The following is a 60,948-nucleotide window of genomic DNA, read 5'->3' on the forward strand; positions in this document are numbered from 1 at the left end:
TCTCCCTCTCGCATAGGCCGATAACTTGCACGATAGCACCCTTTTCGATCAATCTGGCCCCATACAAAATCCTGCCCATACACTGCCTCTGTGTACAGCTTCCCAAACTTGTTTGACCGTGGCTTGTGTACAGGCCTGGACTGACAGGGATGACTGAGAGAGGGGGACCAACACTATAAGAATCGTCCCTACAAAAAGCCTGAACTCGAGGGCAAATAAGATTCTTTTTTTTTTTTTTAATTTTTTAAGTGTTTTATTTTTGAGAGAGAGAGAGGCAGAATGTAAGGAGGGGAGGGGCAGAGAGAGAGAAGAAGACACAGAATCTGAAGCAGGCTCAGGCTCTGAGCTGTCGGCACAGAGCCTGATGCGGGGCTCAAACTCACGAACTGTGGGATCATGATCTGAGCCGAAGTCGAAGGCTTAACCGACTGAGCCACCTAGGCGGCCCTACAGCAAGTAAGATTGCTGAGGAATAAACATTCCTGTTAGGGTCCCTCCACGTCGCTGTTTTCACCCCTTCTCCTTGCATTGTACCAGTTCTAGTTTCTTTTAAGATCAGCCCCCAGTACCACAACTTAATGCCTACTAACTCTTCTGCACCTAGCCGTTTAGGCTGGCACCCCCATTAGCCAAGGCAAGTGACTGCCACAAAAGAACAATCTTTGTGACTCACTACTGAACATACCAGTAGCTTGTGTAGGTTCAAAAGGCTCAGCATGACATCTGCCCTTCCATTTAAGAAAAATACGTTGGGGGCACCTGGGTGGCTCAGTCAGTTACACGTCCGACTCTTGAGATTGAGCCCCAAGTCAGGCTCTTTGTGGACAGCACGGAATCTGCCTGGGATTCTCGCTCTCCCTGCCCCTCCCCTGGCACGTGCTCACTTGCTCCCTCTCAAAATAAATTTAAAAAAAATGTTAACAAATAATTTTTTTTAACTTAAAAAAGAAAAATGCTTTGGCTTCTATGGGCACAGCTACAATGTTCACCTTGAGACTTCTGTGACATTCAAACGAGTTGTCTATTCTCCTCGTTACCAACAGGTAGCTTACTATATGTAGAAGTTTAGGTAGCTTACTAGATATATAATATGATATACTTTATTTTCTATTTCGTGATAAAGTAAAAACTGTAACTAAGATAAAAGGTAAAGAAATCAGGGCCAGGTTTAAGGGGAAAAAAAAAAAAAGGCAGAAAGGTAAAAACAAAGCCAGGAGTAAAGTTAGTACGCAAAATGTCTACCGAAAGTCTGGAAGACTTGCTAACAGCAAGCTACAAAACTGGCGAGTGTGAAGGAAGAAAAGTAGTTACGTGATCTACAATGCCTCCAGGAAATACGGCAGACAAGAGAAGCGCAAGTGTTCCTGGTGTCAAGACCAGACGTGACATTACACCATCTGTAGTAACACCTTTCACAGGGCTGTTTCCTATTGGATCGCTCGCTACAGGCTGCTGATTTCAGGCCAAAGCACAGTCCCGCCAAAGCACTTCTAGAGAGAGGCAGAGTGATCGGACCCAGGGAGGTAGATCCGCAAAGGTCTGGCTTAGAGAAAAGCTGTAGCCTTTCCGTAGGAATGGGTAGATGACATAATTTGTACGCAGTTCTCCATAAATATGGTTCCCACAACTGAGCTTTGGTCTTTAGCATCGGCAAGTCCTAGGAAATGTTGTCTGACAAGTCACTGAAATGGAGCTTTCTGGACTACCAACTAAGCACAGACTCGTGTACTTCAGCAGTGAGTGTGGTTACAGGAAATCAAATACTCATGTCAGTTATTTAAAAATACATAAAATGATCATAAAATGTCTAACCTAGCACAGGGTACATTTCTGGTATGTACTTTAAAATAAATCACGGGGGGTAGGGCGGCGCCTGGGTGGCTCAGTAGGTTAAGCAGCCGACGTCAGCTCAGGTCATGACCTCACGGTGCATGAGTTCGAGCCCCGCGTCGGGCTCTGTGCTGACAGCCCAAAGCCTGGAGCCTGCTTTGGATTCTGTGTCTCCCTCTCTCTCTCTGCCCCTCCTCTGCTCATGCTCTGTCTCTAAAATATAAATAAATATAAATATAAATATAAATATAAATATAAATATAAATATAAATATAAATATAAATATAAATATAAAAAATCACAGGGGCATCTGGGTGGCTCAGTTGGTTAAGTGTCCAACTTTGGCTCAGGTCATGATCTCACAGTTCATGAGTTCGAGCCCCACGTTAGTCTCTCTGCTGTCAGCCTGCTTGGGATCCTCTGTCCCCCGCCCCTACCCCACTCACGTGTGAGCACGCACACAGTCTCTCAAAAATAAATGAACATTTAAAAAATTAAAATAATTCACAAAGTATGGCTGATAAATAAATCACAAGGATCTCCATGATGCCCTCCTCTTAGTGTCCACCTTCTTGTCTAACACCTTCATCCAGACCATGGCTGGGACACGTGACTTGTTTCTAAATAATACAAATGGCCAAAGTGATGAGACGTTACTCCTGTGATTAGGTTACGCTGTACAAACTTCATTTTGTTAGCGGCCTGGCTTCAGAGACTCCTCGCTGGCTTAAAGTAAGTGGCCATATTGGGGAAACCTACATAGGAAGGAACCGGGGGTGGCCTCTATGACCTGACGGCAGCTGCCAGTCAACCTAAGGCCAGGGGGCCCTCGGTCTTCAAAACCCCAGGAGACTGAACCGCAATCACCTGAGTGAACAAGAAAGCAGATTCTTCCCCAGTTAAGTCTCCAAATGACTACACGGCACGCTTGGGACCTTGACAATCACCTCGTGAGACCCCAAAAAGAGGACCCAGCTAAGGTAGGCCTAGACTTCCGACCCACAAAAACTTGGAAATAATAAGTGCGTGTTGTTTTAAGCCATTAAGTTTGTGGTAACCTGTTGCACAAAAATAAATTTCTAATATTACAAGATAGACTCGCTCTAAAACATATGCCAAAAGAGCATTTCATTTGTTAATTAAAAGACAGTTAGATGGTGAGGACCCCTTGCCAAAAATAAAAACTCTAGTTTTAGAATAAAATACAGAGGGGCGCCTGGGTGGCTCGGGCAGTTGAGCGTCCAACTCTTGATTTCAGCCAAGGTCATGATCTCACAGTTGTGAGATTGAGCCCTCAGTCAGGTTCCATGCTGGGTGTGGAGCCTGCTTAAGATTCTTTCTCTCCCTCTTCCTCTGCAACCACCCCCCCCCAAAAGTTTAGAATAAAAAGCAAAAACTCTTTCTGGCTACAAATAGATAGTAGGGATAGTTGATTAAAGTCTCCCGGTTTCTGCCAACATAACCATTTCATTTTCCATGGGCTGTGTCCTTGCTGGGTGCAAAGCACCATTACTGGACTCTAGGAGAGAAGAACAGGAATAAAAGCCAAGATCCCATGCCCTTGAAAAACTCACAAGCTGCTCAGAGACACCAAGTATACAAAATGAAACAACTTACAAACAAATGCCAAATAATATGTCACTTGTACTAATGCAAATTAACAAAGATGTGGGGAATTTCATCGGAAAATAACAGGCGTTTTAAAATTAATTTCCATTCAGCTTTAGGTGTTTTGGGTGCTTACATTTGATTGTGGATATGCCTGCTGTTCTGAGGGTTTACCTCAAAAGAAACAGGAACACCACAATGTGCCTCTTATCCCCTCGACTCTTCCAATGCGCTGTAGGAAAGAAGCTGGTTCATTCTGTCATATCAATGTTGCAAAGTTTATCTCCCCTCACAATGGCTCCAGAGCAGAGGTGAGAGGGGAAAAGCTGAGATTTTATGGACTCTTCTACTTCCTGAGCACCCCTGTAGCTGAGGACATAAGCTTCAGGAGTTTTATTCTTAAAAAAATACATGCTCATTACAAAAAAAAATTAAATCATAAATAAGGAAAAAGGAAAAAATAAAAACCTACAACCTAGCCCAAGCAAAATACAGTTTGAAAACTTTGGGGTAATCGACTTCCAGAGAAGATGGTTGAGTAGGAGGATCCTAAGCTCACCCTTGTCCCAAGAATACACTTAGATAACACCCACATCAGTGTAAATAACCCACAAAACCTGAAGACTGGCAGAACAGACCCTCCACAGCTAAATGCAGAGAAGAGGCCACATCGAAGAGGGTAGCAAGGGTGGAGACGCAGTCAGAAGCTAAACGGATCCATGGGACTATCCACAGGAGGGAGGGACATGGCAGCCGCAGGAGAAAGAAACAGACCCGCACACCAGGCAACCTAGGCACGGGGAACCCACACGAGGAAGATGGATCCCTGTAACATTTGGCTTTGAATACCAGAGGGGCACAATTTCATGAGTTCTTATAATCAGCAGAGCTTAACACCTGGAACTTTGAAAATCATCTGGCTTAGCTCTGGGAGAGCCAAGAGGGTGAGAGGAAACTGAGTCCCCACCCTTAAAGAGACAGCACAACAAACAGGTCCCAAATGAAAGAACGGGACAAAAATCACAGCAAGATAGTTAAACAAAATGGAGATAAGGCATATGCCTCATAGGGAATTTAAACTAATGCTGTTAAAGACACGCACTGGAGTTGAGAAAAGAGTAGAAGACTTCAGTGAGACCTTCAAAAAAGAGCCAGAAAAGATTTAAAAAAAAAAAAAAAACAATCAGAGATGAAGAACTCAAAAACTGAAATGAAAAATACACTAGAGAGAAAAAACAGTAGACTAGAGGAAGCAAAAGAATGGATCGGCAAACTGGAGGACAGAGGAATGGAAAGCAATTAAGCTGAATAATAGAAAAAAAGATAATAAATGAAAAAACATCGAATAAATGAAAAACATCGAACATAATAAAATATGCATTATAGGCATCGAGGAGAAGAGAGCGAAAAGGTGGCAGAAAAATAATTTGAAGAATTTGAAGAAATAATTTGAATAACTTGAAGAAATAATAGCTGAAAACTTCCCGAATGTGGGGAATGAAAGAAAAATCCAGATCTGGGAGGCACGGAAAGGGCCCAACAAAATCAACTCAAGGAGGTCCACACCAAGACATAGTAATTGAAACAGTAAAAGGTAGTGATAAGAGAAATTTAAAAGCAACAAGAGAAAACAGGTGCATACAAGGGAAACCCCATAAGGCTATCAGCTGATTTTTCAGCAGAAACTCTGTAGGTCTGATGGGAGTGGCATGATACATACAAAATGCTGAAAGAAAAAAAAAAAACTTGCAACCAAGAATAGTCTATCCAGCAAGGCTATCATTCAGAATAGGAGAGATAATGAGTTTCCCATGCAAACAAAAATTCAAGGAATTCATCACCACTAAAGCAGCCCTACAAGAAATGCTAAAGGGGATTCTTTGAGTGGAAAGGAAAGATCACAAATAGGAGCAAGAAAAGTAGGAAGCACAAAAGCAGTTAAAATTAGTACCTATAAAAATCAGTCAGGGGATTCACACACACAAAAAGTATAAAGTATGACACCATATACCTAAAATGTGGGGAAAGGATGAGAGTAAAATCAAACATAAACAACCATCAACTTAATATTGACCAATATATGTATAAGACGTTATACATAAATCTAATGGAAAACAAAAATCAGAAACTGGTTACAGATACGCAAAGAACAGAGAAAAACAGAGAAAGGAATCCAAGTATATGACTAAAGAAAGTATACAATTTAATGGTTTTTATTACATTCACAGAGTTGTGGAACCATGTAAAATTAATTTTAAAACATTTTAATCACCACCAAAAGAAACTCTGTACCCACCCCGTTTCCCCTCAACCCCATTCCAAAGCCCTCAGTAACCAACTAATCTACTTTCTGTCTCTATGGATTTACCTATTCTGGACATTTCATATAAATGGAATCATACAAAACGTGGCCTTTTGTGACAGGCTTCTGTCAGTTGGCACAATGTTTTCAAGATTCACCCAAGTCGTTGCATGGATCAGTCCCTAACTCCCACTTATGGCTGAATAATATTCTCTCACAGGGCTATACCATATTTGGCTTATCCATTCACATGTTGATGGGCACTTGAGTTGTTTCCACTTTTTTGCTATTATGAACAACACTGCCATTAACATTTACGCACACGCTTTTGTGTGGGCATAAGTTTTAATTTCTCTTCAGTACGTACCTAGAAGTAGAACTCTAACTTCTTCAGAAATCAACAAATTATTTTCCACAGCAGCTGCACCATATTACATCACCAAGAGCGATGTATGAGGATTCCAATTTCTCCACATCTTCCCTGAATTTATTTTCCATTTTGTTGATTATAGCCATCCTAGTGGGTTTTAAGTAGTCTCTAATTGTGGTTTTGAAAAAAAAAATTTTTTAATTGCAGTTTTGATTTGCATTTCCCTAATGACTAATGTGAACGTCTTTTCATGTGTTTTTTGGTCACTTGTAATATCTTCTTTGCAGAAATATCTGATCAGATATTTTGCCAATGTTAAATTGGGTTGTATTTTTATTGCTGAATTGTAAAAATTATTTATATATGCTGCTTAAAAAGTCCCTTATCAGGGTGCCTGGGTGGCTCAGTCAGTTAAGTGTCCGACTTCAGCTCAGGTCATAATCTCGTGGTTCGTAAATTTGAGCCTTGCAGCAGGCTCTGTGCTGACAGCTCGGAGCCTAGAACCTGCTTCAGATTCTGTGTTTCCCTCTCTCTCTACCCCTCCCCTGCTCATGTTCTTTCTCTCTCTCAAGAATAAACAAACATTAAAAAAAATAAATAAAATAAATAAAATAAAAAGTCCCTTATCAAATATAATTTGCAAAATTTTTCTCCTGTGTGTTGTAGTTTTTTTGGAGACAGAGAGAGAACATGAAGTGGAGGGGCGGGGGTGGGGGGAGGGAGAGAGAGACAGACAGACAGACAGACAGGGAGAGGGAGGGAGGGAGAGAGAACTTCAAGCAAGCTCCACACTCAGCATGGACCCCAACATGGGCTTGATCCCACTACCCTGGGATTGTGACCTGGGCTGAAATCAAGCATCAGATGCTCAGCCACTGAGTCACCCAGGTGCCCCTGTAGGTTGTACTTTCATTCTCTGCTAGTGCTTTCTGATGCAAAAATTTTGATGAGATTCAATTTATCAATTGTTTCCTTTGTTTTTGTGCACGTATGCTTCAGGTGTCCTAAGAAACTATTGCCTAATAGAGTTTCATGAAAATTTATGCCGAAATTTTCTTCTAAGAGCTTTGTAATTTTCATTCTTACATTTAGTTCTATGATCCATTTTTGAGTTATTTTTTTTTTATATAACACAAGGCAGGGATTCATTCTTTTGCATGTGCATATCCAATTGCCCTAGCACCATTTGTTAAAAAGACCTTTCTTGGGGTGCCTGGGTGGCGCAGTCGGTTAAGCATCCGACTTCAGCCAGGTCACGATCTCGCGGTCCATGAGTTCGAGCCCCGCATCAGGCTCTGGGCTGATGGCTCGGAGCCTGGAGCCTGTTTCCGATTCTGTGTCTCCCTCTCTCTCTGCCCCTCCCCCGTTCATGCTCTGTCTCTCTCTGTCCCAAAAATAAATAAATGTTGAAAAAAAAAATAAAAAAAAAAAGACCGTTCTTTGACCCACTGAATTGTCTTGATACCCCTGTCAAAATCAATAACCATAAATTTGAGAATGTATGGGCTCTCAGTTCTAATCCACTGTTCTGTACGGGAGGCTGAATAATGGCCCCCAAAATATGCCCACATCCTAATCCCCAGAAACTATGAATATGTTGCCTTATAGAGCCAAAGGGACTTTGTAGATGTAATTAAGATCTTGAGATGGGAAGATTTCATAGGACCATCTAGTGGGCATAATGTAATTACAAGGATCCCTGTAAGAGACAGACAACAGGATCATAGTCAGTAGGAGGCAATGACTATGGAAACAAGAGACCGAAATTAACACAAGGAAGGAGCTATGAGGCAGTAATGTAGGCAGGCTCTAGAAGCTGAAAATGCCAAGGAAATAAATTGGCCTCTCTGAGCTTACAGACACAACCAGCCCCCAAAACACTTTGACTTTAGCCTCGTGAGACTGATTTTGAATTTGTGACCTCCAAAAGCATAAGATAATAAAATTTTTTTTAGAGCCACTGAAATTGTGGCAATTTGTTACAGCAGTAATAGGAAACTAATACAGTCTGTCTATCCTTATGCCAGTACTATATTGTCTTGATTACTATAGCCTTGTAGTAAATTTTTAAAAGAGGAAGCACAAGTTCTCCAACTTTGTTCCTTTTATTTATTTATTTATTTATTTATTTATTTTAATTACAGGCATAACAATATAGAGAACTCTAGGACTTATTCATCATGCATGACTAAAACTTCATACCCGTTAAAGAGCAACTCCCTACCGTTTTGGCTATTCTGGCAAAGTACATGATGTTAGTAGCTCAACAGTCAATTGTTTAATTGGTACCAAAATTCTCACTGTTGGATATTTGATATTTGGATTGTTTTCAATAGTTCGCTATCACAATAACTGCAAAATATATCCTTTGAGACCAGTTTTTTTGTACACTTATAATTATCTCCTTAATTTCTATGTCAAAAACATGCATTTTTGAGGCTTCTGAAAAGGCCTAAATGACCTCCAGAACTCTATTCCTACCAATAGTATATGTGAGTATACTTTCCCTATACGTTCATCAATCCTGTTATCAAATTGTCGACTTAAAGATTAGAAGTTTAGATGCGAAAGACAGAGCTATAAAGTTAGTATAAAAATGTAAAAGAATAATCTTATGACCCGGGGGCAAAGAAGTATGTCTCAAACAAACCTTAAAAAAAACCCAGAGATTATAAAACAAAAACTGATGAAATTAATAAATTCAAATTGAGAACTTCAATTCAACAAAGCATAAGAGAATCACAAAGTCAGTTGACATGTGACGGAATGGAAAACATTATTTGCAATGTCTAAAGCTGATAATGGATTAATATCTAGAACATTCGGAAAAGCCTTCAATTTTAAAATTCTAGTACAAAAGTGGGCAATGATTATAAGCAGGCAATTTACAAAAGAGGAAACCCAACAGTCTGAAAAGCACAAAGGGATATGTTCTAATTCATAGTAATAAGGAAAACACCAATTAAAACAATAAGATAGCACTTTCTCTATTAAACTATCAAAAACTATAAAGGAGAATAATGCCAAGAATTGGCATCAATATGCAGTATAGACATCTACATGCACTGCTGGTGGGAGTGTAGATTGGTGGAGCCAATCTGAAGAAAATCTGGCAGCAATTAGATCAGGAATATGTATATCCTAAGACCCAGACATTCTGCTCCTGAATATATATCCCAAGGAAATTATCCCATTATTCCAGAGGGGTTGTGGCAGTATCTGGAAGTAGCCATCTAGATGTCAATACCTCGGAGAGATGTTAGGGAAAAAATATGGTATATGCACATCAGGCAACAGTTGGAAGCATCAGACCAGATAAGAGCATAGAAATAAAAATGAATCTTAATATGAGGGCACTGAATTAAAAAATTTAAGAAAAACAATGAGATATGTAATACACACGCATTTGTATACATTCAAATATATGCAAACAGAACTGACAGCTCAATAACAAACTCATATGTACAGAGTCAACTGATTTCTGACAAAGGTAACAAGATAATAAGAAGGGGGAAAAGATAGTCTTATCAATCAATAGTACTGGAAAAAAATACATATATTTTTTTTTAATTTTAACGTTTATTTTTGAGAGAGAGAGAGAATGCAAGCAGGGGAGGGGCAGAGAGAGAGGGAGACACAGAATCGGAAGCAGGCTCCAGGCTCTGAGCTGTCAGCACAGAGCCCAACGTGGGGCTTGAACTCACAAACCGTGAGATCATGACCTGGGCCAAAGTTGGATGCTTAACTATCTGAGCCAGCCAGGTGCCCCAAAAATCCCTATTTGTAAAGAACAAAAAATTAACCTGAAATATTAACCTCACTTCATACACAAAATCTTTTCAAGATATATCATAGGGGCACCTGGCTGGCTTAGTCAGTAGAGCGTGCGATTCTTGATCTCAGGGTTGTGAGCTCAAGCCTCATGCTGGGTGTAGAGATTAAAAATAAAATCTTTTTTTTAAAAAGATGTATCACGGGACACCTGGGTGGCTCAGTCGGTTGAGCGTCTGACTTAAGCTCTGGTCATGATCTCACAGCTGGTGAGTTCGAGCCCCGCATCGGGCTCTGTGCTGACAGCTCGGAGCCTGAAGCCTGCTTCGGATTCTGTGTCTCCCTCTCTCTCTGCTCCTAACCCACTCACATTCTGTCTCTGTCTCTCTCAAAAATAAAGAAACTTTAAAAAAAATTTTAAAAAAAAGATATATCATACACTAAAAAATAAAAGCTAAAACGATAGTTTTTATAAACTCAAATTAATGTTCTCAAAATGGAATGTTTACCCTCCCAGAGGTACCAATAGTTCAAAAAGAACTTCATGAAAAAGCAATGTTTATCACAAATGAAATACTAATGGAGTGTTAGTTTTCTATTGTCACAAAACAAACTGCCATAAACTTAGTGGCTTAAAACAATATCCCTTTATTATATCACAGTTCAGTAAACGGAAGTAAGTACAAGCAATCTCAAGTCTCACAAGGCCAAAGTCAAGGTGTCAGCCAACTAGGCTCCTATCTGAAGGCTCTAGGGCATAATCCACTTTCAGACGCATTAAGGTTGTTGACAGAATTAAATTTCATTTGGCTATAGGACTGAAATCCCTGATTTCTTTTTCAAATTTATTTATTTATTTTGAGAGAGACAGAGCACGAGCAGAGGAGGGGCAGAGAGGGAGAGAGAGGGAGAGAGGGGGAGAGAGAGAGAGAGCACGAGCGAGCCCCAAGCAGGCTCCATGCTGTCAGCGTGGAGTCTGACACAGGGCTCAGTCTCACAAACCAAGAGATCATGACCTGAGCCAAAATCAAGAGTCAGATCCTTAACCAACTAAGCCACCCAGGCGCCCCAGAAATCTCTGATTTCTTGCTGGGTCTCAGCCAGAAATGGCTCCCAGCTCCTACCTAGAGAACACTCTTTGGTCCTTCCACATGCACCCCCACCCCCACAAATCTTCAAAGCTACAAATACTTCATTGAATCTGTCATGTACTTTGAATATGACTTCTCCTTTTGCTAGCAACTAGAGAAAACTCTCTGCTTTTAAAGGACATACCTGATTGAGTCAGGCCCACCCAGATAATCTCTATATTATAACACCAACTGACTTGGAACTTTAATTACCAAAACAATATTACAAAGGATCTGAATGCTAAATTGGTATTGGAATCACAGCCCAGAAAAATTAACCAGAACATGTAGGCTAGGCCTAACAGCTGACTGCCTACTGAACAGGACCCAGAGTCTACTAACATACTGGATAAAAGGTCCAGAAAACAAATGAAAACCAATCATTACACAAAGAACCAGGAAAATCACAACTTGAATAAGAAAAGACAATCAAGGGGCGCCTGGGTGGCTCAGTCAGTTAAGGGTCCAACTTTGGCTCAGGTCATGATCTCGCGATTAGTGAGTCCGAGCCCCGCGTCGGGCTCTGTGCTGACAGCTCGGAGCCTGGAGCCTGCTTCAGATTCTGTGTCTCCCTCTCTCTCTCTGGCCCTTCCCTTCTTGAGCTCTGTCTCTCTCTCCCTCTCTCTCAAAAATCAATAAACATTAAAAAAAATTAAAAAAGAAAAGACAATCAAGTGATAACAACACTGAAATGAATCACAGGTTGAAATTATCTGACAAGAATATTAAAGCAGCCATCATAAAAATGTTTCAACAGCCAAATACAGATTAGCTCAAAAAATTTTTAAAAAGTAAAAACCTCGGGGCGCCTGGGTGTCTCAGATGGTTAAGCATCTGACTTCGGCTCAGGTCATGATCGGGCTCTGAGATCGGAGCCTGGAGTCTGCTTCAGATTCTGTGTCTCCCTCTCTCTCTGCCCCTTCCCTGTTCATGCTCGCTCTCTCTCTCTCTCTCTCTCTCAAAAAATAAACATTAAAAAAAATATTTTTTAATTTAAAATTTTCTAATTAGAAAACCTCAGCAAAAAAGTAGAGGTTATAAAAAAAGAAGAAAATGGAAATTATAAAGCTAAAGAAAAACACAATAAACTAAAAACAAAAAAACACATCTCCAGATGGGTTCAACAGCACAGTGGAGATGACAGAGGACAGACTCAGCAAATTCAAAGAGAATGCAGTAGAACTCACCAAACACTGAACAGAATTTACTTGATAAGAGAGAAAATACAGACTAATGAAGAGAGACTCAGAGACCTGTAGGACACTAAAATAGACGCAACATTCATGTCATCAGAATCCCAGATGCAGAGGAAAAAGAAAGTGGGGCCAAAGATACAATAGCTGAAATTCTCCCAATTTTGGCAAAAGAAGCAAAGTTACAGATTCAAGATGTTGAATGAACCCCAAACAGTACAAAGCCAAAGGAACTCACGCCAAAATACATCACAACTAAACTTCTGAGAGCTAAAGACGAAGAAAAAATCTTGATGGCTGCCAGGTTTTTTTTGGCACATTATCTACAAAACGGGGGCAATTTGAATGACAGTAGACTTCTCCTCTGAAACACGGAGGCCGGAAGGAAATGGCACAACATTTTTTCAAGTCCTGGAAAAGAAATGTCAACCACAAATTCTATATCTATGTCTACATTCTATATAGTGAAATTATCCTTCAGGAAAGAAGAAGTAACGTCATTGTCAGACAAAGGAAAACGGAAAGACTTTACTATCAGGAGACCTATCTTTAAAAAATGGCTACAGCAAGTATGTATGTATGTATGTATGTATGTATTTACTTATTTATACATGCTCTTTAGGTGAACTTGATTTTTTTAAATTTTCATTTATTTTTTTCATTTATATCCAAGTTAGTTAGCATCTAGTGCAACAATGATTTCAGAAGTAGATTCCTTAATGCCCCTGACCCATTAGCCCATCCCCCCTCCCACCACCCCTCCAGTAACGCTCTGTTTATTCTCCATATTTATGAGTCTCTTCTGTTTTGTCCCCCTCCCTGTTTTTATATTATTTTTGTTTCCCTTCCCTTACGTTCATCTGTTTTGTCTCTTAAAGTCCTCATATGAGTGAAGTCATATGATGTTTGTCTTTCTCTGACTAATCTCGCTTAGCATAATACCCTCCAGTTCCATCCACGTAGATGCAGATAGCAAGATTTCATTCTTTTTGATTGCCGAGTAATACTCCATTGAATATATATACCACTTCTTTATGCATTCATCCATCGATGGACATTTGGGCTCCTTCCATACTTTGGCTATTGTCGATAGTGCTGCTATAAACATGGGGGTGCCTGTGCCCCTTCGAAACAGCGTAACTGTATCCCTTGGATAAATGCCTAGTAGTGCAATTGCTGGGTTGTAGGGTATTTCTATTTTTAATTTTTTGAGGAACTTCCATACTGTTTTCCAGAGTGGCTGCACCAGTTTGCATTCCCACCAACAATGCAAAAGAGATCCTCTTTCTCCACATCCTCGTCAACACCTGTTGTTGCCTGAGTTGTTAATGTTAGCCATTCTGACAGGTGTGAGGTGGTATCTCATTGTGGTTTTGATTTGTATTTCCCTGATGATGAGACTGTTGAGCATTTTTTCATGTGTCAGTTGGCCATCTGGATGTCTTCTTTGGAGAAGTGTCTATTCATGTCTTTTGCCCATGTCTTCACTGGATTATTTGTTTTTTGGGTGTTGAGTTTGATAAGTTCTTTATAGGTTTTGGACACTAACCCTTTTATCTAGTATGTCGTTTGCAAATATCTCCTCCCATTCTGTCAGGTGCCTTTTAGTTTTGCTGATTGTTTCCTCGCTGTGCAGAAGCTCTTTATTTTGATGAGGTCCCAATAGTTCATTTTTGCTTTTCTTTCCCTTGTCTCCAGAGATGTGTTGAGTAAGAAGTTGCTGCGGCCAAGGTCAAAGAGGTTTTTGCCTGCTTTCTCCTCGAGGATTCTGATGGCTTCCTGTCTTATGTTTAGGTCTTTCATCCATTTTGAGTTTATTTTTGTGTCTGGTGTAAGAAAGTGGTCCATGTTCCTTCTTCTGCATGTCGCTATCCAGTTTTCCCAGCACCACTTGCTGAAGAGACTGTGTTTATTCCATTGGATATTCTTTCCTGCTTTGTCAAAGATGAGTTGGCCATACGTTTGTGGGTCCATTTCTAGGTTCTCTATTCTGTTCCCTTGATCTGAGTGTCTGTTCTTGTACCAGCACCATACCGTCTTGATGATTACGCCTTTGTAGTACAGCTTGAAGACCATAAAGGAAGTTTTTAAAAGAGAAGCAAACGATAAAAGAATTGGATGGGAAGCAATGGATAGAAAGATGAAGCAATGGAAAAAGCATACATACATATTCATTAGGCTTATCCCTCTCCTCATGAGTTTCACAAATCATGTTTGATATTTAAAACAAAAGAACTAATATCATCTGACTATCAAGGCAATGACATTTGAAAGTGGGGAAGGAGAAGGAACCAAAATCAAGGTAAGGCTTCATACTTCATTTGAAGTATTAAAACGCCAATGCCAGTAGACTGTAATAAGTCACATATGCATATTGTGAAACCCGGAGCAACAGCTACAACAATGACACAATAAGATACACATAAAAATTCTAAATAGGGTGCCCGGGTGGCTCAGTTGCTAAAGCATGGGACTCTTGATCCCAGGGCCATGAGTTCAAGTCCCACGTTGGGAGAAGGGTTTACTTAAAAAAAAAAGAAAAGAAAAGATAGTAAACATCAGAGCAAAGGAAAAACTGGCAGTGAAGAAGGACATTCCGGGCTAAAAGGATTAATCCACCAGGAAATCATAAAGATCCTAAATGTGTACACCAAAAGGCAGAGCCTCAAAACACATGAAGCTAAAACTGATCAAGCTGAAAAGATTAGTTGTCAAATCCAAAATTACAGTTGAAGACTTCAACACCCACCTCCAAGCAAGCAACCGGAGTGCTAGACAAAAAATCAGCAACACAGATCACATGAACACTACACTCAACCGACAGGAGTTAACTGACATGCAAAGAACACTCCACCCAACAGCAGAATACCCAGTTTTTTCAAGAACCGTGGAATATCTACAAATATAGACCATATTCTCGGCCATAAAACAAATTTTAAAACTTTAAATTATACAGCGTATTCTCTGACAATAATGGAATCAAGCTAGACATCAGTAAGAGAAAGCCAACAGGAAAATATCTAAACACATGAGAACCAAACAGCTCCCTTTTAAGTAAGCCGTGTGCCAAAGAGGGAGTCTCAAGGGAAATGCAAAAGTACAACAAACTGAATAAAAAAACACATAACACATCAACTTGGGGGGATGCAGCCAAGGCGGTGCCAAGAGAGAAATTTATAGCAGTAATGATCACATTCCAATGAAAGAAGATTTCAAGTAAACAATCTACTTTCCTATCTCATGAAAACACAAGGAAGAAGAAAACAAAGCGAGCAGAAGGAAGGAAATACTAAATATCAGAGCAGGGATCAATGAAATTAACAGCAAAACAATAGAGAAAATTAATTAAACAAAAAGGTGGTTCTTTGGAAAAATCAGTAAAGTTGATAAACCTGTAGCAACACTGAGACGAGAAAAAGAGAAGAAACAAATCACCAGTATCAGGAATAAAATAGAGTCTGCTACTACCGATTCCACGACCATCAAAAATAATAAGGGAACACAATACTACAAACAACTTTATGCCCATAAATTCAGCAAGTTAAAGAAATAGACAAATTCCTTGAAAACAACAAACCAGCAAAACTCAAACAAGATGAGCAAGTTGAATAGCCTTACCACCACGAAAGAAACTGAATTTGTAATCAAAAAGTTCCCCAAAAAGAATTCTCCAGAACCACACTGCTTCACTGGCGAATTCTACCAAACATACAAAGAATGCATTCATGCCGGAACATAAACAGTTCCAGAACATACAAATGAGGAAGCATTTCCCAACTCATTTTAGGAGGCCATTATTACCATAAACCAAAACCAAAGTGCAAAAAAAGAAAAGACCAATATTACTAATGAAATTACATGCAAAAATCCTCAACAATAGTCAACTAAATCTATCATATGTGTGTGTATATATATATGTATACACATATATATGTATATACATATAACATACATAGAACATAACATATATATGTATATACATATAACGTATGTTATATGTGTGCATGTGTGTGTGTATATATATATATATTTCATGACCAAGTGGGATTTTCCTAGGTATACAAGGCTGGTTCAGCATTTGATAGTCAATCACTATAATCCACATTATCAACAAGATAAAAAAGGAAAATGCTATGATCCTATCAACTGACAAAAAGTATGACAAAATCCAGTACACATTCAGGATTAAAAAAAAAAAAAATCTTGGCTCAGGAAAGAGGAGTATTACCCTCAACTCAATAAAGAACATCTAGAAAAAGCCTACATCTCACATTGTACTTACTGTAGAAAGACTGAATACTTCCCCACTAAGATCAGGAACAAGACAAAGATTTTTTTTTAACTAAAGCTTTTTCATTTTAATTTCAGTATAGTTAACATAGTGCTTTATTAGTTTCAGGTGTACAATACAGTGATTCAATAATTCTACATATTAGTCAGGGCTCATCATGATAAGCGTACTCTTTAATCCTCATCACCTGTTTCACCCATCCCCCCTTCCTCCCTCTGGTAACCATCAGTTTGTTCTCTACAGTTAACAATCTGTTTCTTGGTTTAAGATAAGGATTTTTTTGATTTTTTTAAAGTTTATTTATTTTAATTTTTATTTATTTATATATTTTTAATATGAAATTTATTGTCAAATTGGTTTCCATACAACACTCAGTGCTCATCCCAACAGGTGCCCTCCTCAATGCCCATCACCCACTTTCCCCTCTCCCCCATCCGCCCATCAACCCTCAGTTTGTTCTCAGTTTTAGTCTCTTATGGTTTGCCTCCCTCCCTCTCTAACTTTTTTTTCCTCCTTCCCCTCCCCCATGGTATTCTGTTAAGTTTCTCAGGATCCACATAAGAGTGAAAATATACAGTATCTGTCTATTTTTGAGAGGGAGTGAGCACATGCACATGAGTACATGCGAGTGATGGCGGGGCAGAGAGAAAGGGAGACAGAGAATCCCAAGCAGGCTCTGTGCTGTTAGCCCTGAGCCCAATGGGAGGCTCGAACCCATCAACTGTGAGACGATGACCTGAGCCAAAACCCAGAGTCGGATGCTTAACCCACTGAGCTACCCAGGTGCCCCAAGACAAGGATTTTTTCTCACCACTGTGATTTAACACAGTACTGAGAGTTCTAGCAATTACAGTAGGAGATATAGATATAGATACAGATACAGATACAGATACAGATACAGATATAGATATAGATATAGATATAGATATAGATATAGATATAGATATAGATGTATGTACATATACATAGGCATACAGACTGGAAATGAAGAAACAAAATTATAACTCTGCAAATAATATGAAATTGCAGATTTTATCATAGAACACGTCAAGCAATCTACAAAAAGAAAAATAAACTCCTAGAACCAGGAGTGATTTCATCAAGGTCAGAAGGTACAAAATTAATGTGCAAAAATAAACTGCATTCCTGTTTGCTAAGAATGAATATGCAAAGCCAGATATTAAAAATGCAATATTTAAAATTGCTCTAAATAAAATGAAATACATAGATTTACACCTACCAAAACATGTACAGTTGATCCTTGACAACACGGGGCTTAGGGGCGCCAACCCTAAATAGCCAAAACAATCTTGAGAAATAACAACAAGGCTGGAGGTATCACAATCCCAGATTTCAAGATATACTACAAAGCTGTAGTAATCAAAATCCTTGTATAACTTTTGAGTCCCCCAAAACTTAACTACCAATAACCTGTTGACTGGAAGCCTTACCAACAACATAAGCAGTGGGATAACACATATTGTGTATGTTATCTTACATATTGTATTCTTACAACAAAATAAGCTAAAGGAAAGAAAATATTAATAAGCAAATCATAAAAGGGGCGCCTGGGTGGCTCAGTCGGTTAAGCGTTCGACTTCAGCTCAGGTCATGATCTCACAGACGGTGAGTCTGAGCCCCGCATCAGGCTCTGTGCTGTCAGGTCAGAGCCTGGATGGAGCCTGCTTCAGATTCTGTGTCTCCCTCTCTCTCTGTCCCACCCCCACTTACACTCTGTCTCTATCGAAAAAACGAATAAACGTTAAAAAAAATTTTTTTTAAATAAGCAAGTCATAAAAAAGAAAATATATTTAAAGTACTATAAAAAAATCCACGTATAACAAAGTAGCAGAAAGAGACATTAAGAAAACACCACCATTTACAACTGCACTAAAAAGAAGAAAATACTTAGAAATAAACTTAACCAAAGAGGCAAAAGACCTGTAACTCAGAAAACTATAAAACACTGAGGAAAGAAACTGAAGATGATGCAAACAAATGGAAAGATAGCCCACCATGGATTGGAAGAATATTGGCAATTGTTAAAATGTCCATATTACCCCAACCAGTCTGCAGATTCAATGCAATCTCTATGAAAATACCAATAGCATTTTTCACCTACCTAGAACAAATAATACCAAAATTTGTATGGAACCACAAAAGATCCCAAAGAGTCAAAGCAATCTGGAGAAAGAAGAACAAGGCTGGAGGCATCACACTCTCAGATTTCAAGATATACTACAAAGCTGTAGTAATCAAAACAGTATGGTCCTGGCAAAAAAACAGACACAGATCAATGGAAAAGAATAAAGAGCTTCAAAATAAACCCACAATTATATGGTCAATTAGTCTATGACAGAGGAGGGGCGCCTGGTGGCTCAGTCGGTTAAGCGTCTGACTTGGGCTCAGGTCCTGATCTCACGGTTCATGAGTTCAAGCACCACTTCAGATCCTCTGTCTTCCTCTCTCTCTAGCCCTCCCCCACTCATTCTCTTTCTCTCAAAATAAATAAAGTTTTTTAAAAACTACAACAGAAGAGGCAAGAATATACAATGGAGAAAAGAAGTATCTGCAATAAACTGTGCTGGGAAAACTGGACAGCTACATGTAAACGAAACTAGACCACCTTTTAACACCCTACACAAAAATAAACTCAAAATGGATTAAACACCTACAGGCACCTGAATGGCTCAGTTGGTTAAGTATCCGACTCTAGATTTTGGCTCAGGTCATGATTTCCTGGTTCATGAGTTCAGGCCCCACATCAGGCTCTGCCAGGGCAGAGCCTAGTTGGGATTCTCTCTCCCGCCCTCTCTCTCTGTCCCTTCCACCCTTCTCTGTCAAAAATAAATAAGCTTGTAAAAAAGTGGATTAAAGACTTAAATGTGAGACCTGAAACCATAAGAATGCTACAAGAGAACAGTCAGTAATTTCTCTGACACTGGCCACAGCAACATTTTTCTAGATGCATCTCCTGAGGCAAGGAAAACAAAAGCAAAATGTAATTACTGAGACTACTTCAAAATAAAAAGCTTTTGCACATCAAAGAAAACCATCAAGAAAACAAAAACTACTGACAACCTACTGAACAGGAGAGGATATTGCAAATTATGTATCTGACAAGGTGTTAATATCTATGATATATAAAGAACTTATAGTCAACATGAGAAAAATCTGATTAAAAAATGGGCAGAGGACTGGAATAGACATTTTTTCAAGGAAGACATACAGATGGCCAATATACACATGGAGAGATGCTCGACATCACTAATCATCAGAGAAATGCAAATCAAAAACCACAATGAGGGGTGCCTGGGTGGCTCAGTCAGTTAAGCATCCAACTCTTGATCTTAGCTCAGGTCTTGATCTCAGGGTCATGAGTTCAAGTCAGGTCATGCTGGGAGTCTACTTAGAATCTACTTAAAAAAAAAATGAGATATTACTTTACCTGTCTTAGAATGGCCAAAACCCAAAAAGACAAGAAACAACAAGTTTTGGCAAGGATTTAAAGGAAAAGGAACTGTTGGTGAGAATGTAGATTGATAGACTCAATATAGATAACAGTGTGGAGGACCCTCAAAAAATTAAAAACAGAAATATGATATGACCCAATAATTCCACTATTGGGTATTTACTGAAAGAAGACGAAAACACTAATTTGAAAACATCTATGTGCCCCTATGTTTACTGAAGCATTATTTACAATAGCCAAGATATGGAAGCAATCTAAGTGTCCTTCAAAAGACAAATGGATAAGGAAGATGTGGCCATATGTATGATGGAATATGATACAACCATAAAAAAGGATGAGATTGTGCCATTCGAGACAACATGGATGGACCTAGAGGCTATTATGCTAAGTGAAATAAGTGAGACAGAGAAAGACAAATACCATATTATTTCACTCATAAGTGGAACCTAAAAAAAAAAATGAATAGACAGGAAGCAACATCAGACCTATAAATACAGAGAACAAACTGATGGTTGCCAGAGAGGAGGAGGTTTGGGGTTGGGCAAAATGGGTAAAGGAGAGTAGGAGAGACAGACTTCTAGTTATGGAATGAGTAAGTCATGGGAATAAAAGGCACAACGTACAGAATATAGTCAACGGTACCGTGACGGCAACATATCAGGAAATACGGTAGCTTCACTTGAATTGAACACAGCATAATGTATAAACTCGTCAAATCGCTATGGTGTACACCTGAAACTAATGTAATATTGTGGGTCTACTAAAAAAAAAAAAAACTGCCCATAAGCAGACCTATGCAGTTCAAAGTGTCTTGTTCAAGGATAAGTTGATACAGAAGACCTGTATGCTAACAATTACAAAATGCTGATGAAAGAAATCAAAGATCTAAAGAAATGGACATACGTGCCCATACCATGTCCAGGGACTGGAAAACTCAACAGAGTGAAGATGTAAATTCCTCCAATTACACACACAGGTTTAATGGAATCCCCATCAAAATCCCAGCAAGAGTTTTTTGTAGCTACAGGTTATTTTTAAATGTATAGAGAAAGTTATGGGCCCTAGAATAATTCAAATAATCTTGCCTCAAAATACTGAGTCTCCACTGTGAGTCACTGCAGTTTCGTATTTCTTTTTTTTTTTTTTTTAATGTCTATTTATCTTTGAGACACAGAGAGACAGAGCATGAACAGGGGAGGGGCAGAGAGAGAGGGAGACACAGAATCTGAAACAGGCTCCAGGCTCTGAGCTGTCAGCACAGAGCCCGACGCGGGGCTTGAACTCACGAACTGCGAGATCATGACCTGAGCCGAAGTCGGCCGCTTAACCGACTGAGCCACCCAAGCGCCCCTGCAGTTTCCTGTTTCAATAGTATGTTGGCAGAACCCGGCGCTCGTCCCCCACCCCAGCTCTCCGCTCAGAGCCAGCCCTCTGCCATCTCCTCACGGTGCCCATGAACCTCCCCACGGCCCCCAAAGCCACTCCAGCACCACGCAGCCACGCACCCTGTCCTTGGCCGTCCTCGGCCACCGCCCTGACGGCCGCCTCCCCCTCACGGGTGTGCCAGAACTACCACCAGGACTCAGAGGCCACCCTCAACCACCACAGCAACCTGGAGCTCTACGCCTCCCCCGTCTACCTGCCACGCCTTACTACTTTGACCGCAAAGGCATGGCCTTGAAGAACTCTGCCAAACGTTTTCTTCGCCAGTCGCACGAGGAGAGGGAACATGCCGAGAAACTGATGAAGCTGCAAAACCAACCAGGTGCCCGAATCTTCCTTCAGGGTATCAAGGAACCAGACCCTGATATGACTGCGAATAGAGTGTGCATTACACTTGGAGAAGAGCGTGAATCACTCACCCCTGGAACTGCACGAACTGGCCACTCATAAAAACGACCCTGTCCGAGGGACTTCACGGAGACGCATTACGTGAACGAGCAGGTGAAATTCACCGAAGAAGTCGGCGACCACATAATCAACCTGGGCGAGACAGAGGGCTCTGGAATCTGGCAGGGCCAAGTGTCTATGACAAGCACACCTTGGGAAACAGTGATAAGGAGAGCTACGCCTTAGGCTGTCTTCCCATTGCCTCAAGGGTGACCTCCCGGGTCAGCGAGGCAGTGCGTGCGTGTTGGGGTTACGTTTACCTTTTCTCCAAGTTGTACCAAAACATCTACTTCTTTCATTTGTACCACTCCTTGAAATAAAGTAATTTGGTAAACCACCCCCCGCAACAAAATAATCTTGCCACACAATCCAAACGTGGGAGAAATCACTCTCCCTGATATAAAAGCTTACTAGACAGCTTTAGTAATGAAGACAGGTGGCGTTGGCAGAGGAACGCACACATACGCCAATCAAACAGAACAGGAAACCTAGAAATCGACCCAAAACAAGATATTCAACTGATTTGTGGAAAAAAAAAAAAACGCACAAGCAATTCAACAAGCAAGGATTCTCTTTTTAAGAAATGGTGCTAGAGGAATCAGACACCCACAGGCAAAAAAAAAAAAAAAATCAACAACAAAAAAAAATCAACCTAAACCTCATACATTAGAAATATTAACTCAAATGGAACACCAGAATAAATCTAAAGCGTAAAACTACACAATATTTTTAATGGGAAAAAAAAAAACTTCAAGATTCATGTTAGTGGAAGAGTTCTAAATGCGACACTAAAGGTATGATCGTTAAAAAATGTTAAATTGAGCTACATCAAAATTTAAAACTTTGGCTGTGCAACTCAGTTACGAGGATGGAAAGATAAGCAACGGTCTTAGACACAGTATTTGCAAACCATGTATCTGAGAAAGGACTCACATCTACATTTTTTAAAAAACTCTAAAATTGAACAAGAAATCAAACAATGAACATACATTTCACTGAAGAGGATATACAGATAGTAAGTTATAAGGTGTTCAACATCACGAACCATTAGGGAAATGCAAATTAAAACACAGTGAGCTATCACAACATGCCTATGAAAGTGTCTAAAGTAAAAAAACAAAAAACAAAAAACAAAAAACAGTGACAATACCAAATACTGGCAAGGATGCCCAGAAACTGGATCATTCACCCATTGTTGGTGGGAATGTAGACGTGACAGTCTGTTTTGGAAAACAGTATAGCAGTTTATTTAACATTTATTTATTTTTGAGAGACAGAGAGAGACAGAGCATGAGCAGGGGAGGGGCTGAGAGGGAGGGAGACACAGAATCCGAAGCAGGCTCCAGGATCCCAGCTGTCGGTACAGAGCCCAACACAGGGCTCGAACTCAATGAATCGCAAGATCATGACCTAGGCCGAAGTCAGCCGCTTGACTGACTGGGCCACCCAGGCGCCCCAGGGTGGCAGTGTATTTAAAACCTTAACATTCAACTTTAGCTCAAACATACCATATGACCCAGAAACTGCATTGCTGGGCATTTATCACAGGGAAATTAAAAAGTTACATCCACACAGAAACCTGTACATTTAAGTTTATAGCACATTATTACGATAGCAAAACCTGGAAACCATCGAAATGTTCCTCAGTAGGTGAATAAACAATTTGTGGTACATCCACATCATGGAATACTTCTCAGCAACAAAAAGGAACCGACTATTGAAACATGTAGCAACCTAGATGGATCTCAAACGCACTGTGCTCAATGAAAAACGCCAGTCTCAAAAGCTCACATACTCTGTGCCTATTTATACAACATTCTCATTACAGAGACTGAAAACTGATTAGTAGTGCCAGGGGTTAGGAATAATTGGGAGGAAGGAGGTGGGTGTGATTATAAAATAGTAGCACAAGAGAGATCTTTCTGGTGACAGAACTGTTCTGTACCCGGACCGCAGTGGTGGTTACATAAATCTACGCGTGATAAAATTACGTAGAATTTCACACACACATTATGCCAACATCCATTACCTGATTTTGATGTTATACTACATTTATGTGAGATATAAACATTGGGAGTAACTGGGTGAAAGGTATACGAAACCTCGCTGAACTGTTTTTACAATTTCCTGTGACCCTAAGGGTACCTGGGTGGCTCAGTCAGTTGAGCGTCTGACTTCGGCTCAGGTCGTGATCTCACAGCTGGTGGGTTCGAGCCCCACGTCAGGCTCTGTGCTGATAGCTCAGAGCCTGGAGCCTGCTTCGGATTCTGTGTCTCCCTCTCTCTCTGCCCCCGACCCACTCACATTCTGTCTCTGTCTCTCTCAAAAATAAATAAACTTCAAAAAACATTTTTTTTTTAATGAAGGTAAAATGGAGACATTTTCAAACAAAAGTGGGGAAAATTCATCATAAGAAGCCCTACACTATCAAAATTGTTGGAGTATTCAAAGTGATGAAAAATTATAACTTGGATCTAAACGAAGAAATGAATTCCATAATGGTAAATATGTGGCTAAATAGAAACTACTTCTTCTCATTTTTAAATTTCTTTGAAAGGCTGACTGCTTAAAGCAGAATCATACCACGTAGAGTTTATAACATGTACAAAAAAAATGTATCACAACAACAGCACAAAGAATGATAGGTAAACGTTGGTATACATCGATGTTTTGTATTGTATGTGAAGTGGTAGGACATATTAACACAAACTATTATATACTACTACTCGTCCATCGTATCATAGAAATATGTAAATATATACACACACATACACACACATACATACATGTGTTCTGAGTAGGGTCCTTACGCTTCACCATTTGGGTACATGGCACAAGAAAGTTGAGTCGTCGTGAGAAGGAACCTACTAAGAATCTACCAAGCGGCCCAACGTATGTGAGCAGTGAGTTTTAAGGTAGGTAACCAAATGACTTCGTTGTCTCGCTTTACTTTTAAACCATATGCCATTAGTGCTCCCTGACGAGGATAAACATGGATCCCACTGATGAAGTTTGCTGCCACGGCCACTCCAGCCATTGTACCCGCTGCACCACCACCGCCCCCCCACCCCATTCTAATGATGTGTCATTTCCTGCTTCAGTCTCCTATCAGCCACTGCGGTAGAAGTCCACAGAATCAGAGGTGAAGTTTAAAGACTGACACTGCCTATACTCTTCACTTAACCCAAGAAGCCACTGGAAATCGCCCAAAGACCCACTGGGGGAGATGGACACTGTTTCCCAGAAGTAAATACAGCTCAGCTTGTACTTTGGAACAATTGGTCAACCTTGCCACTTGCACAATCTGTCGGCAAAGGTTATGCGGTGCCTGAACATGATCATGGCAGAACCACCGGGCCTCATCACCATCTGCCTTTTAGGATATCTACTCGGTGCTGACTGTACAGGTTGGTTTCCTTTTTCAAGATACACTGTATGCTTGTCTTTTAGATATAGAAATGTCTGGTGCTATCGTTTCCACTAAATAGTGATTACAGGATTTGACAGCAACGTTTAAGATCCCAGTCATCAGCATGTGAGTTGGTCAGTACCGGTTCTCTAGTATCTGTGTCTTCTTAATTGCGAAAACTAGATTTACAATGCCTATGGTACTTTTTTTTTTTTAACGGACACTGTTAGCCTTATGATCTGACCAGATAAACTTGCTTTGAAAACAGTCATCTCCTGGGTTAAAGAAAAATACAAGTGGGAAAACGTTTTAACCAGGAAACAGCAGAATATGAAACACGTTAACTCTGTCATGTGGGTTTGTTTTTTTTTTTTTTACTCACCACTTTGAGATCAAAACGGGACACATGAAAGCCACAATGGTTTTATTTACAGAAAGAGCTTGATTTTTAAGATATCTGGTACAGTTCAAAATGTTAGAACTATAAAATGCAGCAGGCTTGTGGCTTTAAATATCCATAAACGCATACACTTTCAATTTGAAGTGTTACTTAAAACGAAGTCTTCGTTACTAAGTTGTTATTTATCCCTAAACTTTTTCATGGATTAGGAACAATTCTTTTGTCTCTGCTTCTAAACATCTCGGAGTTAATACAGGGGAAACCCAATACTCACTTGAGCAAAACGAGTCCAAGGCTGACATAAGGAGTGGGAACAGAGTGAATGCGATGCATATCGCTTGGTTTTTTCACAACTTCAGTGACTTTTTAAATTTTTTTTAATGTCTATTTACTTTTGAGAGAGAGACAGACAGATAGAGATTGCACGCAAGCAGGGGAGGGACAGAGAGAGAGGGAGCCCAGAATCGAAAGCAGGCTCCAGGCTCTGAGCTGTCAGCACAGAGCCCGACATGGGACCCGAACTCATGGACCGTGAGATCATGACCTGAGCTGAAGTCACCCAGACTGAGCCACCCAGGCGCCCCTCAACTTCAATGACTTTATGCACTTCCCAAAGGCAGGCACACAGAGGAGGAATTACCCCATCTAGGCAAACGGCGTGTTCTCACAGGAAGCATTTATCACCCTTACTTGTCAACCCACTATAATCAAATCTAGCAGCTGACAGTGCCGGGATCAGGGTGCCAACCCCAAGGGTCCCCGGAAAGCAGACTGGCCCCGTGCTTCCCACTCCAGACGTGATGGCACACTGAAATGCAGAAATGATGGTACGAGAAGGCAAAGGTTAAATCAAACTAGCAAAGTGGGTACAGTGAAGAAATTTAGCTGGAAAATTCACCAAGTGGGACATAAGGCTAAGTCTTTACACGTAGCTCACCAGTGTGAGATCTAGGACCACAAAAGATCCAAGCCCTTCCTTCAAGATAAGTGGTGAGATAACGGAGGTTTCTGGAAGGCTACTGCTCCCTTGAAGACCTCAGATGTTGGGGGAGAAAAAAGGATAGGTATGGAGCGGGGACGGGGAGTAGGATTTCAGAGCTGGGGAAATAATGGCTAGAAGAGATAAAGCTGAAGAAAGGCTAAATATATGACCGTCAAACAATTGTGTAGAAAGGCAGTGTGATTCTGGAGTCACTGCAGTCAGAGATAACAGGTCCTGGAGGAGAGAGCCGAGGGAATTTCCCAAAGGATGGACAGTTCTAATGCAGCGCTCTCTTCTGCTGTTAAGCGGTCACTGGCTTCTAAGAGCTGTTTCTATGAATGACTTACGGAGATGTTACATTTTCATGACTGCTGCCATTAGGCATTATTTGCATCAGTTTAGAATTTTGAAATCAAACCCGTTCTGCAGAACTAATTTGATTTTGTAACGTATATGGACTGAAGGGGTCTTTCATTGAGAACGAATGCATGAAATGAATGAATGAAAGACAGCCTCGGCCCGTATGCTTTGCAGAACTTCACAAGACTGAGTGACCACGGTGCCAGGTACTGGGGTGAGGTATTAGGGGCGCAGGGATCATCTGGACTCCCTCTTTGACCTAAAGTATCGTGAGGTCAGGTGAGAGATTTCAATGTAACGTGACAACATGTGTACCAGGAGCACAAAGGGATACATTAACTGGGGAAACACTCGGCACAGAGACAGTATTTGGGGCTGGGTCTTAAAAGAGGAGTAGGTTCACTGTCCTTTAATGTCTGATCTAGGGCATCCTACGCAAAGAGACTCACTCCCGTGCAAAGATCCAGATCCACAAAGAATGTGAGGTCTTTCAGGAACTCAGGGTGTTTTGAATATTAAATATGACAAGCGAGGTAGGATAGCTAGACAGGGTCAGGTCACCAGATAACAAAGGCCTGAAACTAAGGAGTTTGGACAACAGAGCCGAACTGTCGGGTCAACGGACGTGGAAACGTGAATGGCACTGATGATGGCTGATCTAGAATGCTCGGTCTGGCAACGTTTTTATCATTTTTTTCTTATGGCATTTTTCATTTTCATTCCCGTGTAGTTAACATAGAGTGTTACATTAGTTTCAGGTGTACAATATAGTGATTCAGCAATTCTCTACATTACTTGGTGCTCACCGCGACAAGTGCACTCTTTAGGCGCCATCACCTATCATGAGTCTGGCAACATTCCAGTGAACTGTTGGAGGAAGGGGTGGCGAGACATGGGGTGACCGTCTTGAGGCCACTGCAATCATCCTGGGAAGGCATGAGGGGCCGGAGCCTGGACATTAGTTGTGCAGAGAAGAAGGAAAGGAAATCAGGTGACATCCAGGACGTAGAAAGGACAGGGCTTTTACCCCTCTGGCTGTGGAAGGGGAACAGGTTCAGACAAGTGTGGACTACACATCTGGGGCGTCTGATGCGATTCCAGGACACGGAGTGGTACCTCCGAGCGTGGACTGGGCAGTCTGACTGCCAAAGTCTAAACCCTGGTTCTGACACTTCAGTGTGTTACCCAGGGCCAATTACTTAAACCTCTGTGAACCTCCATTTTCCTCCTTTACAAAAATGAGATGTCGGGATCAATCTCATGGGGCTGCTGTGAGGATGGAATGAAATGATGGCTGCAAAGCACAGAGCATCACGTCCAGCACTGCAGAAGCATTAGATAATCATCAGCTCTGATTCGTCGCATGACAATGTACAGTTAGGGAGCTGGGAAGATGATCTGGAATTCAGAAGATATATCTGACTAGAGATGGCTATTTGGAGCCCACCGTTGTCGGGGCGCCTGGGTGGCTCACGCAGTTAAGCGTCCGACTTCAGCTCAGGTCATGATCTTGCGGTTTGTGAGTTCGAGCCCCGCACTGGGCTCTGTGCTGACAGCTCAGGGCCTGGAACCTGCTTCAGATTCTCTGTCTCCCCTTCTCTCTGCCTCATGCTCTGTTTCTCAATAATAAATAAACATCAAAAAAAATTAAAATGCAAAAAAAAAAAAAAAAAAAAAAAACGGAGCCCACTGTTGTAGAAACCGCCCTTACAACCGTGTGTGAGGATCCAGGGAGGGAGCACGGATAATGTGGTATTGAGCACAGCGCCTGACTGCAGTGAGCGCTCAGAAAATGGTGTTGAGCAGGGCGCCTGGGTGGCTCCGTCGGTTAAGCGTCCGACTTTGGCTCAGGTCATGATCTCACAGTTCGTGAGTTTGAGCCCCGTGTCAGGCTCTGTGCTGACGGCTCGGAGCCTGGAGCCTGTTTCAGATTCTGTGTCTCCCTCCCTCTCTGCCCCTCCCCTGCTCATGCTGTCTCTCTCTGTCTCAAAAATAAATAAACATTAAAAAAAATTAAAAAAGAAAATGGTGTTGAGGGGCGCCTGGGGGGCTCAGTCGGTTAAGTAGCCAGCTCTCGGTTTCAGCTCAGGTCATAATCTCATAGTCCATAGGTTCGAGCCCCACGTCAGGCTCCACGCTAAAAGCACGGGACCTACTTGGGAGTCTCTCTCTCTCTCTCTCTCTCTCTCTCTCTCGCTCTCGCTCTCAAAATAAATAAACTTTAAAAAAAGAAAAAGAAAATAGTGTTGAAAGAGTCAGGGCTGGACTAGGGTGAGGCAATCAAGGCACACAGAGCATAAATGTACTTGCACACACCGAGAGAGAGCGTCTCCTTAAGTTCTGTGCCCCAGATGCCTCGGGTACCTTGCCCGAGTCCCAGCCCTGGTAGAGTCGAATGGCATGAAAAGCCTGAGGCAGGAACCTGGGAGAACTCTGGACATTTAAGGGGCAGGCAGGCAAAGGGGAGTGAATTGATTCGAGTGGTGGATGAGTAACAGGAGTTACAGCAAAGAGAAGAACCAGAATGGGGTGGCCTCGTGGAAAGAGAACCGCGAAGTAAGAGAGACGAAGCATTAGAAATGTTACCGGGCGGTCAAGAAATGCATGGACTCAAAGTTACCCTTCAGGAGGTCACTGCCGATCCCGACAGGAGTCATTTCAGGATACGCACGGGAGCAAAGAAGGGAAAGAACCCCAGAAAAGGGCACCAAGGAGCTACAGAGGGAATTGAGAAACAGGAAGGCAGGCCAGCACGAGAGGAGCGGGGAGAAAGAGGGCAGAGCCCGCGTCCGCCACGTGCTGCGCACGCGTATCCGCTCACCGATCCCCGTCCCACAACACCGTGAGCTCAATGTTCCTATCGTACGACTGCCGTACCCGTTTTGCACTTGGCCGAGGTAAAGCTTCGGCGCTCACGTCACTCGCCTGGCGTCCCCCCGGCCGACGGGTGGTCGACACGGGACTCACATCCGGGTGGGTGGGACCTGGCTGCAAACCCCTGTTTCTCCACCCGGCCCACGCTGAAATCGGACGCAGACCCAGAGGCCATGGTAGGGGAGCCCGGGGCCAAGCAAACGGATCGCCAGGCAGAGAGGAGGGCCCGCTGGGCAAGGCTGGGTGGCGACAGTGGGTGGCTTTCTCCCACGGCGCCCGGGCTGCCTCGGAAGGCAAGACGGGCAGGTGGCCGCACTGATCTGGCGGCGGGGAACCACAGGATCCCGCGGCACGGAAGAGGGAGCGAAGGGAACCGAGAAAGTTGGCAAGGGTTGGAGAGGAAGAGTCTGCTGCATCCAGGGAAACAAGCGACGCCCCAGAGGACTCGCAGAGCCACAGAAAAAGCGAGGTTGCCGAGGGACTAGAAGTGTCCGTAAAGTGACCAGCTGCAGGGAAACTAAGGGAATATGGTTTAGTTGGTTTTTCTTTCTTTCTTTTCCTTCCTTCCTTCCTTCCTTCCTTCCTTCCTTCCTTCCTTCCTTCCTTCCTTTTTTTCTTTGAATTCATGAGCAAGCAGTCCCAAAATGCCTGGAAAGTTCATCTTGTAAGCACTTGGTCCTGTTGACATGGGATCGGTCCCTCGAAGAAAGGAACAACTCCGGCAACTTCTCGAGTTCCTGTTATTAATAATAGACGTGGAGGGGCACCTGGGTGGCTCAGTCGGTTAAGCATCCGATTCCGGCTCCGGTCGTGATGGCACGGATTGGGAGTCGGAGCCCGGCAACGGGCTCCGTGCTCACAGCACAGAGCCTGCTTGGGATGCTGTCTCTCCTTCCCTCCCTGCCCCTCCCCTGCTCGCACCTTATCTCACTCTCAAAATAAATAAATAAACTTAAAAAAAAATGATAGAGATGGATATGTTTTCTATATCTAGAGAGACAGAGACAAAGAGACAGAGAGAGAGAGAGAGTGAGTGAGTGAGTGTGGGGAGGGAGGGACGGAAGGAGACAAATAGGTTAGAGACCTCAATCCTCCAGAGTTCAGGACTGCCCCACAGACGGGCACATCCTGAATCCCAGAGACAAACTTGTCACTGTAATTCCCGGAACACGTGCCAACCGATGGTGTTGTGAGTCTGGAAATAAACAAATTAGTGCGATGGTTTTTCTTTAACATCTAGTGAGAGACACTGGGGTTGCATGTGCAGCGGGCCCACAATCAGGCTTCTGTTTTTCCCAGAGAAATTTGCTGCAAAGTCATTTGGGCAACCGCATCCTGAAAACACAGCCCGGCCAGGGTGATGGATCACCTTGCACGGATCTGCAATTAGCTATTTTCAAATGATGACAGAGTGTGAAGTTAACTGCTTATTTGAGAACTTTCTTTTTTCATCCAAAGTAAATCCAAATACAATTGAAAATCTGACCGTTCATTACTGGAGCTCTCTTGACTAAAAGCCAAATTGAATTTTAATTCCTAAAGCTCCGTGTGTATACAGTGCTGTGAGGACATCATAGATTTTTGGCTCTAGGCCCCAAAGATAAATTGGCTTTGGGATTCCTTGGATTAAAAACAAAGCCCTTCTTAAGAGATGTATTTAATTTTCACGATGCTTTCTTTTTCCTAAAGCTAAAGGACAGTTCTTTTAAATTGCAGTTTTTCTTGATCATGAAGATGCCACGAAAGTTCTGAGCCGGCCCAAGAGGTATAATTCAGGCAAACTGGAAGAGTTTGTTCAAGGGAACCTTGAGAGAGAATGTATGGAAGAAAAGTGTAGCTTTGAAGAAGCACGAGAAGTTTTTGAAAACACTGAAAAAACCGTGAGTATTTTCCACGTAACATACTTCAGATGCTAAGAACAGAAAACCTAAAAAGAAAAAGAAGAAGAAAAAAAAGAACCCTCTCTCTGAAATTTTTAAATAGCTACACACATAGATGTATGACAAATGTTACAGAAGGGAAGCAATCAAATCCAAAACATTTTAAGTACTGCCATTAACTTGTCCTCTTTTTCTTTATAGACTGAATTTTGGAAGCAGTATGTTGGTAAGCAATTAATTTTTTCCTCTGGCTGGGACACGAAACATTTGAGAATTACGTTTCTTTTCTCTGTGTAAACAGACAGTACATTAGACTCCGTCCAAAGGGTCCAACTCTTTTACTCAAGACCCAACGGTGATACGTGACAGGTTTTTGCCAGCATGGGAGGGATCAGCGGGCAGATAAGCTCACTCCTCCCCAGGGCTTTCAAAACATGGCGGCCGGAAGGAGGAAACTCAGGTTCCTGTGTCTGGGGACTGAATCAGAGTTCGCAGTCTTCAGCAGAGAACGTGAGAATGCTGACGGACTGAGATGTGTATTGTCCAATACAAGTCCTCCTCCTGGTGATGGCCCCCAAGGCTCCCCGTGATGGTCCCGGCCCTCCCTTTCCACTGGCCCTGGGACCCTCTCCTCCTGCTCACCTCCTCACACACAGTGGGAAGTAGGGGGGAGAGGGGGGTGTTCCCCAGCCATCCTGGCCTCCCTGCGGCTCCCTGCACACCCCGGAAATGCCGCGGGAATGCTTTGGCTTTGGCCTTTGATCCGGCTGTTCCTTTACGGTGCCAGGTTCTCTTCCGCCAGGTTCCCCCCCTAGGCGCGCTCCCTCCCCTCTTTCAGTTCTTCACCCGAGCGTCACCATCTCCATGAAGCCCACCTTGATCATCTATTAGTACTTCAGCCGCCTCCCCATAACCCCATCACCTAGCAACCGCATCCTGCTCTATTATTTTTCGTAGCACTTTGCACCATCTGAGGTAACATATAATGTTCTTATTTGTGCCACTTATTATCTATTTTCCCCACCTCGTGAGAATGTAAGCTTCCCGTTGGCGGTGGCGTCCAAGTGTTTTGTTTACTGACGTACTCCCGGTACAGAAGCGCTGAGTAAATATTTGTTGAATGGGTCGACCAAAAAGAGGAAAAGCCAAACTTTCATGACAACTGAGCTTCGCAAACTCACGTAGAATCCAGCAGCAGGATTCTGAGGCAGCATGAGCCCCCAGGTTGACGTATCTGTCTGCACGGATAAAACCTAGAGAGCAAATTCACGGAGTTTCCAACACTTTGAGATCTAGTTCTATTTTCCAGTTGCTATTCTGGGGACACTATTAGACTTATTCATAGGCTGGTAACTCATAATGTCTCCGCTTTTGTTTTTATTTTTTTAAGATGATTTTCTAAGTAGTCTCTACACCCGACATGGGGCTTGAACCCACAACCCTGAGATCAAGAGACACGTGATCTAACCGGCTGAGCCAGCCAGGTGCCCCGTCCACTTTTGTTTTTAAATCGTGAGGAAGGACGAGGGGCACTCTATTACGTTCACTTTGCCTTTCCTTGTTAGTAATGAATGCGACCGTGGCAATTCTCTCCTCAGGTAATTCCCCTGCAGTTAGTGCAAAGAAGTCTTTTTATTCTCCGTTTCTATTATATTTATAACTTTAAATCTTGTGATACATTTTTATTTTTTTCAAGATTCTATTCTTAAGTAATCTCTACAACCCAACGTGAGGCTCAAACCCACAACCCGGAGATCAAGAGTCGCATGCTCCACTGACTTGAGCCAGCCAAGTGCCCCTTGGGACATGTAGTTTTTTAAGTTTATTTATTTATTTTGAGAGAGACAGAGCGAGTGCTGAAGGGGCAGAGAGAGGGGGGGAGAAAGAGGGAATCCCAAGCAGGCTCTGCGCTGTCAGCACAGAGCCTGACGTGGGGCTTGGACGCACACGCCATGAGATCTGAGTCGAAACCAAGAGTCAGACACTTCACCGACTGAGCCACCCAGGTGCCCTGTGAGAAATTTTTAAAGCAAATCAATTTCTACTTCCCTTCCCCCCGCCCCCAAACCCCTGGCTGTACTTAAACCCCCACGACCGCTTCTTCGCTCACCCCACCCCCCAGCAGGGTTGGCCCAAACCTCGCAAGCACCGCACCGCATTTTGAAGCCGGGCCCCTGCCTTCTAGGTCACAGGCCGCACTGTTTACTGTATCTGGGGCCAAGATTATCTCGGAAACATCAGAGGCGCGACTCTGTCCCTACCGCTTCGTCCGCCAAAAACAAGAACAAAAAAGCAAAGAGAAAACCAAAACGCCATGCCGTCTTTCGCTTGCAGCAGGAAACAGCCGATGCTATTTCTCACCGGGCGGGCTTTTACAGACTGCGGGGCGCAGGGCCCTCACTCGCCTGCTTTATTCTCTGCTATCAACTCACCCCGGACAGGGCCCGGTTGGAGCAGAAAGATGTCCGAGCACATTAGCTAGCATGGGTCAAGCACCTTACAGTCTACAGCGTGCCTGTCCTATTTAATCCTCACACCGACCCTGTGAGCAAAGCATTATTCGCCTCGTTTTACGGAGGACGCTGAGGCTTAGGGAGGCTAAGAGACTTGCCTAAAGGTCACCCAGCTGGGGCGGGGGTGGGCACAGAGCCCGGAAAAGAACCCAAATTCCCTAACGTGCAAGCCCTTCTCTTTCACAATCACCCCTCCCGGCCTTGAAATCTGAATGCAGTTATTCATTAAACCACCACCTAGTAGCCTTAAACGGGAATCTCTCGCTTGGCAAGATCTTGTCCCTTGTTGTCTTTGACCCCTGCCGTCCGTGGCTTTGCCCGAGCCCAGGGTACACGCAGGCAAGCACCCGAAGGAGGACTAAATGCAGGATAAAATGACACTCGGTTTAAAGATATGTCTCAGCAAATGAGTTGCTGCGTCGCTGGCTGCAAGCCCAGACCCTTTCAGTGAAACATCCTAAATAATTCAGACCCGTTGGTCTATAATATAAAGCGCAAATGTAGCTCGGTTTTTAGACCAGTTCGAACATCAATAATAATAAACCAGAGATAACGTATTTTGTTTTCAGAGCATTGGAACAAATTGAACTAGCTGTGCAAAAGCACATTGGATCAAGGGGCAGAGGGGACAAGGTCTAATCTTTACGGCAAGCAGCCTTCCCAGAGAAGGGACTATTTCTGAGAAAGGGAGAGGAACCCCGGGTCGACGGGAGCACGACAGATGCGCCGCCGTCCTCCCTAGGGCAGGCACACGGACAGGCTAGGTGGCAGGGAGTTCGGCTCTTGAGTATGACTGACAACGAGAAATGCCTCTTTTGCTGCCCTCTTCTTCTTTCTTTCATTCTGATGTCAGCTTTTACCTCTTCCTCTTGCAGATCTAGCTCCTATTGTTTTCTTCCGGGCTGTTTCTCTTAGCTCAAAGCGCGTACCCGTCTCCCCTCTGGTTCTATTCATCCCTTTCTCCCGAAGCTTCCTTAGAAGTGTGGATGGAGCCGGAGCATTCAGAAACCAGACGGAAAGGCTCCCTTCTCATCCTGACCCTTCCCCTCTTGCCGATTCTTTCCTCCTGTTTTCTTTCCACCCGTGTCTTCAAAGGCTCTCGAGGACTCTGGGAAGGTACAAACTTCAGGAGGGGTGGACAGGACACACAGCCCATCGCTACATAAATAAAGCAGATCTTCAGCTCTTTTCCGACCTTTTCATTTTTAATTCTTTGTATTAAAAGTTGTTTCTCACCTGAAACCGATAGGACGCTCTATGTCGACTGACTGAAATTAAAATAGAAACTTAAAAATTTGGTTTTAGGGGCGCCTGGGTGGCTCATTCGGTTGAGCGTCCGACTTCGGTTCAGGTCATGATCTCGCGGCTCGTGGGTTTGAGCCCCGCGTCGGGCTCTGTGCTGACAGCTCGGAGCCTGGAGCCTGCTTCGGGTTCTGTGTCTCCCTCTCTCTCTGCCCCTCCCCTAACTTGTGCTCTGTCTCTATCAAAAATAAATAAACGTAATAAAAAAATTTTTTTAATTTGTTTTTAATTTGTTAAAATTTGTTTAATTTGTTTAAATTTTTTTTAAATTTGTCTTTAATTTGTTTTTTAATTTTGCTTTAAAGTGGTAAAGAATTACCACTTTAAAAAACTTAAAAATAGATAAAATAGATTAAAAAAATAGATTAAATAGATAAAATAGATAAAATAGATTAAAAACTTAAAAATAGATAAAAACTTAAAAATAGATTGTAAAATTGTTTAATTTGTTTAAATTTGTTTTAAATTTGTTTTTAATTTGTTTTTTAATTTTGTTTTAAAGTGGTAAAGAATTACCACTTTAAAAAACTTAAAAATAGATCAATAAAAGCTGCTTCTCACTTGACCTAGACCGTTTGGGCCCACTTCACAGACAGCAGAATATCTTTAAGCAGCGAGAGATGCTCCCGGCATCTCTTCCGAGGTTTTGAACCACTACTGCCTGCTACAATGTTTTACAAAAAGTGAAAGGATAACACAAGGAAGTAGATGCATTTGCTCCAAGCTTAGGCTGCTGGTTCCTTGAGTTGCAAATACCATATGCTACCATGCTCGGTGTGTTCGGCAAGACCTTTGATAGTGGGCCCTGAATGACACAGAGATAATAATGGTTGAAGTGATGTCACTTGATTTAGAATTCACTTGCCATCGTTCTACAAGAAAGGAATGAAAACCCTTCTCTCTCTATGCTCACACAGTCCACTTCTAACCTCAGACCTTCTTCCCCCTCTTCCTCGTCCCTTGGGTTGCATCAACTACGAGCATGGCTGCCCCAGAGCCATTTCCTAGGACGGTATTAGCCGGGGAACCTGTGTTTGGGTTGTTTTTAGGAACTCAGGAAGACAGGGTCATCCCACAAGGAGCAGGATCAGCAGTCCTGACCCTAAAATCAGGCTCCCCTCCCCACGAGTCGGTGCAAGGAGGCATTCTAAGCGGTTTATGTGCTAACTCAACTTTATCTTAACCTATCTCAAAGATGGAGATCAATGTGAGTCCAATCCCTGTTTGAATGGCGGCATATGCAAGGATGACATTAATTCCTATGAATGCTGGTGTCAGACTGGATTTGAAGGGAAGAACTGTGAGTTAGGTAAGTAACTTTTTTCTTAACGTTTATTTATTTTTGAGAGAGACAGACAGAACGCGAGCAGGGAGGGGCAGAGAGAGAGGGAGACACAGAATCCGAAGCGGGATCCGGGCTCTGAGCTGGCAGCACGGAGCCCGGCGCGGGGCTCGAACCCACGCACGAGCTATGAGATCATGACCTGAGCCGAAGTCACACGCTTAACTGACTGAGCCACCCAGGCGCCCCGGTAAGTAACTCTTTTTTGATTACTCACGGTTCCATGTTTGCCTGTGGAACCAGATGAAACTGGAAAATGTGATATTTATGTAGAAGTTTCTCTGAAAAACGTGCTCTTATTGCAGTAAAGAACTAGACACCATGCTGTACTGCAAGCACATCTCTAGAACTCACTCAGCTTGCAGAACTCAAACTTTATACCCACTGGACAGCAGCTCCCCATTTTCCCCTTCCCTCAGCCCCTGGCAGGCACAATTGTAGTCTCTGTTTCTGTGTTTGACTGTTTTTAGACACCTCAGATAAGTAGAATCAGGCAGTATTTGTCCTTCTGTGACTGGCCTCTTTCATTTAGCATAATGTCCTCCGGGTTCATCCATGCTGTCGCATAGGACAGGGTTTCCTTTTTTAAAAAGGCCGAATAATATTCCAGGGTATGAGTCATATACTTCCAAACCTTACAAACATTCAGTTTGTCTGTAGTCACAGTTTCTTGGACGAGCTCAAGAAACTACGGCAAGAGCAATACTATTTGGTAGCTAATCTTATGTGGTCATGATGCTCCCCCCTTGCTATTATCCCTCGATGCAACCATATGCGGTCAGTCCCATTATTATCCCCATTCTGTGCAGATGAGGAAACTACGGCTCAAACGGCTCAAAATCATAGAGGCGATAAATGGTTGTTGAGCCAGAACTTGAACTTCAGTTTGACCAAAACCCATGCTTCTAACTACTGGCCACAAAACCCATAAAATTGTTTGCGCTCGTGACTAAACTGTTATCAACATAGGCCGCGGCAGTCGATTAAGTACAGAACTGAGATACGGGGAGGCCAATTCTCCCCAAAACAGGCGCTTTTTGGCACATACGAACCGCTTCGCATGTTACATTTGTTGACAAAAATCAGAGCTCGCTCCCGAATCTGACCACATGGATCACACTGAAAGAGTTACATGGCAAACCTACGAGCACTGCGCATCTTTCCTCCTTGTAGTCTAGAATTTTTTTTTTTTTTTTTGCTGAGGTTTTGGCAATTGGAGCATTAAATCCCAAAGTCCTCTCCTACTTGCTTATTATCTCTGGATGCAAGATTACTGGTATTATGGTTGTGAAAGACCACGCTAATGACAGATCCTCTTTCTACTCTGAAACTCTGGAAGAATGGAGATGCAATCCTAGGGAAAGAATTTAACAGCACAGCCTACGTGACTAGGGGCAAAGAGCAGAAAATTAGCAGGAGTCTATTAAGACTTTCTAGCCATCCACCTGCCAGACAGATGAAAAAGGTATAACACAAAATGAAAGTCACCAGCTGCAATTGTCCGGCAGAGAAAGGAAAGAAAAAAAAGTCGCCTGTGATGTCATTTAGGAATATTTTCAGCACTATAGAGAACTCCAGTGATCATCTTCCTTTGAGAGCTAGAAGATAAAAAAGAATAGAAGATAAGAAAAGGAAAAGGTGGCCGGGCAAAAACATGTGAGAAGAAAAGAGTGGATGCAGGCGGATAGCCCTGGCTTGGACCCCCACCCCTCAGATTTCCCAGCGTGGGGGCAAAGCCTCCCGATCCCTGTGGGTGTGGTTCACGATCTCCGCAGCACTTTCATTGGGAAGTTTCTAATTTCAAATTCAGACTTACCTAGATAAATCTGATCCTGCTATTATGGAAACGTACGGAAATCTTTGCAGTAGTTACTCATTATCAGCTTAAATAATATAACCATTGGAGCTGAGGGAATGAATGACTCAATTAGTCTCTTAAAAATGAAGGGCACACTGTAGTAAAGTATAATTGAAAATAGTGGTTAGTGAGGTGCCTGGCTGGCCCCGTCAGTAGAGCGTGCAACTTTTGATCTCGCGGTCCTGAGTTCCAACCTCACATTTGGCCGAGAACTTACTTTAGAAAGTAAAATAAAATAAAATGAAATGAAATAAAATAAGGAGCAATTTGAAAAAAGTAGCATCTAGCGTTAAGTGTTCCTAAATGTCTTTAGTTTAAAATAAAGACACTTTAGGGGCGCCTGGGTGGCTTAGTCAGTTGAGCATCCGACTCTTGGTTTCGGCTCCAGTCACGATCTCACAGTTCGTGAGTCCGAGCCCCATATCGGACTCTGCGCTGACAGTGCAAAGCCTGCTTGGGATTCTCTCTCTCCCCCTTTCCCAAGCTCACTCGCTCACTCTCCCTCTCTCACTCAAAATAAATAATAAACTTAAAAATAAAACAAAACAAAGACAGTTTAGTGGAGGAGAATCACCCCGAGGAATGTAAACGTAAGCACAAAACTTCTGTAACACGTTCCATCGCCTGCGTGAAGCTAACGGGCCACACAGCAGAAGTGCTAAGTCTACAGCTGCCACCGTCTCAGGCCTCAGGTCCCCCACATTCTGCTTTGGTCACAGCTCTGCAGCTGCACCACCTCTGGCCCCTAGGGAGCCTCGATCTCCCCCAGCCTGCCTGATCAAGGTCTAGAAAAATCCTCTCGGCACAGTCGGTTCAGAAACAAAGTGGGGATCCTCTCAAAAATCTCTTTATCTCAGACACCGGAGGCAAGCAAAAGCATTTACAAACTGTCACTTCAAACTGATCCACAGACTGACCTCAAAGGCTGCTAAATGGCACAGTTTATAAGAGAACCGAGGCCCCGAGTTTCTTGCCTCACCCTTGTCTCCAGAGGGGGGAAAAGGGAGATTTCCATTGTCAAGATCATGTTACTTGCTTTGTCCCTTGTTCATCAGGCTCCTCTCCAGAGAAAGGAGTACAAACATTTAGGGCATGCTTTCTAGTTAAAAGAATAACAATTAATTGGCTGTTGTGTCCCTTTGGTTAGAATAATGACCACCGTATGTCCCCATTTACACGTTACATCTGAGGCCTTTCCAGACAGATCAAGGTATGTAAGAACGTGGGTCACTCCTGTCCCCTCTAAAGAGTGTAAGAGGCATCCACCTACAGTAAGCAAGGATGGAGAGGAAAACAAAATCACAAGCAACATAAACACTTTTTTCACTCTGGGAACACATCATAGACACCACACTCTCATTTACTGAGTATTTCTGTGGGATGGAGAAAACAGCTTGAGTTTAGCTGAATAAGAGCACATGCTATGGTAACCTTGTGAAATAGAACATCTTTTGTCCGAGCTTTGGTTTCATAGGAGTGAATATATGAGGGGGGATGGCGGCAGAGTAAAAGAAAGCCGGACAGGATAACTTTGGCAGTAGGCGTGAGGAAAATTAGAAAGAGGCCTTCGTGCTACCACGAAGTGAAAAGAACAGATGAGTTGAGAGGCTCAACAGATAGTCTAGAGGCACAGAGACCAGCCTCGGGACCAGGGAGAACCCATACCCAACACAGTGCCTGACATCTAAATGCTCAATAAAGCACTGATGAATGAGCCCCATAGTAATGGTTCCTTAGATCCTGGACTAGGGACGTCTCCACTGGAATTCCTTGAGCTGTTATTCTACTTCCAGAATCTTGAGTCCTTTATCTGAGAGCAAAAGACTGCCGATTGGACAGCACTATTTCCCACTGCACATACAACCCAAGCCATGAAGAAAAATGGCAGATGAGGAAAACGGTAGACAGGTCTAATCACTTAGCCAAGGACACAGAAGCAGAATTGGGAAAACCACACAGAGTTCATTCATTCCCGTTGTGCGGGGCCCAAACCAAACTAGGCCACAGCACCTACCACCTACCTCTGTTGACTTACCTCAATGTCATATTGACTGAACACTTTCTACAGGTGGTATTTGACTTGGCTGAACACTTTAGTATTGCTTTGTAGCAACAAAATGATAGCCAATAACATGAAAAGGGCCAGGGATGTAATCACCACGAGTGAGGAGAAAGGTCTTTGGAAACTAAACACAAAGGACCAAGTGCCATCTTTTTGGATCATGCACTTAGTGGATTATTGGCAACAAAGGTTAAAGCTCAAGCTGGTTCCTTTGCCTCCCTGGCAACAGCTGGTTTGCCTCCCCTTAATTCCTGTTTAGGCTCCACACCCAATGTGGAGCCCAACACAGGGCTTGAACTCATGACCCTGAAATCAAGACCCGAGCTGAGATCGAGAGTCAGACACTCAACCGACTGAGCCACCCAGGGGCCCCTGCCTCCCCTTAATTCCTTAAGTGTCAGGAAGGAACACGAGCAAATTATTACGTTAACCTATGCTAGCCATGTAAAATAAATCTGAAAATTTAGATCTGTCACTCAAGAATCCATAATATACTCCAAAACCATATAGTCACTCTATTAGACTGGATTCTTCCAGAAAAAAAAAAAAAAAAAAAGAGTCTGTGACTCAAGCTTACTTATTAGGGTGTGCAATCCTAGAGAACAAGAGTAAGGGACAGGGGGTGGGGGGTGAGGCAGGGAGGAAAGGAAAACCAATAATAGAAAGGGTCATCCCTCCTCATCTTCAACTGATTATTGGATCTCTTGGGACTGTTTTCCAAGGAGCCACAGAACTGGCCTCAGCCTAGTCCATCTGAGAGGGGAGGAGATGGGAGTTTGCCCATCAGCACCTGTCTCCCAGTGGTCAAAAGTTTAGTCGAGGGGGTGTTAACTCCCCCCACATCTCCAGGCTGTACGTGCTGGGGCACCTGGAGAGGTCGTACAGCATCCCGTGCCTCGGCCTCAACAGGGAAGAGCCGAGGTAAGAGGGAGAGGCCCCTAGTGCAGATATGAGCCCAGGCAATTCAAGGCTGCACCCGTGTGAGGTCAGGGGAAGTCAAGGCAGAGCTGACGGCCTCAGTGCTGGGAAAGGACACCCATGAGGCTGAGAGGAAGGACGGTGGCACACAGGAGGCGTCTAGTATAGTCCCTCGCCTTCAAACTTTCCAGGGTCTAACTGTACCCACAAGTGAGCGTTTCTGTTGTACGTGGCTGAGCAGGTAGGGAAAGGGGAAGGGATCTCCTAGTCAGCGTGTTCCTGGGCTGCTCTAGAGACAGAAATAGGCCCAAGGGCAGAGCCCGCGTCTCTGAACTCAGCGGGTCTCGGCTAGCCAGCCCTGAACCATGCTACTTCCGGTGGTCGAGATCGCATAAAAGAAACCAAGGGAAAGCGCAGCAGTTAAAAAATACCGACTAAGATGGCAGGAATAAGCCAAAGATCCCCGAAATCAGCGTGAATGTGAAGTGGGGTTAATGGCAGATTTTCAGGCTGGAGTGAAAAATAGAATTGTATGCTGTTGACAAGAGAGGTACCTAAAATAAAATTACACCAGGAGGCTAAAATACAGGGATATAAAAAGATTTTTAGGTAAACGCTAACAAAAAGAAGCTGGTGAAGCAGTCTTAATCTCACACAAAATAGAATCCAAGACAAAAAGCATTGTAAGAAACAGAGAACAACACTTCCTATGAATAAGGGAGACTGTATAGGAAAGTCAAGAGAATGCGGGCCACCAGAACGCTCCTCCTTGCCAACACATAATGTCTTTGGCATGGAGCCACCTTAAGGGACCCAATTTCATTCTCCTGTGTTAATATATACCCACCTTGGCCAGCTTCAAGTGTGCTCAGATAAATTGGATTCTATTAAAACCATGAACTTCTATTCAGCAAAACACACTGAGACAAAAACGCAAGTCAGAGTGGGACAAGAAACCTGCATTACGTACGTCTAAGAACTGGAACTCTCACACACCGATGGTGGGAATTGAAATTTGCACATTTTAGAAAACGCACTTGGCAGTGTCTACTAAACCTGAACAGATGATCCAATAACTGCGCTCATAGGTATACATCCAGTGTTCGTGCGCATATTACCAAAAGATACGTATAAGCACATTCATTACAGCGTTATACATAAGAGGCAAAAACTGGAAACTCGACTCGAATATTCATCAACAGTAAAACGGATGAAGATAGTAATATTCGCGCGATGGAATACGACACAGCATGTCGATGAACTGCTGTACAAAGAACATGGATGAATCTCACAAAGTATTAAATGAAAAGACACAGAGGAGGGCACACTGCGAGCTTCTACTGATATAAAGTTCATGAACAGGCAAAATTCACTGTTAGAATTTGGGGGGGGGGGTGGCGCCTTTGGAAAGGAGGAATGGTGCAGTAGAAGGCGGCATTAGGAGAGCTTCTGAGATGTGGATCGCGTCCTACGCATTGGTCCGTTGGGTGTTTAAACCGGTGGACACGCTTTGTGAAAATTCACCGCGAGGTTTTGGGGATTTCTCTGAATGTAGACTATACTCTAATAAACAGGTTTTTTTTTAATTGCAGTCCAAGATTTAGTGAAAGCAGAATATCCAAACCTTCAGTTTTATGCCAAATCAAATATACTGCTGCCCTTTTGATGCCTTATTAAGAATTGTATCTTGCTTTCTATGCTTAGCTCGAGGCTCCCAAGCTTCTCTCCATGAACGCCCCCTGCTTAGATCTGACCTTCACATGAGTGAGTAGTTTCATGTACTTTTTAGAAATGCATGTGAACTGACGCTATTACTTTTGATGTGGCTTTCTTTCAGATGTGACGTGCAACATTAAGAATGGCAGGTGCAAGCAGTTTTGTAAATTGGATGCTGATAACAAGGTGGTTTGTTCCTGTACTACCGGATACCAACTTGCGGAGGACCAAAAGTCCTGTGAACCAGCAGGTCAAAATCTAAATAAGCGTTGTTGTTGTCTGCAAACTAGGGGGATGCATTCTCCAAATCTCTATTTGAACCTTCAGCATTTTAACTGGCCTATGTACTTTCATAATCTCTACTTGTTTCTTTTTTTAAATAATTCTGGTGTTTTGTTAATTATAGGTGGACTCTTTTCCTGATATATTTTTTAATGTTCATTTTTATTTGTGGGAGAGGGAGAGAGCGCACACGCACGCATGAGCGGGGGGGGGGAGGTGCAGAGAGAAGTGGGGACCGAGAGATCTGAACCTGGCTCCACGCTGACAGCAGAGAGCCCGATGTGGGGGCCTGAACTCACAAACCGTGAGATCATGACCTGAGCCGAGGTCTGACACTCAACCGACTGAGCCACCACCCAGGCTCCCCTCTCCTTTGAGATCACAGAAGAGATTAGTAGCTGGGACAATTTTCCAAATTGCATAGTCATTTTAAATAGAAATTCTATGACTGTATTCAGTCTGAATTCTTCACTGTGCCCACTTTTTTCCTGACTTTTATATCATGAAGCAATCAATTTATATGATTTCTATAGATCTGTAATTAACCAAGTCAAATTAATATAGTAATCCCAGACCACAAAAAGGTACACAAATGATGGACCGATAGGCTTCTAGCACAGGGAAAGGGGAATGTAACGCAGGACTCTGCCAGGGTGTGGCTGGCTTACTCTGAGAAAGTCATTTCCCATCCTCGGGTCTCGAGCGGAGTTTACGCGCTTGACATCAGAATGGTTCTGACGACCATCTGTTTCAAGTTGTGCCAGGCTGACTCACACGGTCCATCTCCACGGCAGTGAACAAAACAATGTTTCCCAGTCATGTCGACCGGGCCACCACGCTGACAGCTGACTGGTGGTGCTCAGAACATCTCCACTCCACGCTCATATTGCTATCCTCTGAAAATGAAAGCAAGAGGAACTTTGATTAAAGAAAAAATAAAAAAAAAAAAAGTAGGCTCCGCAGGATCAATTATAGTTGATAAATGAGGGGCCTTTTTGAAGCAAACTAGATATAATTTCTTTTGCATTTTCAAAGCCTGATATTAAATTGGTACATTAAATCATGCACCAATCCTCTGTAACTGGGTTCGATACCTATCTCACCAAAGCACCCGGCAGAGGAAATTAAAGAAACGACCAGAAGCCAAGGGTATACATGCTGTTGCAACTAAAACGAAGGGCAGTCTCTAATGCTTCAGGGACCTACCCACCTGTCTTCTGCCTGGTTCTTCACATACAGTGCTTCACAGCTAGCTCACCTCCAGAGGAGAGTATCTCTATGTTTTAACCTTCAAATCTGAAGTCGTTTTAAAAATAAAATGATTTATATTCGGGGGGGGAAAAAAAAAGCCTTCAAAATCTAACTTCCAGTGTAGACAGATGGCATAGTAGCTAAACCCTTATAAGCCCTTCCACGTTAGAAGGAAAAAAAGAATTGAGAACCACCTCTTACTATTCAGTGTTATATTTGATTATAGCCTTATCTTTAGCAAAGTAGGCCAAACCTAAAATGAGCTTTTCTGCCTTTCAATAGTAATGGTCCTTTTTCTCCAGCCATTGTTGATTTATATTTATACATAAGTATTTTGAACTAATTTCCTGTTTTCCCAACCACATGCTGTCTTCATGATACTTTGCTACAGCTGGTTGCTATAGAAATGTCTGTTATAAGGAATGTGGCTAGAAGGAACGTGAGAAATGAAAATCAAATGTGAGGTGACTTTGCTTGACTACAGACTTCCATTCTGGTTGTCCCCAATGTATCAGTACATGATTTCCTGTCTTTAGGAAATAAACTGACCCAAGGTAAAAGGGTGGCTAGGTCCCAGGTGGATGTGGCTGCGATAATCATATTAGCAATTTATTTGGTTAAAGTTTTTTTTTTTCCAGTTTAAGTCATCTCTACACCCATTGTGGGCTCAAGCTCATGACCCCGAGATCAAGGGTCACATGCCCTTCCGACTGAGCCAGGCAGGTGCCCCAGCAATTTATTTGGTTAATGCTTAACCAAGCCAGATAATTAAATCATGATTTCTTCCCAGCAGATCCTTAAATCCACCTTGGAGTCTAGAAGGCATCCTAGTCTACCAAAGAAATCCTGGTTCACAAAAAGCAGCAGAGGTCCCAAGTACCTAATTCTAAAGTTAAAGTTCCATGGCACCGCTCAGAATTCGATTTAGGGACAGGCCTTGGGACTAAGACTTTTTAGAAAAGAAACACAACAGAAAGTCATGAGACTTTATAAAACTCTCACAAAATTGGATTCTGGAACACCTATTCTATTTCCGTAAAGATGATGGATTCCTGAGCCAAATGTTCTTTTCATGAAGGGTTTGAAAACTTTCCATGAAAATAATGCAATTAACCTTTTAGTTTGAGACTATATTCATTGATTAGATTTTTTTAAATATTGATGGGCCTGCTTCTCAGAAGTGACAAGGATGGGCCTCATTCTCGATTTCTGTAATACACGCTCTGCTTGCCAATGAGAAATATCAGAACAGTAATTTTTTTTTCCATTTTTCTAGTGCCATTTCCATGCGGAAGAGTTTCTGTCCCACACATTTCTACGACGCACACCCGCGCTGAAACTCTTTTTCTCAATATGGACTATGAAAATTCCACTACGGACTATGAAAACTCCGCTGAAGCTGAAAAAAATGTGGATAACGTCACCCAACCATTGAACGACTTGACTCGAATTGTTGGTGGAAAAACCGCCAAACCAGGTCAATTCCCTTGGCAGGTACTCTATATTAATGGTGTGTCACAACTGGAGCCCAGAGGGCAAGGGACAGGCCAGGTGGGGGCTCACGTTAGGACACCAGACAGGTCTACTGGGGTGAGGGAAGCGTTTGGGCAAGTTTCAGCGCTAAGCAATATGAAGAAGCCCTCACTGGTGGGGAGCTAGTGAATGTGAAGTCCAGGGACAGCTACCACACAAGGTCAAGGAGAGTCTGACATCATGGAAATAGCCTAGCAGCATTCCAGACGTGCAACAAGGTCTGGGAGTGAGGTCGTGCGCCTTGGGGTTCAGGGTGCTACTTCCGCTCGTGGGAGAAGTGGCGAGAGAAAGTCTCTAGGTCTAGAGACACTGATTTCGAAGGCATTTTTAAAAGGACTGACGTAGGAAGGAGTAAGGCAAGAACTGAGTTACTGGAACTAGGGTATGTGACAGGGGCTTGGTCGAAGCCTCAAAGTGTGCCAGCATCAGAATCACATGACAACTTGTTAGCAGTTTTCTGTGTCAGCACAGAATCACCTGTGCACATTTCCGGGGCAACGTCCAACAGCTAGATTTGTAGCAAAACTTGCAATTGACCCTACAGCTAAAGCCTAAGTGATTCCATCTGAGAGAAGAAGTAGCCCCCCCCCCACCCCCTCCACCCCACCCCAGAAGCAAGGAGCCAGGCTGGCCCTTATATAAAGTTGTGCTGTCCAATAACATAACTACTAACCACATGTAGCTATTGAACTCTAAACACCATTAAGTAATGTGCTCGCTTCGGCAGCACATATACTAAACACCATTAAGTAAAATTAAAAATTCATCTCAGTCACAACTGCCACATTTCAAGTGCACTATAGCCACACGTGGCTGGCCTGTCCTGGACAGCACAGATACAGACCATTTCCATCATTATGGAAAGTTCTATCGGACATGGCTTATAATAGTTTAGTCTAAAAACTCCCTAGTAGCCACAATTATATGCTTCTGTGGCTATTTCAAGGATGCTTCACTCCAAAATATTTTCTCTGCTGAGGTTGGAACTTTTGCCATCAGGAACCAGTAGCTTCAAAGACTTTTCAATCATCAAACCGGTTAACAGTTTAAGCCACGATCACGTAATCATCCCAGGTTTAACACCACTCCATGGAGTTTTCTAAGACTATGTACCTATTCAGGATTCTTCAGCATTTTCCAATATGATGGGTGTAATATATTGAACATATACCTGGGAGGCAGGTATTGGACAGACATTGCAGACGATGGTACTGAAGGTACTTGATCACGACCAAGACTATATTTTCTGTTCTTTTACCTTGGCTTTGCTTTTAAGAATATCTGTTGGACTTGATCTTACAGTCAATAAAATACACTGCATGTTCCTTTACGCCCCCTCTAACCCCAATTTAGGCCTCCTACCACTATCTCTTCCCTCATCCACTTCTTTACCGTCCTTCATGACGCTTCATAAGACTGACCTTCTACATTGACCTTTCCTTGAACAACCCCTATTGGATCCAGCAACTCTAATCATGCTTTCATTCTATTTAATGTCCATGGATCTAAATCTAATTTTGCTATTTGTGTTCTTGTGCATTCTCTTTCTCAATATGTATCCAACTTCCATGGATAGGTGGTTGGAACAAAAGACCCTACTTTATAATAATGATCTTCCTTGGGGTTGTGGGACATAAGGCAGTCCCTAGGTTGGAGGATCCACAAACCCAGGGATGTTTTATTAGCGCCAAGATGACTATTTTTTTTTCGATTTTTTTAATGATTGTTTATTTTTGAGAGAGACAGAGACAGAGAGTGAGTGGGGGAGAGGCAGAGAGAGAGAGGGAGACACAGAATCCAAAGCAGGCTCCAGGCTCTGAGCTATCAGCAAAGAGCCCAACACGGGGCTCAAACCCACGAAGCGTGAGATCATGACCTGAGCTGAAGTTAGACACTTAACCGGCTGAGCCCCCCAGGTGCCCCCCAAGATGACTATTCTTAAAAAAAAAAAAAGATTTTAAAAAAAGTATAAAAAAGTATGTCTCAGGATGCACACATTGTGAGTGAGCTTAGCATTGTCCCCTTGTCAACCCAGAAGTGAAATTGCCAAACACGTTTAAATAAGAGCTAAGGGGGGGGGGGGATGTAACATAGTGTCAATTTAGTCACATAATCTCTCCATTCTCCACCCACCCCCCTTAAACCAGATGCTTGCCAAGATTTTATCAACGCAAGTCTTTCCTAATAGAAATTTTAGTTGCTCTCGCTAGCTATTTTTTTTCTTTTAAGCAGAACAAACTATTAGATGATGGCTGTGAGGAACAAGGTATGATACACATCATCTCAAATCTTTTCATACCCTCCTCACTGCACACTTACATAGTTAGTATACCTGTTGACTCTTTCCTATCAAGCCTAGCTAAGCTCATCTGGAAAGTTCAAGATCACTCATGCACATGGTCACTCCCTGTGTCATACATATGAAGTAGGACTGCAGACCGGAGAGGCACAAAGCACTAAGTTTCAGCCTTTTCCAAAGGTGAAAAACTGAGCTACTCTGCAGCATAGCCGAACAAGACCCCAAACCCCCCCTGCGTTGGTTCCTTTTCACCCGAGAGCACTCTCGCCACACCCACCTCCACCCAGTTTCTCACAAAAGGCTACCGGTTTTCAAAACCAGGAGGTAAACTGAGGGTCCAAAAGTCACTTGCAGACAAAGACCAAGCAGGAAATGCAACGAATCGGACTCTCTCGTGTGTGGACGCGCCAGCTCCACGGCGCGGCTAATCTGCAAGGTGGAAACGCTTGACTTGCTTGCACGCAAGACCGCAAACACACCTGCCGCCGCCGAGGCCTCAGGAGAAAGCAAGCAACAGCTGGGGTTTCAGGGGCCACAACAGTAGATCTAGGGCTCTGAGATACGAAACAGTTTCGCGATCTCACCTAGACAGGATTCAACATTCCCATGCTTCAGAAAAGGGGGCTGGGGGAGATAAAAACGACCACTTGGGTGAACGCATCGCGCAAAGAAGAACGTAGGGAGGTCACTTTCATCTGGAGTAATGAATGGCGGGAACAAGCTGGAAAGGTTTCGTTGGCTAAGGAAAAGGTTTAAGTTGGCGGTCTGCAAGAGCTAAGGGGCCACAGAGGAAAGGGGAAGACGGCTTTTTCTTTGAGGGCTTACGAGTGAATCTCGCAGGCAGGCAGGCAGGCGGATTCTGACGCTGGGTTAAGAAAGCCCTTTCCAACCGGTGTCGGTGCCGTGGGCTGAGCAGCTCTGGGAGGAAACGTCGGTTGAACAAATGTTTGTTGAATTGTTAACTGGAAGAGCTGTTCCGTCGCTGGGGACGGCCCCGGCCTGCTAAACCGGCGGGGAGAGCGTTGAGGGCCTTGGCTCGCCCGGTGGGGGGATTAGAGCAGGACAGGGGACCGCTGCCACCCCATCCAGGCTTGAGACCCTAAGAGGTGAGCTTCACCTTCCCCGTAGCTCGTGCGGGGCCGCGTCGGGTTCTTACCTTTATTCGAGGGCTTTCACTTCAGCTTCCGAGAGAGAGGCGAAGCTGCGCGGAACGTGCCCCCTGCGCCTGGCGCTTCCCAGAAGCCCCTCCGGCTCCGGAGGCGCAGCCAGCCCCGCCCCCACCCAAGGCCAATGGCGCAGACTGAGTGCGGGACCTCTAAACTCGCTGCGGTGGGAGACGCGAGGCCGTGAGCTCGGAGAGGAAGCTAGAGGGTCAAGTGCACTATATGGGAACAGAAAGGATGTTTCCTAGCGTCACTGTATCCTTAGAGTGGAGAACTAAAACAAGACTCCAATTTCCTACAGCTGCAGAGGGAAGCCATGAAAACCTTTGAACGTTAGAGAAAAAAGGGGAAATACTACGAGATCACCTTCATCAACAGCTTAAAAGAGAGATTTGAGAGAAAGCAACACTACGTTTCTGCTTTCTAAAGTTTTACTTTGGTTTGGGTCCCACGCCCTGGACCCTGTCAGCCAAGTCTGAGCCCGAGCAAAATTGCCCCAAGAGCCCCTCCCACCTCTTCCGCTTTGGGCCTTGAATGTGAAGTACCTGGTCTATTTTCTGTTTTATCATGGGCCTCAGCTCTGTAGTAGTCATATTTATTCCCTTTTTTAAAGCTCATTTATTTATTTTGAGAGAGAGAGCAAGACGGGGAGGGGAAGAGAGAGAGAGACAGGGAGAGAGAGAATCCCAAGCAGGCTCTGTGCTGTCAGTGCTCAGAGCCCCGAGGGCTCCAACTCATGAACTGAGATGATGACCTGAGCCGAAACCAAGAGTCTGTGGCCCAACTGAGCCACCCAGGCACCCGAGCCATATTTATTCTACATTTAATAATTGGGAAATCTTTCTACCAAACTGAAAAAAAAAAGGAATACAGTGGGCACCAAGTGACCTTTGTATTAGGTTGTCTCATATGCAATTGCCAATATTCAACCATTTCAACCAGCAAAATGTCTTAGAAACACTGCCTTTTCTTCCTTCTGCTCTTGGCCTAAACGATCTTTAAACTGTCTTCACATTTTCCCCAGTCTCGGCTTTCCTCAGCTTAACCTGAAGCTGTCCTTAAAGATACCTGAGCTCTTGACCTGTGCAGCTACCTACACGCACCCGATGCTTTCCATTTGATTAGGACACACGCCCGTGACAGCATGCAGTTACCATATACATGAATCAGAACTTTCTCTTTCTTTCTTTTTTTTTTTTTTATTGGAAGAGGGGAGGTTTGGGGAAAAGGTTTTAGAAGAAGGTCCTAAGACTATAGACATATCTTCACCTGGAAAAAGTAACCCTCTAGTTTTCCTAGCTCAAGTGTCAATTAAGAGAAATAAGACGATGACATATGTAATCTCACCTGGCCCCACAAAACTATTTTAGAACATTTAGACTATTATTCTGTGTATGTGTATTTTGTGGCTGGAGGTGGGTGTGTTGGGCGTGCCTCTGTGCATGTGTCACAAAGAGAGAAAACAGGCTCCTCTTAGGATTGTACAAACATGAAAATGTTTGACAGATCAGAACTTGGATGCTTTGCTCCGAGCACATGCCCTCCCATTTTCCCCTTCATTTGCCAAAGGGATGTCTTACTAGAACTTGTCCTTGGCCAAGCATACAGCTCATCCCCAGATAGCTCGTATTTAGATAGCTGTGATCCTCAGGTAGCCAAGCAAACATTCCAAAACCAATGTCATATCTTTAAATGCAAATATATTTTAGGGCTTTTTCTTGGCAAAGATATTTGCTAAAATTTCTAATACCAGAGATTGGCAAAAAAAAAAAAAAAAAAAAAGAAGAAGAAAGAAAGAAAAAGAAAAAGAACTCCAGTTACTAGAACAGGTGTCTTCAGATGTGACCATTCAGATCCGTGTAGGACAGTGTTGCCCAAATTTGCTTCGTGATAAAATATCCCTTGGGGTCAGGGCCAGCTTCATGAGCTTGTGACCAGTGTACTTGCGTGGGGCCTCGCTTTTGGAAAGGTCCCAAATTTGGAGTTTAATGCTTTGTATTTTGTAACTCAAGTCTGATGAGACAGTGGAGCAGCCCTGCGCTGAGAACTTGGAACCTCTCCCCACCTCCCGCGGATGGATTCTTGACCCTCCCACTCCCTGTCCCCCCTGCCCAATGACCACTGCCACCCCTCAACCCGTGGCACGCTGGCATACTTCCGTCCTCGTCTCCAACAGCTACCATTGTCACCCTCCTCTTGCACAGGCACAGGGAGGCTTGAGGTTGGGTGCACGCATTCCATGCCATTTGGGGACGGGTCAAGGCCACAGAGCATCTGAGGACCAGATGTTTGTCACAGCACATTTGGAGGGTGAATGGTGGGAGCAAGCTTCTTGCCCACCTCCATTCCAGGTACCGAGCACATCCTGGCATGGAAGCTGTAATCCCTTGGGAATCCCCCCTCCGCTGCTGGTCGCTGCAGTGGGCCAGTGAGAAGGGAAGATTGACTTATCTTCCCTTGGGGCTGGTGGGAGAGGGGACCTGACGGCCAGGGGCATTTGTGCTTGCATGCTAAATCACAGGGTGCGGCTCCTGGGCACCCATTAGTGTCTGCACTCTCCCAACAAATATCCCCCACACCTGAGAAAGCATGACATTAAGTAATAAACTAAAAACACCATGATAGCTCTCAAGAGACCACAGAAGAAAGAGAAGAGTTTTGTATGTTAGTGTTTTCAATGGCATGTTTTTTCCCGGTCTTTGAACAAGGGGCCCCACATTTTCATTTTGCATTGAGCCCCACAAATTATGTAGTCAGCTCTGGGGTGAACTGAGCACTTAAAAAAATGTTTTTAATGTTTATTTATTTTTGAGAGAGAGAGAGAGAGTGAGAGAGTGTGAGCAGGAGAGGGGCAGAGAGAGAGGGAGGCAGATTCCGAAGCAGGCTCCAGGCTCTGAGCTGTCAGCACAGAGCCCAACGCGGGGCTCGAACTCACAAACTGCGAGATCATGACCTGAGCCGAAGTCGGACGCTCAACCGACTGAGCCACCCAGGGGCCCCTGAGCACTTTTAAAATAAAGGTCACCAAGCCTTGGAAATTCTAAAACAGAATTTCCCCAACTTAATTATGCATAAGGATATTCTGGAGATCTTCATCTTCGCTGCTCACACCCACCAAATATTCTAGTTAAGTCCGGGTGAGCCCCCAAATCTGCATTTTACAAGCATCCCAGATGATTCTACTGCAACTGGCCCAATAACCCCACTTGGATACATACTGTGTGCTTAGGAGCATCGATTACGAAGCCAGGCAGACTAGGGTTTATGTCCTAGCTTCACCACTAACTAACCTAAGTAACCTTAGGGGAGTGAGGTCATCTGTAAATGGATATGTTAATATCTCTCCATAAAGTGTTGTTTTAAACGTACGTAAAACACTTAGCACAATGATTAGTCCATAGGAAGCGATCGGTGATCGATAAATGTTCAAAAAAATTAAGAAGACGGTTAAGTCTGAGTGGTGGCTACACTGGTGTTTATTAGATTATTCTGTGAGTTTTCCTATATTTTACAACTTTTCAAAAAAAAAAGCAACAGCTAGGGCTGCCTGGGTGGCTCCGTCTGTTGAGCGTCCCACCCTCGATTTCGGCTCAGGTCATGGATCCAGCCCCACATCAGGCTCCACGCTGAGTGTGGAACCTGTTTGAGATTCTCTCTCTCCCTCTGTCCGTCTCCCCCCACTGAGCACCCGGGTGGCTCAGTCAGTTGATCCACCAACTCTTGATTTCGGCTCAGGTCATGATCTCATGGTTCGTGAGTTTGAGTCCTGCGTTGAGCCCCGCCGAGCCCTGTGTTGGGCTCCAGGCCCGCAGTGTGGAGCCTGCTTGGGATTCTCTCTCATTCCCTCTCTCTGCCCCTCTCCCACTCTTACATGCGCTTTCTCTCTCTCAAAATGAATAAATTTAAAATAAAATAAATTTTTAAAAAGCAACAGCTAGAATGAGAGAGAAAGCTAAAATATGGTAAAAGGGGTCAGAGGCTGACAGTGGGTCAGCCCCATAGGTCTCGGTTGGGGGCGGGGGCGGGGAGGCCAATGCTTCAGTGTCTAGGACTTAGTAGGTGTTCAGTAAATTGAATTCAGGACAAAAAGAATCTTCACTAGAACATGTGCCAAGGACCTCCTCAGACTCCCATTTAAGGGGACTGACCAGTCTCTTTCTCTAGTCTAGAAACAGATTTATGCCTGGGACAAGGCGTGCTTTAGGAAAAGGGCAGGAGTTCATAGGAGTTACTCAGCAACTTGCACAAGGTTTTCCAAATGTTCAGTGCGCCCTCTAGTGTCTGTACTTCTCAGCTTTTTTTTTTTTTTTCCTGAGCAGGTGGCTCAGGGTGCAATGGAAGTGAAATTTTTCAAGTTGATCTAGATATTGAGGTGGTAAAAACATTCATTGTCCACTCTGATTATACAATAAACGTACAGATGAAAGAATGGATCGGCCTCTTGTCTAATAACGCCCAGGCTCAAACCAGGCACCCAAACACCTCTGTCCACTTTGCCCAAGCACAGCTAAGTAGACCTTTTCAGGACAGAGGCAGCTTGCATATCTAGCCAAGGGGTGTGGAATATGGCTAGGGGGACAAGGGAAGGAGTGCATGTGTTCTGCTGTGTCTCACTGCCTGGATGGCTGTAAGCACCGCCCTTATGGAGCCCACTGGTCTCAATTCATACTTAAAGAGACCTCACAGAGGGGCGCCCGGGTGGCTCAGTCGGTTAAGCGTCCGACTTCATCTCAGGTCATGATCTTGCGGTTGGTGCGTTCGAGCCCCACGTTGGGCTCTGTGCAGACAGCTCGCAGCCTGGAGCCTGCTTCGGATTCTGTGTCTCCTCCCTCTCTGCCCCTCCCCTGCTCACACTCTGTTCTGTCTCTCTCTCTCTCTGTCTCAAAAATAAACATTAAAAAAAAAAAAAGGACCTCATGGAAAAATCAGTAGTTTTTCTCTTGCAAATGACCCTCTAGCAAGAGTTCCTCACGCAGGGACAGAAGACCCAATAACAACAGTGGATCTGGAGGAGTCAAGTCAGCGCATCTCTGAATTTACCTGCCGTATCCCCATGAAACGATGTGTGTGCCATCAGAGAATCTGACTCACCTGGAAAAGGCATCCAAGGGCCACAAATCACCGAAGCTGTTCCCTCATAGTTGCCTCGTCTAGAGCTCCCCCTGGCTCTCATTGCACATTCTCTTTGAGACCGTTGCAGAAATGGCTTTTTTGATCGTGCTCCGGAAACACTAACTCATCTGCAAAGCTGACACTTTCCAGAAACGCTCCAGTTCTGCCAGCACCTAGAATCCAACGTTTTGCCCACTCCTATCAAGAGCACCTGAATTTATTTTGTTCTAGATCAAGCACATGATGTAGTGAGTTTCACAATTTTGTTTCCACAGGTCCTTTTGAAAGGGAAAATTGATGCGTTCTGTGGAGGCTCCATCATCAATGAAAAATGGGTGGTGACTGCAGCCCACTGTATTAATCCGGATGTTGAAATTACTGTCGTTGCAGGTAAATAAACGAAACAGGATAGCATCTGTGGTATCACTGTATGCTGTGTGTACTTTCCTAAGGTCTAAGAAGAGCTTTCCTAAATAAGTTGGGCTAGTGCTAGAGGAGACACATTTCCGGAACCCAACTTGTTGCATCCACCAAGCCCCCCCCCCCAACTGTTCTTTGGGTGTGCCTATGTTAGCGCCCACCTCACAGGGGTAGAATTATTTATTGAGGTGCACATTTCTCCAGCGCACTGAGCCTCCCCAAAAGTCACCTCACATCACTCATCTTTGAGCCTGTATGTAGCGAGCCTTCGGCTAACATCTGAACGAATGAGCAAATGAATGTATTATCTGGGCTCAAACAGGGGGTCAAAATGCTTGAAAGTAGGAGAGTCTAGGATCATTCGTGACACGCAGATTCCTGATCATCCATGAACGATGTAAGAGTTGTATCAGCCTGGGTCAACTAACCAGCCCCACGATGGTCCTGAATGGGTTCTGGGTCTGGAAAGTATGCATCGGCCCTCGTCACGTGTTACCAAAATCCTAACGATGTAAGATTGGGATCTTTGGCACTTGGCTACCAGTGAATTCAGTGAGGCCGAAAATCTTGGAAAATCTGCTTCTTTACGGGAGAGACTATTTGCGACTGAAGAGAAATTTCTTTTCCATAGGTGAACATAACACCGAGGAGACGGAACATACAGAGCAAAAGCGAAACGTGATTCGCACTATTCTTCACCACAGCTACAATGCATCTGTTAATAAGTACAGCCATGACATTGCCCTTCTGGAACTGGACGAGCCCTTAACGCTAAACAGCTACGTAACACCTATTTGCGTTGCCGACAGGGAATACACGAACACCTTCCTCAAATTTGGATATGGCTACGTGAGTGGCTGGGGGAAAGTCTTCAACAAAGGGCGACCGGCTACAATTCTTCAGTACCTTAAAGTCCCCCTTGTTGACCGAGCCACATGCCTTAGGTCCACCAAGTTCACCATCTATAATAACATGTTCTGTGCTGGCTTCCATGAGGGAGGTAAAGATTCATGCCAGGGAGATAGCGGGGGACCCCATGTTACCGAAGTGGAAGGCATTAATTTCTTAACTGGAATTATTAGCTGGGGTGAAGAGTGTGCAATGAAAGGAAAATATGGAATATATACCAAGGTGTCCCGGTATGTCAACTGGATTAAAGAAAAGACAAAACTCACTTAAAGTAAAATGTATTTCCAAGGTTGACATATTGGGGGTTGAAAATGGTCAGGGTCCTTTACTAACGAATCACTTTCCTATCTCTTTAGATTTGACTATATACATTCTATGACTACTGCTCTCTCTCTTTATGGGGAGAAATCTATCTAGAATTCCTATTTTACCGGAGTAAGTCAATTAGAAAATGTAATCACTAGGGGGGACCTGGGCGGCTCAGTCGGTTAAGCCTCTGACTCCGGCTCAGGTCATGATCTCATGGTTCACAAGTTCAAGACCTGTGTTGGGCTGCATGCTGACAGCTCAGAGCCTGGAGCCTGCTTTGAGTTCTGTGTCTCCCTCTTTCTCTGCCCCTCTGCTGCTCATGCTCTCTCTTTCTCTCTCTCAAAAATAAACATTAAAAAAGTGTTTCTCTCTCTCTCTCTCTCTCAAAAATAAACATTAAAAAAATTTTTTAAAAAAGAAAATGTAATCACTACAGAAATATACTTTGATAGGAAATTGTGACCATCTCTACAGGTCCAACCCTTGACAACACTGTAAAGTTAAGTTCTTCATCCTCCATTGGGGCAACTCTCTGATTCTCCACCTTGGCAGCATTCCATGTTCCAGAGCATTCTTACCTCTCCCACCAAAACATCACAATTTATTAGATCTGTATCCAGGATATTTGGTCTAGTTCACGATAAGGCCAGCACCACACTCTTAAAGGAAGAACACAGGAGCAGGTGACAGGGTGAAACTCACCAGAAACACCGTTCCTCTTCTGTACCCTTATTCCCGCTTCCTTTATCTCTTCCATTTCCTAATCCCAAAATCAGCCCCCTCCCTTTCTCCTTTTCCCTACATGGGCATTAAAGGAGGGAAGGGCCACATCATTCTGTGTGACCGCTGTCCACAGTTACACATGTCTATCAAACCCAGACTTGCTTTCGGTTTGGTCTTTGACTTGCTTTTCAGAGCAAAGGGATGACGTAAGGGGCCTGAGGAGCTTGAGGGGAAGGATCCTCTGAGAGACTCGTGTTATTAAAATACATGCATCATGGAAGGAATGGCCCACCAGAATAGTCCTCTAAGAGCTTGCAGTTGAGTTGTGATGGAGGTAACTGAGAATGGTGACATCCACTCAGGTGTCTCGTCTCCCGCCTGAAAAAAATGTTAACAGAAAGAGAACGGTCAGCGTGCAATCTAGACCTAGTACAGTCTTCAAGGAAGAATTCACCAACGTGTCTCCAATATCATCCAAGGCTAAGGAAGAAGTTGCCCTAGACCAGAGAACATAAGCATCATGGGTCCTAAACTAGCCCATCCCCACAGTGAAGAAGCGTGCCCGGGGGCTCTCACAGGCATGAGTCGGTCCAGGGAGCCAACTCACCTTCTTCTGGGGTGGCTGACCCACCAACTCCCCTTTTCTACGGGGTTGCTGACCCACCTGCGTATAGACCTCAGTGTGTTAGAATAGCTCCCTTTATGATTTAATAAACTGGTGTTCCGGTTCACAACTCAGCTTTTTGTGAACTTGGTTGATGTGAATCAGGCATCCTGTATTTCATGACGTGGGGAACTACTGACAAAATCACGTCTGGGACCACTTTGACCCCACCGACCTGCTGCCCTCACCTCACCCCCAGCCAGGCCTCCCTCTCGCTGAGGTCTTTCAAGTGCCTCTAGTTCATACCTTTTTACTTTAGGCTTTCAAACCTCAATATCAATAAATGCATTTTCAAACGTCTCAAAAAGTGTTCCTTGTCGCGTCATTCACAGAGACGTGTCCCAAACGCTACGTTCGGCAGGGCCCTCGGCGTAATGGGCCCAAGTGCAATACAGCACATCTGAGTTTTCGTGGACTCTTGCTAGTCGGTGATTTCAGGATGTCTCGTTCCTTTATTCAACAAATATTCAAGGACTGAACACTGTGTGCCAAACGCTGACGTGTTCGTCAAATATGAATCCACGTTTATGTATCTTGGGACGGCACTAAAATGACGTATCATGAAAGGAGGCCGGAATAAAAATAATGAGTGAGGCTGACGCTTCAGGAACAGAGGAAGCCAGTTCTGCTCTTGTTGGCTAAAGGAGGGAGAGACAGGAGACACTCCGATTGGCCGCCTTAGGTTTGAGGAGGATCCCGATTCACGCGTGCAAACGCGTTACTTCATGTTTGAATGACGAACGGTCTGGAGCCCCAGCACTCCAGGGTTGATCAAAGTGAGCCAGTCGAGGCCCGGTGGCCACGGAGACCACACCGACAAAGGCCGCAAGGGGGGGTGGCTTGACACTTCCTGGGACGGGTCCTCCCCGTGGCAGAGAAAGAAGATCCTGGGCCCCTAAGTCTCCCAGCCACGGTTCTCCTTTTCCCGGAACGACTGACGTCATCGGGAGCCACCTGCCGCGTGTGGCCACAACCCAACACGTGGGGGGGGGGGGGCCCCGAAGCCCGCCCGAGAGCCAGCGACTTCACAGCCAGGTCCTCGCTAGACTCCACCCAGGGCGCTGGCAGTGGCCACGGAAGAAGCGTTTTAGCGCTTCCCAAACGGCTGCAGCTACTTAACCTAAACGGGTGGAAACACACCACTGCAATATTGGAAGCGACAGGTTAGAACAGAACTCACGCTGAGGGAAGAAATGTGTGTTCACGCAGGGCGGTCATCTTAACTCGCTGCTTAAGTATGACGGGTTTTGGTTCTTCTGAAGCTCCGTAGCTTCTTTCTTTTCTTTTTTCTTTTCTTTTTTAACACTTATTCATTTTTGAGAGTGAGAGAGACAGAGTGCGAGTGGGGGGAGGGGCAGAGAGAGAGGGAGACCCAGGATCCGAAGCAGGCTCCGAGCCGTCGGCCCAGGGCCCGACGCGGGGCTCGAACTCACGGACTGTGAGATCATGACCCGAGCGGGTGTCGGACGCCCAACCGACTGAGCCACCCAGCGGGCCCCACGAAGCCCCGTTGTTTCTGATGGCGGGAAAGGAGCACTGTCCGATTTTTCTGCCAAAGGAGAGAGAATGGGTTTTCTCCCCTACTCTCCGAGACCGTGACAGACCAGGCCACAGAGTCGCTTCGTTATGATTTCCCAAACAGCTTCCGAATGCTTCGGACACCATCAAAACCACTCTGCCCATTGAACAGATGAGGAGATGGAGGCCAAGATAAGGCCGGGCCCAGAGGAACACGCTGGAGGAGTCAGGACTCGAACTCAGGTCCCCCACTCTATAGAGCTTTCGATCGGACAGCCGGCTGTTTTTAGGGCAGCCGGGGACATCTGCAGGTGACCAAATCAAGGCCAACAGGTCGTCCGGAAGGTAAAGCGGCACATAGCGGCGGTGGCCGCTGCCTCGTAGCAGGCACTCGGTGACACAACACGTGTGGGACAGACCCCGGGGCTGGGCTCTAGCCTCTAGCCCGGCCATGCACACTGGGCCTTCCAGATGTGACACCCGACTTCTAGAACAGGTTCGTCGGTGTCCTCCGGCACGCAGGCATTCGGCAACGTTTCGATTCAATTGACTGCGGCTGTGCCGGCTAAGACACAGCGGGCCACGGCGGACCACTCCAGAAGCTGAGAGGCCCGCAGAAGCCGAACTTCTCCCCACGCAGAGCAGCTGTGGGGGACCAGGAGGCCGGCTTCAGCCGCCCCCAGGCCCGTCTGAGCCACGCCCTCGGGAACCGGGGCTCCTCTTGAATCCGAAGCTAAGGCCGGCTAGAAATCTCATGGTTAAAAGCCCCCCAAATCAACGTGTTCTGCAAACCGCGGAGGCTGCCGAAGGAGTCCCAGGGGGTAAAAGACTGGAATTTCTGCCCCTTTCAACCAGTCCGGGCACGCCGGCCACTCTACTCATTTTCTCCGACGGTAGTTTCGAGGCAGACCTTTTCCCACCCTAGCCTTGAACTTAGGGCTTGTGTTGAGATTTGCAGTTATTTCAGCCTCGAGCATGGGAAAAGTTACCAGAAAGAAGAGTAGGACGCAGATTCTTTTATCTATCTATAGAAATAGATATACATATATAGATAGATGATATGTAGATATATAGACACAGAGAGACAGAGATAGAGAGAGATACAGAGATAGATAGATATATAGATATATAGATGAGATATAGATATAGATAGATATAGAGATATATAGAGATATATACAGATATAGATGATATATATAGATACATATAGATGATACATATAGATAGATGATATAGAGATATAGATAGAGATAGAGATACAGATATAGATATATAGATATATAGATATAAAG

General features: G+C 43.9%; 1 protein-coding gene and 1 pseudogene across 1 annotated transcript; both read left to right on the forward strand.

The window, feature by feature from the left end:
• The first annotated feature begins 21,420 nt into the window (after window positions 1-21,420).
• LOC123383282 lies at window positions 21,421-22,177 on the forward strand (annotated as a pseudogene).
• Window positions 22,178-25,176: 2,999 nt separating this feature from the next.
• Window positions 25,177-56,712, forward strand: F9 (coagulation factor IX). Its single transcript, NM_001009377.3, is given in 8 exon segments — window positions 25,177-25,264; window positions 31,599-31,762; window positions 31,964-31,988; window positions 36,773-36,886; window positions 43,595-43,723; window positions 46,283-46,500; window positions 55,389-55,503; window positions 56,165-56,712. Coding segments are annotated over 8 exon segments (1,401 nt in total).
• Window positions 56,713-60,948: the final 4,236 nt, after the last annotated feature.

This window comes from Felis catus, chromosome X (genome assembly GCF_018350175.1).
Source record: "Felis catus isolate Fca126 chromosome X, F.catus_Fca126_mat1.0, whole genome shotgun sequence".
Classification (NCBI taxonomy): domain Eukaryota; kingdom Metazoa; phylum Chordata; class Mammalia; order Carnivora; family Felidae; genus Felis; species Felis catus.